Source organism: Pan troglodytes, chromosome 15 (genome assembly GCF_028858775.2).
Source record: "Pan troglodytes isolate AG18354 chromosome 15, NHGRI_mPanTro3-v2.0_pri, whole genome shotgun sequence".
In the NCBI taxonomy this organism is placed as follows: domain Eukaryota; kingdom Metazoa; phylum Chordata; class Mammalia; order Primates; family Hominidae; genus Pan; species Pan troglodytes.
In genome coordinates, this window is record NC_072413.2 from 42,574,599 (window position 1) to 42,644,480 (window position 69,882).

The 69,882-nt window shown below is 37.3% G+C and overlaps 1 protein-coding gene and 1 long non-coding RNA gene across 2 annotated transcripts; one reads left to right on the forward strand and one right to left on the reverse strand.

Moving 5' to 3' along the window:
• Positions 1 to 15,272: 15,272 nt before the first annotated feature.
• FSCB (fibrous sheath CABYR binding protein) lies at positions 15,273 to 18,118 on the reverse strand. The gene is given in 2 exon segments (XM_009427744.5): positions 15,273 to 15,743; positions 15,746 to 18,118. Coding segments are annotated over 2 exon segments (2,385 nt in total). The 5' UTR covers positions 17,829 to 18,118; the 3' UTR covers positions 15,273 to 15,441.
• A 66-nt stretch (positions 18,119 to 18,184) lies between these two features.
• LOC134808292 (uncharacterized) lies at positions 18,185 to 21,484 on the forward strand. The gene is made up of 3 exons (XR_010150935.1): positions 18,185 to 18,310; positions 19,493 to 19,570; positions 19,810 to 21,484. It is a non-coding gene; the product is annotated as an uncharacterized LOC134808292 (long non-coding RNA).
• Positions 21,485 to 69,882: the final 48,398 nt, after the last annotated feature.

Genomic DNA, 69,882 nt, shown 5'->3' on the forward strand with positions numbered 1-69,882 from the left:
CTTTATTTCTGGGTTCTCTATCCTGTTACATTGATCTATGTGTCCATTTTTGTATCAATATCATGTTGCTTTGGTTACTATGGCCTTGTAGTATATATAGTTTGAAGTCAGATAATGTCATGCCTCCAGCTTTATTACTTTTGCTTAGGATCGCTTTGGGCATTCAGGCTATTTTTCAATTCCATATGAATTTTACAATTGTTTTTTCTAATTTTGTCAAAAATGATATGGTAATTTGATAGGAATTGTATGCAATCTGTAGATTTGGGCAGTATAGTTCATTTTAATGATATTGATTCTCCCTACCCATGAACATGGGAGGTTTTTCCAATTATTTTTGTCATGTACGATGTCTTTCAACTGTGTTTTGTAGTTCTTCTTGTAGAGGTCTTTCACCTCCTTGGTTAAATGTATTCCAATGTAGATCTGCCAATTTCTTCTTCTAGCCATGGCCCTCTGTTACGCAGGAAGTATATAGTTCTTTTGGGATATGCTTGATCTCAACATTGGTAACCTCCGTGTTCTATATCTCCTTATATTAATATCAATTATTCCCAATCCTTACACTATCTACCTCTTAATTTAAGTTCTTCACCATTTGTAGATACTTGCTCCCTAAAGAGAACTCTCAGGTTATCTGCTTCACCGATACTGTGGTTCCGAAATCTGAGTGAATCTGAGAATCACCTAGAACCACTTGCTAAAAATAAAATTTCTTGAGTTCCATGTCTGGAGATTCTATACTTTCAATAAATACTCAAGATAATTCCAATGGATCTGATCCTAGAACTAGAATTTTAGAACTACTTCTAAGGGAAAGATTCTACTTTGACTACTTTTTCATTTTGTCACTGATATTGTTAGCTATATATTTATTTCCACTCTTTTTTCTTACTGGTGATAGACAAGTAAACTTCAGATAAGTTCTGCAATTTGAGTTACAAAGCCCAAGTTTTCTGGTTGTAAAATTATAATACATATGTCTTCAGGAGCCCAAACACATTTTTCTCTGAAATGTTTCCGTGTTGAAACTGCAGGACATTGAAAAAGGCATCAAAGAAAACTAGCTAAAAATCTGCATGAGATTTCTTTTTTTCAACTTAATACAGAAAAGCTATCTGCCCATTAAACTTTGTGAATGTATTAAAACTATCTGAGTCACTCAATAGCTACTAGAACTGATAGCCCAGAAAATTTTTAATAATTTTAACTACAAACTGCACAAGAAGATAGCAATCAGTTTAAGTGGGATAGCAGAGGAGGACAATGGTCTTGGAAAATGACATGAATTTTGGTCTGACAAGTAATAGACAAAGTTTGTTTCTGTGTAAACATTAAGACCAAGTTTTTTGTTGTTGTTGTTTTTTCAGACGAAGTCTCACTCTGTTGCCTAAGCTGAAGTGCAGTGGCGCGATCTCTACTCACTGCAACCTCCGCCTCCCGGGATCAAACGATTCTCCTGCCTTAGCCCCCCGAGTAGCTGGGACTGCAGACATGCGCCACTATCCCTGGCTAATTTTTGTATTTTTAGTAGAGATGGAGTTTTATTATGTTGGCCAGGTTAGTCTTGAACTCCTGACCTCGTGATTCGCCCACCTCGGCCTCCCAAAGTTCTGGGATTACAGGCATGAACCACCGTGCCCGGCCAGGACCAAGTTTTAAAATAGAAAGTCATGAGTGATTCTCTAAGTCACAATAACTTTAGATTCAGAAGGAATGTGCTGTAATAGTGATGTAAACTAGGATAATTACCCTAACGCTATTGTGTCCAAGATTCAGTGGAGGCATAGAAACACATCTTTAGCAGTTAAGTAGTCAGTAAGATTGTGCTGCTTTGTGAAGGTACCATCACGACCCAAATTTTATTCAGTCTCTGAGAAGACAAAACCAGTCTGTCCAATGACAAATACAATCACAAACCAAAACTATGTAGGCCTGGGCACTAGCCAAAACAAATTTTCTGATTCGCCATATGGACATTCATTTTAGGCACATAAACAAAATGCTTCTCAATTGCCTTTATCATGTCAGGCTAACAGAAGCCTTTCTAAGCATCTATTGAGTCCCAACAAATCACTGGCAATATTTTCCAAAGGCTGGTCATGTGTTCTCAGCTGATTCCAGGGTCTTGTGAATAATGCCTTTCATGATGTTTGTACAGCTTTGAGATCAAAAGAATCCATGGAACTTAAAAAGCTAGGTTCAAATTCTGGCTCATCTGTTACTAGCTGTGTGATTTTGATCATGGGTACTTATGATAATTTAAAGTTTCATGTTAAATTTAAATATTTTAAAACTATGATGAATATAATTTATGTGAAACATTGGTCTTGAAAAATGGAAAACTGGTCTGACAACTCATTGTAATAATGGGAGACATTCTACCACTATTTAAATACAACAGCTGATTTAAGTTTAAATTTTAAAAAAATAGTAATAATAATGCTAGTTGAGCATGTATAATCTGAAAATGTAATATCTGAAATGCTTCAAAATCTGAAACCTTTTGAGTAGTGACATGACACCACAAGTGGAAATTTCTACATATGACCTCATGTGAGGGATCACATTTAAAATACAGTCAAAACTTCTTTCATGCACAAAATTATTAAAAATATTATATCAAATTACCTTCAGGCTATGTATATAAGGTGCATATAAAATGTAAATGAATTGACTGTTTAGACTTGGATCTCATCGTCAAGATATCTCATTATTTATATGCAAATATTGCAAAATCTGAAAAAAACCTGAAAAAAATCTGAAACCCAAAACACTTCTTGTCCTAAGCATTTCAGATAAAGGATATTCAACTTGTACAACACATGAGATAAGATTGTTATACTTGCGGCCTCTAATACTATGGCTTATCTTATAAATAGATGTAGGATTTCAGGAATAGTATGTGTGGAAATATCTGAAGCATAATGGATTCTTAAAAATTACATACATATGTATCATACTTAGGCTCTATAAATAAGTTTGTATTGCTCAAATCTGCAGTAAAGAATTCAACCTTGCCCAAAGAAAGGCCTGGCTTTTGCCTTCAATTTTTGGGATGTAATGTATGTCATAACTGAGAGAAGTATCTTTGCTTGGGGTAGGGGCTGGCCACACCCTGAATTTTACACCCTAAAATATGGTTGTCTTTGGAGTGTGAAATTTGGGTCATGCATCTGTCAACCTGGCAACTGAAATCAAACACAAGGGCAATGAATCAATCAGTCATGCCTATGTAATGAAGCCCTAGTAAAAACTCTGCACACTAAGGCTTGGGTGGGCTTCCCTGGTTAACAGTACTCTGTGCATATGGTCACACATCAATGCTAAGAGAGTAACACATCCTGAAGACACCAGAGGTTTCACATCTATAACTGTCCCAGACTTTGCCCTATTTGTCTCTTCCTTTGGCTGAATTTGATTTGTGTCCTTTATCTGTAATAACCCATAATCATGAGTATAATAGCTTTCAATGAGTTCTGTGAGTAATTCTGGTGAATTCAAAACTGAGGGTGGTTTTGGGAGTTCCCCAAAGATGCAATTGGTGTCAGAAGTAAGGACAGTCTTGGGGACTGTATCCTTAAAGCTCACATTTTGCTAACTCTGAGTAAAATGATATTGTATCATTTAAGTTCATGTAAATGACAACCCTCGACACAAACTTTACCATTTGTTGTAAAGCCTTAAACAAAGATAAAATAAGTGAATTACTGAACATTTCTTAAACATTACTATTCTACCAATTATACATTTTTATTATAACTATAAGTTAACCAATAAAAAGATAAACCTCTAATAACAATCTTTGGTTGGCTGAAGATATGTTTATTTAATTGTGTCTGAAGGCCATTCCCATAGGATCAATCCAAATATTCAAGTTTTTGCATAATTAAAAAAGAGTTAAGCCAACAGCAAAATTTTGTCTTTCTATAGAATCATGATGAATTAGTCAAAGTTGCCATATCCAGGCCACAGTCTGTGACACCTCGCAGATTTTTTATATTCAGGAAACTACATGCTATCTACTTCTTTTCTGTATTTGGAAAGCATTTATATCCCACCAAGGTCAAGCTTCACAGTCTATATAATGTCCTGGAACTATCTAGAGGGGTAACAAGCTAAAAGACCAGATGATTACTACAGTTTTTTTTTTTAATTTTCGGTATAAAGATTGTTGAAGTTTTATTAAATTACAATCAATGCTGTAGCATTTCTCTAGAGTAGTGGTACTCAAATGAGTGTGATTTTTCCCCCAAGGACATTTGGCAAATCTAGAGATATTTTTGGTTGTAAAAATTAGGTGGTGGGTTCTACTGTCATCCAGTGGATAGAGGCCTGAGATGCCACTAAACATTTACAATGCCCCAGATCACCCCTCCACAACGAAGAATTGTCCAGCCCCAAATGTCAGTAATGCTAGGTTTGAGAAACCTTGCTCTTAAGATAAGTCTTAGTTTCAAACTGAACTTTCATCGCCAAGATTAGTACAAAGGAATTTTATCATGGTTCTTTCTGAATATATCACTCTTCCCTTATTTAAAGGGGGCAATTTTATCTACAGACCCAAATCAAATATTCTTCCTTATTTGAAATAAAATTCTGAAGTATTTAAGCTTCACAGGGGCCACACATCAGTATCTGCTGAGAAAATTGAAACTAGATTTCTTGGCCTGGGCTCAGTGGCTCTCGCCTGTAACCCCAACACTTTGGGAGGCCAATGCAGGTGGAATATATATATATATATATATATATATATATATATATGCAGCCAAATTTGGCCCATCAAATCCCAGAGGAGCTGGGACCATTAATGTTTTGGTTACAAAAATAAATTGAAGTCTGAAGTCTGATAGGACTCCACAGGATAAAATGCTTGACCTCTCCTCTTTGGAGGTATTGTCCCTGGTTCTGTTATAAATGTACTTTATACAGAGAAGTGTCATCAGTAACTTTTCCTTCTTATGGATATTGTCAGGAGAATATTTAGCCACTACTTTGGATTCTATAACTAGAATTGTATATATTAACATAATGGTCAGTAAAGACAATTAAGAAAATCAGACAAGGGCTCATGACATGCTCAACTCTGCCAGTGTTGAAGCCCTTCAAAATTAGAATTCCCAAGTGAGCTTATTAGACATGGGTGCAATAACTCAGCCTTGAAGTATACTTCTGCTAATATTTCTTACTCAAGCACTTCAGACACAGCTCAGTACTGATGAGTATCTAGACAGCTCACTTGTGTCAGGCTTCCTACCATCTGATTAAGATCCTATAAATGAGTCATATTTCATAAGCAGTGGCCATATCCAGTACTGGGCAGCAATAGAAAATAAACTAATCATCCAGAGGCCAGCTGTTCCATAAAGCTATAAGAAGCAGACAGTACTCATTGAAAACTACTGCTGTTGATCTTCAGTATATGGTCAACTGCAGACACACAATATCAGCTTGAAAAGAATATGAGCTATCATCTAATTCAGCCACCAGATGTTCAAATATTCACTATATGAACCAGCTCAGTGGTCCCAAATCTGGCTATGTGGCAGATTTTGTTTTTGTTTTGTTTTTATTTTTAAAGATTTACCTTATTTTTAATTGATGAATAATTTTGCATCTTTATGGAGCACAAGGTAATATTTTGGTACATGCATGCATTGTGAAATGATCAAATCAGACTAATTTACATATCTATTATCTCAAATACGTATGATTTATTTCTGGTGAGAACATTTAAAATCTATTTTTTAGCCATTTTAAAATATAGAATACATTATTATTAACTATAGTCACCATGCTGTGTAATCACCTGAACCTATTCCACCTAACTGAAACTTTGTATCTTTTGATACACATTCTCCAGCCTCACCAGCTCTGCTGCACTAAAAATCTCCAGAGGTGGTAGAATATCTAGCTTAAGGCTGCACTTTCTATCTTTAGGCAGCTTTTTAAAATGCCTCATTATATAGTCATAAAATGGTTCTGCACAATTTCCAATCATTGGTAGATGTTCAATCACCTGAGGCCTGTTCTGTTTTCCTTTCTCTCAACCAAATGTTGCCAATCTTTCCACTATTCAATATGTGACATAATATTGAGTCAAGTTCTTAACATCTTCTTGGTCTCCCATGAATGTTTTCTAGTTAGAGTATTATAGCCCAGAAGAAATGAACATTCTAGTACAGAGTGGGGCAGGATAGGCACCTCCCTCACACTTCTATTAGCACAACCCAGCTGTTCCATTTAGTTATCACATTGACCTTACCTTAGCTACAGCTGAATGTCTCTTTGCAATCATTTTACATTTTCTTCTTTCCCATTTCACAATGCACACTAGTCAAAGTCTTTAACATTCTATTTAAGTCCCACCTCCAATCCCTTTCTCTTAGCTGAGGGCACGGTTTTCACAATCTGTGGAGAAAATACATGTATCCCAACCCACCAAATTAAAATACCCTATCCTAATCCACCCAGTTAACATCTGAGCACCACAATGAGTATCAAATTACAAAATCAGAACCACACATATGAGAGACCTTACCTAACAGCAAGTTTTATTAACAATGTCAAGCACATAAGCAATCAAGAGGCACAGACAAAGGGAGAAATCAAGAACATCCTGCGTGATTTCTCAGGTCCTTTCTTTCCACATTGGACAGGAGTCATCTGGCCGAGAAGAATAGATAAGGTCTCTAAGTGAGGCTTGGTGGTCACTTTCCACATTTGGGGGAATATGATTACAAACCATTTCTATTTTATGCCCTCAGAGAGTTGTAGAACATATGCGATAGTTTTCATGCCTTACAAATCCGTAAACTATAGATGTATTTATTATAAGTAATCTGAAGTCAGAGACAACCTGTAAAGGACATTCCACAGGTAAGAACTCTTCTCCTAACAAATGTTAGTCTATTTACCCAAAATATAGTTACCATGTTTACATGGAGATTTGACTGGCTCAAGAGCCTTCTTTGCTTTCCCTCAAAAGCATCACTCTTGGTAATCAGGGCAGAAATGAATCATAGGTCTACAGCTTTAACTCCATCCTCCCCAAAATCTATACTTATCCATATTTGTTCTTGTCATAAGGGAAGAAGTCCTGCTTTACACTAATCAGGTGCTCTGAATACAATTCCCTCAGCTATTCGCCTTCATTATACCTTCTGATATAATTTTGTTTTCATTTTTATTATGTGCTCTTTCTCTTTTACTGTGCCCTCTGATATAGCTTTAATGTATTCCTACCTACAAACATCTTTTCCTTACCATATAAATATATTAATTATCTCTCGCTTAAAAATGATTCCTTAATGGTTATTATTCCAGAGACATCTAACATCTCTCTGTCTTTACTATTACAACTAAAATTGTTGATACTTGCTTAGACCTAAATGTGACTGTTATCCCTAATATGGAACATTTATTTATGTGTTACTTAAACCACAGAAGACATTTTTAACTGCCTACTGAATACAGTCATCCCTCAGTATCCTTGGGAGATTGGTTCCAGAACCCCATGGAAATGAAAATCCATGAATGCTCAAGTCCCTTAAATAAAATGGTGTAGTATTTGCATATAACCTAGGCACATCCTCCCCTATACTTTAAATCATCTCTAAATTACTTATACCTAACACAATGTAATGCTATGTAATAGCTGTTCTACTCTATTTTTTACTTGTATTATTTTTATTGACAATGAGTACATGTCAAAGAAGGTGGCCACTTGATTCAAGGTAGTTCTCATAGAGAAGATACTGGCTGAACTAAGAGTTGAAGGATAAATGGGATCACATAAGTTGGAGATAATGTTGACAAAAGCATTTAAAATAAGAAAGACAAGACTTTTAGTTCTAACAAGATTTCTCTCTGTTTTACCACGCTAAGTACAACGATAAACACTGGAAATAAAATGAGACAACCAAAAGATAACTTTGAAAGGTAGAGAGTGAAAGGCAAACTGGTTAGCCACCCCAGGACTAAAGGAAAAACACAGTGGCAGAGCATCTCTTACCCCCACCCAACTGAAGAAGGTGATGTGATGCAAGCCCAATGTTTCCCAACTTCCCACATAGCAACAGAAGGCAGCCCAGGTAGGGTCCTTCCTCCCCTGGATGGAAAAAGAGTTCTACCCACAAGACCAGGCAAGTCCTGCAGGCCCCACCCCAGCCCCAGCAGTGCAGATCAATCAGAAGCCCCAGTGATAATGAGGAGCCAGAGGAAGCATTCTCTGTCCAATCTACACACACACATTTCCCTACCTAGAAACAGTACTGAAACTGACAAGGGGGAATCCTGCTACAGAATTGGCTAGCCCAGAAGCCTCTTTGTCCCCAGAGGCCTCCTCACACAATAAGAGACATAGGGTGGATGTACCCATATAGGAAGCTTCTTCTTTTTGGTGGAAATGAAACTTCCCTCCCCAACTTATAGGTTCCAGGCAGCCTGACCAAGGGATGCTCCTTCTGCCCCCTCAGATGGCACTAGTAGGAAACAGTAGGAGTCTCAGGTAAATTAAGCAGACCAAAATAACACCACAAAGGCTCTGATAATTAAATTTTCATTGGAACCACTGTCCACAAAAGATGGCCAAGACCTGTCTGCTAAAACTAAGCATGTCTGCTAAAATCAAAAATTTAAATAGGACCCAGTGTGTCCTAACATACTAATAGCAAAATGTCCAGGATACAAATGACTAAAAGACAATGAACAAAGAAGAGGCCTGGGAGTATGAAAACCATTGTCAAGTACAGCAAGAATAGAAAAAGGATATCACAAGAAAGAAAGTATCCAGGTAATAATAATGAGAGCTAAAGCCACATTTGTTGCTGATAGTGTACTAGACACTGTTCTAGGAACTTAAAATGAATGAACTCTTCTGTTAAAACCATTCTATTGATTAGGTATTGCTCTTATTATTTCTGTTTTTGCATGGATAAACTGAGGCATAGGGAGGTTAATTAACTTGAACTAGCCAAACAGCTCATAAGTGATGGAATCAGGATTTACAAACTTTCAGTCATACTCTCAGCTTCCACTCTATACTTAGAGTGACATAAAGTAGGATAGAGTAGATTGTGAATGGCCATGACTGTCTTTTTAAGGGATCTAGATTGTATTTTGTAGGCAAATGACTACATGAGCAAATCTGTGTGTTAAAAAAAATAACTCTGGAAATAACAAAAAGGATTAATTAGAAGAAGAAACACTAAAATAGAAAAAGCAGATAATGGCCATAAGTAAGCAAAGGAAAGGATATTAAGAATCTAAACTAAACAAGTAACAATATCACTGAGGAGAGGCTATTAACAGGGATAAAACAAAACTTTAACAGGAAGACATACTAACTCTAAACATTTATACAGCTAATATCAAAGGTTCAAGACACCTGAAGCAAAAACTGATAGAACTTCAAGGTGAAATAGATGAATACATATTATAGTCAAGAATTTTTTTTTTTTTTGAGACGGAGTCTCGCTCTGTTGCCCAGGCTGGAGTGCAGTGGCACGATCTCGGCTCACTGCAACCTGCGCCTCCTGGGTTCAGGCCATTCTCCTGCCTCAGCCTCCCGAGCAGCTGGGACTACAGGCGCCTGCCACCATGCCCGGCTAATTTTTTTTGTGTGTGTATTTTTAATAGAGATGGGGTTTCACCATGTTAGCCAGGATGGTCTCGATCTCCTGACCTTATGATCTGCCCGCCTCAGCCTCCCAAAGTGCTGGGATTACAGGCATGAGCCACCGTGCCCGGCCTATAGTCAAGGATTTCAACACACCTCTCTCAATGATCTATAGAGCAGATAGATAGAAGTCAGTAATGATATAGAAGAACTGAACAACCCTATCAACCAATTGTTGATTCTAAAGTTGATATTTATAAAACCTTTCAACTAAAACCAGCAGAATATTTTAGAACACAGAGCACTTACCAAGAGAGGTCACGAGTTAAACCATAAAACAAGTCTCAATAAGTTAAAAAGGTACAAATTAGACAAGTATTTTATGACAAAGAAGTAATTAAATGGAAAACTAATAGCAAAAAGAAATATAGAAAACCCCAAAATATTCTGGAATAAAATATACCCTCTTAAGTAACACATCTGTCAAAGAATAAATCAAACACACAATTACCAACTCTTAACTGAATGAAAATGAAAATACAAAGAATTGGAATGTGTAGAATACAAATAAAACATGCCCAAAGAAAAATTAAGACCTATATTAGAAAAGAAGTAAATGTTAAATTATTAACCACAGATTTACCTGAAGAAATTATAAAAAGAGGACATAAGTAGAAGTAAGTAGAAAAATAGAAATAATAAAGAGTGGAAGTTAATCAATAAGGGAAAAAATAAATAGCAAAACCAATAAAACCAAAAGCCAGTTCTTTGACAAGATCAATAAAACTAGTAAATTTCAACCCATACTAATTTGGGAAGAAAGAGAGACAGAAAGGCAGAGACAGAGAAAATAGAAGTTACCAATATTTATCCATATAAGATATGAATAATTATACCATAACTAGAAATAAAACATCATTACAGATCCTATAGACGTAAGAAGGATAAAAGGAAATAACAAACAACACAAAAACCCTATTTTTATTAAAGAAATCAAATTTTTAGTTAAAAATTCTCCCAGAAATAAAACTCCAGGCCAAGATGGCTTCCCTGCTGAATTCTGTAAAATATTTAGCAGAGAACACATACCAATTCTGCATAATACCTATCAGAAAAATAAAGCAGAGGAAACACTTCTCACTTCATCATGTGAGACCAGCATTATATTGATACCCAAACTAGACAAAGACATTCAAAGGAAAAGAAAAAAACTATAGATCTATTCCTCATGAACATAGTTGTAAAAATTACTAACAAAATTTTAGCCCAATTAAATCCCCAAATATATAAAACAAATAGCGCATTATGACTGTATTAGTTTGTTTTCACACTGCTGATAAAGCATACCCAAGACTGGGAAGAAAAAAAAGATCTAATTGAACTTACAGTTCCACATGGCTGAGGAGGCCTCAGAATCATGGTGGGAGGTGAAAGAAACTTCTTACATGGCAGCGGCAAGAGAAAAATGAGGAAGAAGCAAAAGCAGAAACCCTTGATAAACCCATCAGATTTCATGAGACTTAATTCACTATCATGAAAATAGCACAGGAAAGACCAGCCCCCATGATTCAATTACCTCTCCCTGCATCCCTCCCACAACACGTGGGAATTCTGGGAGATACAATTCAAGTTGAGATTTGGGTGGGGACACAGCCAAACCATATCCATGACCAAGTAGGAATTTTCCAGGGAATGAAAGGTTGTTTTAACATTTGAAAATCAATCAACAAAATTCACTGTATTAACAGACCAAAAATGGAAACCATATGGTGATCTTAATAGATCCATAAAAAGCATTTGCCAAAATTCTACATTCATTTCGAATGAAAAAACTCTCAGCTAAGTAGAAATAGAAGGAAATTTCCTCAACCAGAGGAAAAAGGCATCTATGAAAAACTTACAGCTAACATCATACTTAAAAAGTCCTAATGATTTCCCCTAAGATCAGGAACAAGGCAAACTGTTTGCTCTCACCACTTGTATTAAGAGTTCTAGCCAGTACAGTAAGACAAGGGAAAGTATTTAAATAAGAAAGGAAAAATTAAAACATGTATTTGCAGGTGATATGATTGTCTATATAGAAAATTCTGAGTAATCGGCCTGGCTCGGTGGCTCATGCCTGTAATCCCAGCACTTTGGGAGGTAGAGGCGGACAGATCACAAGGTCAGAAGTTCGAGACCAGCCTGACCAAGATGGTGAAACCCTGTCTCTACTAAAATTATGAAAATTAGCCAGGCATGGTGGCACACACCTGTAATCCCAGCTACTTGGGAGGCTGAGGCAGAGGAATCGCTTGAACCCGGGAGGGGGAGGTTGCAGTGAGCCGAGATTGTGCCATTGCACTCCAGCCTGGGCAACAAGAGCAAAACTCCGTCTTAAAAAAAAAAAAAAAAAAAAAAAATTAAAAGAAAATTCTGAGTAATCTACAAAAAAAGCCACAAGAGCTAATAAATGAGATTGGGAAAATCTCAGTATTCAAAGCCAATACAAAAAGTCAATTGTATTTCTATATGATAGCAACAAAAAATTGGAAGGTAAAATTTTAAAAAATTTAATAGCATCAAAAAAATAGAATGCCTAATAAATTTTATAAAATCAAAAGCTACAAGTCATCTCAGAGAAACTAAAGAAAGCCTAAATAAATGTGGATATATACTAATAAGTGTATTCATGAATCAGAAAATTTGTTATTAGTAGGATATCATTTCTTTCCAAGTTGGTCTTTAGATTCAGTGCAATCCCAGCAAGCGGTTTTGTGGAAATAAACTAATTCAAAAATTTGCACGAAAGTACAAAAGACCTAGAATGGTTAAAACAACTTTTAAAAAGAAGAAAAATATTGGAAAACTAACACTACCTGATTTCAAGATTATAAATCTACTGGTTTCAAACAATGTTAATTGATGTAGAGACAGACATAAAGATCAATGGAACAATAGTGTACAAAAATATACACCTACATATACGATCAATTAATTTTCAACAAAGGCTCCAAGGCAGTTCAATGAGGACAAGATAATCACTTAAATAGTGTTGGGAGAAGGGGCTACCTGTACATCCAAAAAAAATAAAAGTTAACCTCATATCTCTTCTCACACCACATAAAAAGATTACTGATGACAGATCTTAGAATTAAGTATAAGATACAGAAAAATAGCATTTTTAGAAGAAAACTTAGGAAGAAATCTTAGTAATACTCAGTTTGGCAAAGATTTCTTAAATTTGACACATAAAAAAGAAAAAGCATGGGCTTCACCAAAGAAGATATGCAGATGGCAAATAAGCATATAAAAGGATGCCCCAAATTATTAGTCATTAGAGAAACGCACATTAAAATTACAAGGAGATAGCACTATCCTCCTAGTAAAGTGGCTAAAATGAAAAAGACCAACCAGCCCAAGTGTTGATGAGGATGTAGAACAGCTTTAACTCCAACAGCTGTTGGTCAGAAAGTAAATGGTTTGTCACTTTGGAAAACAGTTTGGCAGTATTTTAAAGTCAGACATACACCTATCACACAGCCTGACCATTCTATACCCAGGTATTTTCTCTAGAGAAATAAAAGCATATGTCCACACAAAGACTCATACGTGAATGTTCATAGCAGCTTTATGTAGAATAGCAAAAACTGGAAACAACCCAAATGTGTATCAAATGAATTTTAAAATTTTGCAATATTCATATAATGGAATACAACTTCTCAATAAAAGTAAAAATATATTTTTACTATTTATATAACAGTCTAGAAAAATGCATAAAAATTTCCAGTGACAGAAAACAGATCAGAAATTGCTTGTATATATGGGGTGGAGGGGTGGAAGCAGGGAAAGAGAAGTTACAAATGATCAGAGTGGGAACTTTTGGCTTATGGCCATCTTCATTGTTTTCATTGTGGTGATGGTTTCACAGGTGTATACATGATGTCAAAACTCATCGAATTGTACAATTTAAGTAAATGTTATTTATTTTATGTAGGTTATATCTCAGGAAAGCTATCTTTAAAATACCTCACATTTAAGAAAAAAAATTTAATGGTTAGCAGCCTGACATCATTCTTCCATTTGGTAGAGACTATCACCTGTATGTGTTTCTATTCACACGAATTTTTGCCAATGTTCAGTGTATTCAGATTTTCTTACTTATACCTGTCTCTTAGAAGCATCAAATCAATGTCTCTTGCCCTAAATTTTCACAGCTACTCCTGTCGGAACTTATATTTGCCGCACTTTTTAACTTGATCTCCAGAATCTTACGAATATATTTGTTTACTATTTATACAGTGTACTATATATATGTTCAGATAAATATAAGCTCCACCTCAGCTCCAGAAACATCCAACTTTTAAGTGTTGAAAGCTTTCTCATGTTGCCAGTTGATAGATCCCATCTTTATTAAACATATTCTCATTCTAGTATAATTCTGTACTCTCATGTGGCTTCTGAATTTAAAAAGAAAAGAAGCCACAACAGAAAATCCAAAATAGAAACAAAAAGACCTAATTTAGAAAACCAAGTTTAACTGGATTTAAGTATCTCAGAAAACATAAAATGGAGGACTTGTACATTGCAAAAAAACAGCCCTCATTCTACATAGTCTAGAATAACATTTTCAACCTCAAGTTTGGCACATACAAGAAAGAATGTTCTTGCAATAATTTTTATAAAATTCTCAAAAACTTACTTAAAATATCATATACTCTTGATTACTGAGGTAATGAAGAATGTGACAAAAATCCAACGATAGGACATCAAAGCTTAATGAGGTCTGAAATCATCAACCTAGAGTTCTCACTAAATAGAGAAATACACTGACAAAATTTTAAAATTTTTGAGAAAATTATCTCAATATTTCAGCACATTGTAATTAATTTGTAGCTAGAGAAAATATTTTCCCAACGTTGTTATAACCATGGAAAACTAGATACCCTTTAATAACAGACATCTTAGAATACGTATTATTAAGGCTTGATGCCCTTTAAAAACTTCAATAGCTTTTACTACAGTAATTTGATTTTATTCTAAGTTGCTCTTCATTACCAGTTCATAGAGCAAAAAGCATAAGCCAAACTTCCCAAGGACTCATCACATTCTCAGTTGAAATCAAATTAAAAACTAAACACAGGGATGTGCCCTCAAGGCCATCTAAATATATTTTTCTTTATTTGCACACTTTTTAGTACTTTATCTATGACCATCTTCATTTCATTGAACTGAAGATTTTTACAAAAGAAATAAGGTTTTCTATCCAGACATTGAAATGTAAAACGTGCAAGAAGATAAAGAAGAACACTTAGGCTAAAACCAGAAAAGTAATGCTTGTCTCAGAAGGAATTGAATGAAAAGAGAATAAGAGATACAATGAATTATAATAAGGAGAAAGAGAACATCACATAACTTTAGATGTGTGACTAAGACTCAAGGAATTTAAAGTAGATGACAGATCTGCAGAAAAGACACTGGCTTTTCCACTAGAAACTATATTTACTTATAAAGGGAAGGCAAAGACAAGAAAAGATGGATGCAGATTAAACTTTACTCGTGTCAACAAGTTTACTGTAGGAAGGATATTTTAAGCAATTTTTTTCAATTATAAACTTACTTTCAAAATAGGAATTTTTCATGCCATAAATTTGAATGAAAGTAACACAAGTAATTTTATGCTGCTACAGTTTTTATTGTTCATTTTCCAACCTGTATTCCAAGTCTTGGGGTCCCCTTTAATTTGCCTTATTGACAAAGCTACTTCCCGCTGCCCACCCTTTTCTAAAGTATGTTCTTCCAAAACCATGTAGCTTCTGATTGCTAGCTTAGGTACAACCTGACTACAGTTCAGGAGGACGTTGTTTTAATTCTATATGAAAAACACTTTCCATTTCAAGAGTGGGAGCCTGTCCATCATTGGTATTAGACAAATCTTTAAGGACAGAATTGATTTTTGAAACCTCTTCAAATTTTGCTTCACCTTCCAAAACAACCGATCCTAATTTTACTGCTGGAATTCCTGCCACCTGCGGTGACTGAAATTCTGTAGACACATTCTCTACCAGAGCCTCATCTTCAGGGGTTTGTTCAGATGGTGGAGGTGAAACTTCAGCAGAGGCCTCTCCTATAGGAAACTCCTCAGAAGCAAATCAGCTGGTGGGGAATGTTTGTCAACGGAGGCCTCTTCTGCAGGGACATCATCAGCTGGGGGAGAGTGTACTGCAGCAAGGGTCTCTTCTATAGGAGTCTCCTCAGCTGGTAGAGACTGAACTTCAGCAGGGGCCTCCTCAGCTGGTGGAGGCTGAACTTCAGCGGGGGCCTCCTCAGCTGGTGGAGGCTGAACTTCAGCGGGGGCCTCCTCAGCTGGTGGAGGCTGAACTTCAGCGGGGGCCTCCTCAGCTGGTGGAGGCTGAACTTCAGCGGGGGCCTCCTCAGCTGGTGGAGGCTGAACTTCAGCAGGAGCCTCTTCTGCAGAAGCCTCTGTAGCTGCTAGAAGCTGAATTGCAGCAGAGGGCTCTTCTGCAGTGGTCTCTTCACCTGATGGAGGCTGAAGCTCAAGAGGGGCCTCTTCTATAGAAACTCCCTTAGCTGATGGAGAGTGAACTTCAGCAGGAGCCTCTTCTGCAGAAGTCTCCTCAGATAGTGGAGACTGAGCTTCAGCAGGAGTTTCATCTGCAGGAGCCTCTATAGCTGCTAGAAGCTGAATTTCAGCAGAGGCCTCTTCTGCAGTGGTCTCTTCAGCTAATGGAGATTGAACTTCAGCATGAGCCTCCTCTGCAGAAGTCTCCTCAGATAGTGGAGACCGAGCTTCGGCAGGAGTTTCATCTGCAGGAGGCTCCGTAGCTGCTAGAAGCTGAATTTCAGCAGAGGCCTCTTCTGCAGTGGTCTCTTTAGCTAATGGAGACTGATATTCAGTAGGAGCCTCTTCTGCAGGGGTCTCCATAGCTGTTGAAAGCTGAAGTTCTCGAGCCTCTTCTCTAGGAGCCTCTTCAGGTAATAGAGGCTGAACTTCAGCAAGGGTCTCTTCAACAGTGGGAGGCTCTACTTTAGCTGGGGCCTCTTCAAGGGCGCCCTCAGCTGGTAAAGGCTGTACTTCAATGGGAGCCTTTTCTGCTGAGGGAGACCGAATTTCACCAGGAAGCTCTACTGAAGGAGACTCTTCAGCTGATGGAGGCAGAATTTCAGCAAGAAGCTCTACAGAAGGAGACTCTTCAGCTGATGGAGGCTGAATTTCAGCAGGAAACTCCACTAAAGGGGCCTCTTCAGCAGGTGGAGGCTGAACTTTAACAGAATTCTCCGCAACTGCAGTGGCTGCCTCAGCATCAGGAGTCTCTTCAGTTGATGGCTGTACTTGGACATGGGTCTCTTCAGCAGGTCTGGGCTCCGCTTTAGCAGTGGCCTCTTCAACTAATGGAGGCTGTATTTTAGCTGGGAATTTTTCTGTTGATGGAGGCTCTATTTCAGCAGAAGCCACTTTTTTAACAGCAGAACCTTCTTGTACAACAGGTACAGTTACTTCTTCCCTAAGCTCATCTTCTAAAAGTACCGGGGGACCTTTTTTAGTCTCCTGAGTAAATGAAGTTCTGCTGATACTTTTCTGCCCAATTTCTTCATTGCTGTTTGTTGCTGGTTGAAATTCAGGGTGTTCACTAGCAAAAATCTTTCCCGACGATTTATGTTTCAGGGCATCTTCCTTTGACTTTGTAGAAGAACTATCTGGCCTGGAAATAACCACTATTTCTGATTCATTAAAGTATGTCTGTTGTTCCTTGTCCACTTTTTCTACAGGGGGGATGTTCATCATGGTCCAGTATCCTGTACGGCTGGTCTGCTGAGATCTGTCCATTTTTAGTTGAACTGAAGGTATGTTTGGTGGAATTTCTACATCCTGAACACTCTCTGGCAATTCAATAGCAGCTTCTCTAACATCAGCTGACTTTTCTTCAGGTACCACGGTTTCCTCAACTAACTTGACTTCTTTTTTCTCTTCTACAATGGTGTCTGTCTGGAGAGACTTACTAGTCATTTCCTGTCCATGCTTTCTCTTTGTCCAAATTTGCTGAAGCTCAGAAGATACTCTAATAGACTCATAGGCTTTGGCAGAGTAGCTGCCTTTGCTTCCAGAAGTATTACCAATACGATGGGTAGCTTTGGGGCTAGATGATTTTGGTATGGCCATGTGTTTCTTTTTCTCTATTACATCAGTTTGCTGGGATTTGCCTACCATTGGTTTGCTGGGTCATCTTCTCTTTCGAATTTCTTGCCTACACGCTGAGATAGGCTGATTAGAGTCATCACTTTCTTCCATTTCTAAGAGTAGTGATTTCAAACTTATTAATTTTCAAGTAATGACCAAAAATCACAAACGTACCAAGTGTCAAAGACTTTCCCTTTCTTAGGTGTCATTCTGTTGAGCTCCCTCAGAAAAAAAGTAATTCATAAGCTATTGCATTCCATACTACACTCTTGTTGGATCCCACCTTATTCAGTAAGCGTCTTTCTTCTTTAGTCTCTGTTATAACTAAATATCACTTTTAGAAGTTTCCTTCAAGGGTCTATGACATCATAGCCAGTTCTGCCTTCAGGATTCCATCAGTGGTATTCCTAGGACTTTTAAACTTAGTATACATCCATAGGTAATGGCTGCAAGTGAGAATCTACTTTTTGAAACAAGTTGAAAAAAAGCATGTGTCTACAAAAGAACATCAGGTAAATTCCAGTAATGCCACTTTCTAATTGCTGAAATTGATGCTTGTTTGAACTTTCAATTCTGTTCTTTTCATCCTATTATCAAAGACAGTAATGAAGAACTCAGAATGCTGCAGCCTATTTTCAATTGTACAAAACAACCCATAACATGCGTGAGGATGTTCTATCAATGTATTTTATATGACTTGAAAGGAAGTTACTACTGTTTGAAAAACTTGAATTCTGAAGTTCATCTTCATATAAGCTGCTTTTCTACATCCTTAGCCTTCAGTAACACAACAGCCTATTATCAAAATATAGAAGGCAGGTTTATCTTCTAAAACATCATGAGATATTTTAATTTTTATTTAACTATTTTAGAGTGTAGTTGCATCCAAAATTTGCCAACGAAAAGAATGAGTCTAAATACATGCCAAGTGAGATAAAATGCACCTTTTGAAGTAGTCACATTAGACTCTGCTGAGTACCTACATGGGAATGAATGCCCCAATGTAGATAAAAACTTTATTTTTATCTTTGTCTTGTTTTTTGAGATAGGCTCTCACTGTGTCACCCAGGCTGGAGTGCCGTGGTGCAATCATAGCTCACTGCAGCCTCAATCTTCTGGGCTTAAGCAATACTCCTACCCCTGCGTCCCCAGTAGCTGAGATTACAGGCATGAGCCACTGCACCAGCTGAAGATAAAAACATTAAATTGAAGCTATGAAAAGGAGGAATTCCAGTCAAGCAGATTGTAGATGACATTGTATTAGATTTGGAATACAGATAAAATTTTAACTCATATCACTCAAGAATTTTACTAGAAAGATGAATATTGATCAAACAGTATGCAAAAACATTGTGCATTAGTCTGAGGAAAATCAAGAAGAGAAAATAGACTTTTAAAATACAGTTATAGGAGACAATGTAATAACCATATGCCAAATAATAATTATGACTGCATTAATCTGGGAATATTTTTAAATTTCTTTATGCCATATTGCCCCTAGAAAACATAGTGAATTGAATAATTCCCCTTTTTTTCACATGCATTGGTGTTATGAGCTGAATGTTTGTGGCCCTGTCTCCTTACCCACAAATTCATATGTTGGAACCCCCAAAGTTATGGTATTTAAAGATGGGATCTTTGGGAGTTACAGGCATACCTCATTTTATTACACTTTGCTTTTTTGTGTTTCACAGATACTGCACTTTTTACAAATTGAATGTTTGTGGCAAGCCTGCATCGAGAAAGTCCATTGATGCCATTTTTTTCAAACAGTATGTGCTCATTTCATTTCTTTGTGTCACATTTTGGTAATTCTTGCAATATTTCAAACTTTTTCATTATTATACTATCTGCTGTGGTGATCTATGATCAGTGATCTTTAATGTTACTACTGTAAATATTTTGCAGCATCATACCCTATATATAACATATTTAATAGATAAATGTTGTACGTGTTCTGACTAATCCACCAGCCAGCTGTTCCCCCATCTCTCTCTCTCTCTCTCCTCAGGCCTTTCTATTGCTTGAGACACAACAATATTGAAATTAGGCAAATTGATAGCCCTACAATGGCCTCTAAGTGTTCACGTGAAAAGAAGAGTCACAGACCTCTCATTTGAAATTCATGTTGTTTTCATGCCTGCTAACACAACATCCATTCTGCAGCGCATGGATCAAGGGGTAATTTTGATTTTCAATTTTATTATTTAAATATATTTCATAATGCTATGGCTGCCATAGATAGTGATTCCATTAATGTATCTGAAATTGAAGGTAAATTTAAACCCTCTGTAAAGGATTTACCACTTTAGATGCCATTAAGAATATTTATGAATAATGGTAATAAGTCTAAATATCAACATTAACAGGAGCCTGGAAGAAGCTGATTCCAACCCTCATAGATCACTTTGAGGGCTTCAAGATTTCAGTGGAGAGAGTAACTGCAGATGTGGTAGAAATAGCAAGAAAATTTAAATTTTATGTAGAGCCTGAAGACATGACTGAATTGCTGCAATCTAATGGTAAAACTTTAATGGATGAAGGGCTGCTTCTTATGGATAAGCAAAGAAAGTAGTTTCTTGAGATGGAATCTGCTCCTAGTGAGGTGCTGTGAACATTGTTACAATAACAAAGGATTTAGACTATTCCACAAACTTCACTGATAAAGCAATGGTACGGTTTGAGAGGATTGACTCCGATTTTGAAAAAAACCTATGACACTATAAAATAGTATTGCATGCTACAGAGAAACATTTCATAAAAGGGTCCATTGGTGGGGCAATCTCCATTGGGTTGTTTATCAACATCTTTGTGATCACAAAGAGAGAGCCTGATGTTTCTCTCAATTATATCTGACAAATATTGCAGGTGTGTTTTGTAATCAAGTTTCTGAAATTTCATGTAATATCTTCAAAGTCTATTTTGGGTCAATTCACAACAAGAAATAAATGTCAAAGCCAACATTGCACTAATTGGGTTAATATAAGATTACACGTATTGGATTAGTTTTGCTTCTTTAACTTAAATAAGACTTTTCCAAATTTCCTTAAACTGAATTGTCCATTTCAATGAAATTGAATTCTCAATTTCCAGTCCTCATATCTTTATGTTTTCCTCTCTTGTCTGTCTTTTTCATACAAGCCATTTTGACAGGGGTGAGATGATACCTCACTGTGGTTTTGATTTGCATTTCTCTGATTAGTGATGTTGAGCATTTTCTCATATCACTGTTTACCATTTCTATGCCATCTTTTAAGCAATGTCTATTCAGATATTTTGCCCATTTTTTGTATAAATTTATGTGGTACAAGTATAATTTTGTTACATAGGTATATTGCATGTGGTGGAGTCAGAGATTTTAGTGTTACAATTACCTGAATAATATAAATTGTACCCATTAGGTAATTTCTTATCATCCCCCACTTCCATCTCCCACACACTTCTGAGTCTCCATTGTTACATCATTCAACACTCTGCATCCATGTGGATGCTTTATTTAGCTCCCACTTATAAGTGAGAAGATGCATTGCCTTTCTGTTTCTGAGTTGTTTCTGTTAAAATAATGGCCTCCAGTTCCATTCACGTTGCAGCAAAAGACATGATTTTACTTTTTAAAATTTTCTACCAGGTTAAGTTTTATTATTTTTTAATTTTAATTATACTTTAGGTTCTAGGGTACATGTGCACAACGTGCAAGTTTGTTACATTGGCATACATGTGCCATGTTGGTTTGCTGCACCCATTAACTCGTCATTCACATTAGGTATTTCTCCTAATGCTATCCCTCCCCTTTTTCCACACCCCATGACAGGACCTGGGGTGGGATATTCCCTGCACTGTGTCCAAGTGTTCTATTTTGTTCAATGCTCACCTATAAGTGAGAACATGCGGTGTTTGCTTTTCTGTCCTTGTAATAGTTTGCTCAGAATGATGGTTTCCAGCTTCATCCATATCCCTGCAGAGGTCATGAACTCATCCTTTTTTATGACTGCATATTCCATGGTGTATATGTGCCACATTTTCTTAATCCAGTCTGTCATTGATGGACATTTGGGTTAGTTCCAAGTCTTTGCTATTGTGGATAGTGCCGCAATAAACGTATGTGTGCATGTGTCTTTACAGTAGCATGATTTCTGATCCTTTGGGTATCTACCCAGTAATGGGATTGATGGGTCAAATGATATTTCTAGTTCTAGATCATTGAGGAATCGCCACACTGTCTTCCACAATGGTTGAACTAGTTCACACTCCCACCAGCAGTGTAAAAGCATTCCTATTTCTCCACATCCTCTCTAGCATCTGTTGTTTCCTGACTTTTTAATGATCACCATTCTAACTGGTGTGAGATGGTATCTCATTGTGGTTTTGATTTGCATTTCTCTGATGACCAGTGATGATGAGCATTTTTTCATGGTCTGTTGTCTGCATAAATGTCTTCTTTTGAGAAGTGTCTGTTCATATCCTTTGTCCACTATTTCATGGGGTTGTTTTTTTCTTGTAAATGTGTTTAAGTTCTTTGTAAAAGATCAGATGGTTGTAGATGTGTGGTGTTATTTCTGAGGCCTCTGTTCTGTTGCATTGGTCTACACATATGTTTTGGTACCAGTACCTTGCTGTTTTGGTTACTGTAACCTTGTAGTATAGTTTGAAGTCAGGTAGCAGGATGCCTCCAGCTTAGTTCTTTTGGCTTAGGAGAGTCTTGGCAATGTGGGCTCTTCTTTGGTTCCACATGAACTTTAAAGCAGTTTTTTCCAATTCTGTGAAGAAAGTCATTGGTAGCTTGATGGAGATGGCATTGAATCTATAAATTAACTTTGGCAGTATGGCCATTTTCACAATATTGATTCTTCCTATCTATAAGCATGGAGTGTTCTTCCATTTGTTTGTGTCCTCTTTTATTTTGTTGAGCAGTGGTTTGTAGTACTCCTTGAAGAGGTCCTTCACATCCCTTGTAAGTTGGATTCCTAGGTATTTTATTCTCTTTGTAGCAATTGTGAATGGGCATTCACTCATGATTTGGCTCTCTATTTGTCTGTTATTGGTGTATAGGAATGCTTGTGATTTTTGCATATTGGTTTTGTATCCTGAGACTTTGCTGAAGTTGCTTATGAGCTTAAGGAGATTTTGGGCTGAGACAATGGGGTCTTCTAAATATACAATCATGTCATTTGCAAACAGGGACAATTTGACTTCCTCTTTTCCTAATTGAATACCTTTATTTCTTTCTCTTGCCTGATTGCCCTGGGCAGAACTTCAAACACTATGTTGAATAGCAGTGGTGAGAGAGGGCATCCCTGTCTTGTGCCAGTTTTCTAAGGGAATGCTTCCAGTTTTTGCCCATTCACAATAATATTGGCTGTGGGTTTGTCATAAATAGCTCTTATTATTTTGAGATACATTCCATCAATACCTAGTTTATTGAGAGATTTTAACATGAAGGCTGTTGAATTTTGTCGAAGGCCTTTTCTGCATCTATTGAGATAATCATGTGGTTTTTGTCGTTGCTTCTGTTTATGTAATAAATTAAGTTTATTGATTTGCATATGTTGAACCAACCTTGCATCCCAGGAATGAAGCCGACTTGATTGTGGTGGATAAGCTTTTTGATGTGCTGCTGGATTTGGTTTGCCAGTATTTTATTGAGGATTTTCACATCAATGTTCATCAAGGATATTGGCATAAAATTCTCTTGTTTTGTTGTGTCTCTGCCAGGCTTTGGTATCAGGATGACGCTGGCCTCATAAAATGAGTTAGGGAGTATTCCCTCTTTTTCTATTGATTGGAATAGTTTCAGAAGGAGTGGTACCAGCTCCTCTTTGTACCTCTGGTAGAATTTGGCTGTGACTCCGTCTGGTCCTGGACTTTTTTGGTTGGTAGGCTCTTAATTTTTTCCTCAATTTCAGAGCCTGTTATTGGTCTATTCAGAGATTCAACTTCCTCCTGGTTTAGTCTTGGGAGGGTGTATGTCTCCAGGAATTTATCCATTTCTTCTAGATTTTATAGTTTACTTGTGTAGAGGTGTTTATATTATTCTCTGATGGTAGTTCGTATTTCTGTGGGATCAGTGGTTATATCCCCTTTATCATTTTTTATTGGGACTATTTGATTCTTTTCTCTTTTCTTCTTTATTAGTCTTGCTAGCGGTCTATCAATTTTGCTATCTTTTCAAAAAACAAGCTCCTGGATTCATTGATTTTTTGAAGGTTTTTTTGTGTCTCTATCTCCTTCAGTTCTGCTCTGATCTTCGTTATTTCTTGCCTTCTGCTAGCTTTTGAATTTGTTTACTCTTGCTTCTTTAGTTCTTTTAATTGTGATGTTAGGGTGTCAATTTTAGATCTTTCCTGCTTTCTCTGTGGCATTTAGTTCTATAAATTTCCCTCTACAAACTCCTTTACATGTGTCCCAGAGATTCTGGTACGTTGTGTCTTTGTTCTCATTGGTTTCAAAGAACATTTTTATCTCTGCCTTCATTTCGTTATTTACCCGATAGTCATTCAGGAACAGGTTGTTCAGCTTCCATGTAGTTATGCGGTTTCAAGTGAGTTTCTTAATCCTGAGTTCTAGTTTGATTGCACTGTGGTCTGAGAGACAGTTTGTTATAATTTCTGTTCCTTTACATTTGCTGAGGAGTGCTTTACTTTCAACTATGTGGTCAATTTTGGAATAAGTGCCACGTGGTGCTGAGAAGAATGTATATTCTGTTGATTTGGGGTGGAGAGTTCTCTAGATGTCTATTAGGTCGGCTTGGTGCAGAGCTGAGTTCAAGTCCTGGATATCCTTGTTAATCTTCTATCTCATTGATCTCATATTGATACTGGGGTGTTAAAGTCTCCCATTATTATTGTGGGGGAGTCTAAGTCTCTTTGTAGGTCTCTAAGGGCTTGCTTTATGAATCTGGGTCCTCCTGTATTGGGTGCATATATATTTAGGATAGTTAGCTCTTCTTTTTGAATTGATCCCTTTACCATTATGTAATGGTTTTCTTTGTCTCCTTTGATCTTTGTTGGTTTAAAGTCTTTTTATCAGAGACTAAGATTGCAACCTCTGCTTTTTTTTTTTTTTTTTTTTTTTTTTTTTTTTTTTTTTGCTTTCCATTTGCTTGGTAGATCTTCCTGCATCCCTTTATTTGTGTGTGTCTGCATGTGAGATGGGTCTCCTGAATACAACACACCGATGGGTCTTGACTCTTCATCCAATTTGCCAGTCTGTGCCTTTTAACTGGGGCATTTAGCCTATTTACATTTAAGGTTAATATTGTTATGTGTCAATTTGGTCCCATCATTATGATGTTAGCTGGTTATTTTGCCCATTAGTTGATGCAGTTTCTTCCTAGTATTGATGGTCTTTACAATTTGGAATGTTTTTTGCAGTGGCTGGTACCAGTTGTTCCTTTCCATGTGCTTCCCTCAGGAGCTCTTGTAAGGCAGGCCTGGTGGTGACAAAATCTGTCAGCATTTGCTTGTCTGTAAAGGATTTTATTTCTCCTTCACTTATGAAGCTTAGTTTGGCTGGGTATGAAATTCTGGGTTGAAAATTATTTTCTTTAAGAATGTTGAATATTGGCCCCCACTCTCTTCTGGCTTGTAGAGTTTTTGCTGAGAGATCCACTGTTAGTCTGATGTGCTTCTCTTTGTGGGTAACCTGACCTTTCTCTCTGGCTGCCCTTAACATTTTTTCCTTAATTTCAACCTTGGTGAATCTGACAATTATGTGTCTTGGGGTTGCTCTTCTCAAGGAGTATCTTTGTGGTGTTCTCTGTATTTCTTGAATTTGAATGTTGGCCAGCCTTCCTAGGTTAGGGAAGTTCTCCTGGATAATATCCTGAGGAGTGTTTTCCAACTTGGTTCCATTCTCCCTGTCACTTTCAGGTACATCAATCAAACGTAGATTTGGTCTTTTCACATAGTCCCATATTTCTTGGAGGTTTTGTTTGTTTATTTTTACTCTTTTTTCTCTAAACTTCTCTTCTCCCTTTATTTCATTTATTTCATCTTCAGTTACTGATACCCCTTCTTCCACTTGATTGATCAGCTATTGAAGCTTGTGCATGCATCACATAGTTCTTGTACCATGGTTTTCAGCTCCATCAGGTCATTTAAGGTCTTCTCTACACTGTTTATTCTAGTTAACCATTCATCTAATCTTTTTTAAAGGTTTTTAGCTTCCTTGCAATGGGTTAGAACATCTTCCTTTAGCTCAGAGAAGTTTGTTATTATCAACCTTCTGAAGCCTGCTTCTGTCAGCTCATCAAAGTCATTCTCCATCCAGCTTTGTTCTGTTGCTGGTGAAGAGCTGCGATCCTTTGGAGGAGTAGAGGTGCTCTGGTTTTTAGAATTTTCAGCTTTTCTGCTCTGGTTTCTCCCCATCTTTGTGGTTTTATCTACCTTTGGTCTTTGATGTTGGTGACCTACAGATGGGGTTTTGGTGTGGATGTCCTTTTTGTTGATGTTGATGCTATTCCTTTTCGTTTGTTGTTTTTCCTTCTAACAGTCAGGTCCTTCAGCTGCAGGTCTGTTGGAGTTTGCTGGAGCTCTACTCCAGACTCTTTTTGCTTGGGTATCACCAGCAGAGGCTGCAGAACAGCAAATATTGCTGCCTGATCCTTCCTCTGGAAGCTTCATCCCAGAGAGGCACCCACCTGTATGCGAAGTCAGTTGGCCCCTACTGGGAGATCTCTCCCAGTTAGGCTACACGGGGGTCAGGGACCCACTTGAGGAGGCAGTCTGTCCATTCTCAGAGCTCAAACACCATGCTGGGAGAACTGCTGCTCTCTTCAGAGCTGTCAGACAAGGACGTTTAAGTCTGCAGAAGTTTCTGCTGCCTTTTATTCAGAGGCAGTAGGCCTTGCTGAGCTGCGGTGGGCTCTGCCCAGTTTGAGCTTCCCAGGCTGCTTTGTTTACCTACTCAAGCCTCAGCAATGGCACATGCCCCTCCCCTGCCAGGCTGTCACCTCGCAGGTCAATCTCAGACTGCTGCGCTAGTGGTGAGCAAGGCTCCGTGGGCATGGGACCTGCCAAGCCATGTGCGAGATATAATCTCCCGGTGTGCCATTTGCTCAGACCATTGGAAAAGTGCAGTATTTGGGCGGGAGTGTCCCATTTTTTTCCAGGTACAGCCTGTCACGGCTTCCCTTGGCTAGGAAAGGGAAATCCCCCAACCCCATGCGCTTCCTGGGTGAGGCAATGCCCCGCCCTGCTTCAGCTGACCCTCCATGGACTGCACCCACTGTCCAACCAGTCCCAGTGAGATGAATCAGGTACTTCAGTTGGAAATGCAGAAATCACCCATCTTCTGTGTTGATCACACTGGGAGCTGCAGACTGGAGCTGTTCTTATTCTGCCATTTTGAAACTCCTAGCAATTTTATCATTTTTTATGGCTGAAAAGCATTCTAACATGTATATACGCTACATTGGCTTTATCCAGTCATCCAATGACGGACACTTAAGCTGATTCCTTATCTTTGCTACTGTGAATATTGCTGTGGTAAACATACTAGTATAGGTATCTTTTTGGAACAATGATTGCCCGTTCTTTAATTTGATAATTTGGGTTTGTTTTTTTTTCTAGTGAGTTGTTTGAGCTCCTTGTATATTCTGGTTATCAATCTCTTGTCAGATGATTAGTTTGCAAATGATTTCTCCAATGCTATGGTTGTCTTTTCACTTTGTTGGCTGTTTCCTTTGCTGTGCAGAAGATTTTTAGCTTCATGGCGATCCCATTTGTCTGTTTTTGCTTTGGTTGCCTGTGCTTGCCCAGACCAATGTCCTGGAGTATTTTCACTAGTTTCATAGTGTTATATCTTAGATTTAAGTCTTTAATCCATTTTAATTTGATTCTTGTGTATGGTGAGAGATAGGAGTCTACTTTCATTCTTTTGCATATAGTGATCCAGTTTTCCCAACACCATTCATTGAAAAGACTATCTTTTCCCCCACTGTGTGTTCCTGTTGTCTTTCTCAAAAATGATTTGATTGTATGTAAATTCTTGGATTTATATCAAGGTTCTCTATTCTGTTTTACTGGCCTATGTGTCTGTTTTTATGCCAGTACTGTGTTATTTGGTTACTATACTTTGTGGTAAATTTTGAAGTCAGGTAGTATGATGCCTCCTGTTTTGTTCTTTTTGCTCAGGACTGCTTTAGCTATTCAGGGTCTTTTGTGGTTTCGTACAAATTTTAGAATTTTTTTTTCTATTTCTGTAAAGAATATCATTGGTATTTTGTTAGGGATAGCATTGAATCTATAAATTGCTGAGTAGAATTGTAATTTTAATAATGTTAATTATTCCACTCCATGAGCATGGAATATCTTTCCATTTTTTGTATTATCTTCTATTTCTTTTATTAAAGTTGTATAGTTTTCCTTGTCTAGATCTTACACTTCATTGTCTAGATTGACTCCAAGGTATTTTGTATTTGTGCAGCTACTGTAAATGGGATTGCTTTCTTGATTTCTTTTTCAGATTGTCCACTACTGGCATATAAAAATGTGGCTGATTTTTATATATTTATTTTGTTTCTGCACCTTTACTGAATTTATCAGTTTAAACAGTTTTTTGGTGGAGTCCTTAGGTTTTTTTATGTATAAGATCATGTTATCTGTGAACAAGGCTAATTTGACTTCTTCCTTTCCAATGTGGATGCTTTCTGCTTCTTTTTCTTGCCTAATTGATCTATCTAGGACACCCAGTTTTATGTTGAATAATGGTGGCAAAAGTGGGCATGCTTGTCTTGTTCCAGTTTTTCCCCATTCAACACAATGCTAGATGTGGGTTTGTCATATGTGGTCTTTATTATTTTAAGGTATGTCCTTTCTATATCCACTTTGATGAGGGTTTTTATCATAAAGAAATGTTAAATTTTATCAAGTGCTTTTTTGGCATCTATTGAAATGATCATGTAATTTTTGTTCCTGATTCAGTTAAGGTGATATACCACGTTCATTGATTTACATATGTTGAACCATCCTTACATCCCTGGGATGAATTCCACTTGATCATGCTGAATGATCTTTTTAATGTGTTGTTGCATTCAGTTTGCTAGTATTTTGTTGAGGATTTTTGCATCTTGTTCATCAGTGATATTGGCCTGTAGTTTTCTTTTTTGCTGTGTCCTTCTCTGGTTTTGGAATTAGATTAACGCTGGCCTTGTAAAATGACCTTGGAAGTCCTCCCTCCTCTTCTATTTTCTGGAATAGTTTAAAGAGAATTGATATTAATTCTTGTTTAAAGGTTTGGTAAAATTCAACAGTGAAGCCCTCAGGTCCTGGGCTTTTATTTGATGAGAGACTTTTTATTACAGCTTCACTATCATTACTTGTTACTGGTTTGTTGAGGTTCTATATTTCTTCATGGTTCAATCTTGGCAGGTTTTATGTGTCCAGTAATTTATCTGTTTTTTCAGGTCTTCAAATTGGTTGGCATATAGTTTTTCATAATAGTCTCTAAGAATTATTTGTATTGCTGATGTTTTGGATGTCGGGTCTCCTTTCTTGCTTCTGATTTTATTTATTTCAATCATCTCCTTTTTTTAAGTCTAGCCAAAGGTTTGTTGATTTTATTTTTCAAAAAACCCTTTTTGGTTTTGCTGATCTGTATTGTTTTTTAGTCTCCATTTTATTTATTTCTGCGCTGATATTTATTATTTCTTTCCTTGTACTAATTTTGGGTTTTGTTTGTTCTTGCCTTTCTAATTCCTTGCAGTGCATCATTAGGTTGTTTATTTGAAGGCTTTCTACTTTTATCATACAGGCATTATTGCTATAAACTTCCTTCTTAGTACTGCTTTGCCATATCCCATAGATTCTGATGTGTTGTATTTTCATTTACATTTGTTTCAAGAAATTTTAAATTTCTTAATTTCTTCATTGATTCCTTGGTTGTTCCGGAACATGTTGTTTAATTTCCAAGTGTTTGTGTATTTTCGAAGGTTCCTCTTGTTACTGATGTCTAATTTGATTCCATTGTGGCCAGAAAAGGTACTTGATATGGTTTTTATCTTTTTAAATTGATTCAGACTTGCTTTGTAGCCTGGTCTATTCTAAAGAATGTTCCATATGCTAATGAAAAGAATGTGTATTCTGCAGCAGTTAGGTTAAAAGTTCTTTAAATATCAGTTAGGCCTATTAAATCTAGTATATTGTTTAACTCTGTTTCTTTGTTGCTTTTCTGTCTGGATGATCGGTCTGTTACTGAAAGTGGAGTATTAATGTCCTCTACTATTTTTGTATTGCAGTCTGTCTCTCCCTTTAGATCTATTAACGTTTGCTTTATACACTTGGGATCTCCAGTGTCAAATGCATAGATATTTAGGATTTGTATACTGTCTTGCTGAATTGACCTCTTTATAGTGACTTTCTTTGTCATTGTTACAGTCTTAGATTTGTATACTATTTTATCTGATATGAGTAGCTACCCTTGTTCATTTTTGGTTTCCAGTTACATGGCATATCTTTTCCACCACTTCACTTTCAGTTTATGTGTATCTCTATAGGTAAAGTGGTTTTCTTGAAGTCAGCACTTAGGTGGGTCTTGTTTCTTAATCCATGCAGCCACTCTACCCCTTTTAATTAAAGAATTGTAACTATTTACATTCAGTGTTATTACTGATAAGACTTACTGTTGCCATTTTTTGGCTTGTTTTCTGATTTTAAGATTCCTCTCTTCCTTTTCTCCTTCCTTTCTTTCTGTCTTCCTTTGTGGTTAAGTGGTTGTATCTGGTAGTATGTTTTAATTTTCTTTATTTTTAGTGAATCTAGTGTAGGTTTTTCACTGTAGTTACCATGAGGCTTACAAAGAACATCTTATTTACATAACAAGTTATTTTAAGGAGGCGACAACTTATCTTACATCACAAGCAAAATAATAGAAACAAAAGTAAAAAAACCCACACAAAAAAATTCTACACTTTAACTCTACCTTCTCCCCAACCACACTGTGACTTTTAGTTGTCTCAATGTACACATTTTTATATTATCTATCTCTTAGCAGGTTGCTATAGCATTATTGTTCTTTGTCTGTTTGTCTTTTGGGCTTCATGCTAGATTTATGGGTGGATTTCACACTACAAATACAGTAATAGAGTACTCTAGATTTTCCCATTTACTTAATTTAACCAATGGATTTTATACCTTAAAGTTTTCTTTTACACATTAGTGCTTTTTTCTTTCAGACTGATGAACTCCCTTTAGCGTTTCTTGCAAGACAAGTCTGGTGTTGGTGAATTCTCTCAGTTTTTGTTTGTCTGAGAAAAAAATATATATGTCTCTCCTTCGTAGTTAAATGTTAATTTTGCTGGTTGCAGTATTCTTTGATGACAGTTTTTTTTTTCCTTTGGGCACAGTGAAAATGTCATTCTAGTCCCTCCTGCCTATATGGTTTGAGGAGTCTGCTGCCAGATGAATTTGGAACTTCTTCCTATGTTGTTTCTTTTCTCTTGCTGCTCTTGACATCTGTTTGTCTTTGACCTTTGAGAGTTTAATTATTATATGCTTTATGATAAGTAGCCATATTTGGGTTGAATCTGTTTGGTGCCCTAAGACCTTTCTGTACGTAGCATTTCTTTCTTTCTCAAGTTTTGGAAAGTTTTCTGTTCTTATTTACTTGAATAAACTTTCTACACCCTTCTTGCTCAGCCCCCTCTTGAACACCAATAATTCTTAGATTTGGTCTTTTGAAATAATTTTCTATGTCTTGTAGGTGGCCTTCATTCCTTTTATTCATTTTCTTTTTCCTCCTCTGTGTATTTTCAAATAGCTGGCCTTCAAGCTCACTGATTTTTTTCATTGGTTGGTTCATTCTGCTGTTGAGAGCCTCTAAAGAGTGCTTCAATTCAGCAAATGTATTCATTTCAGCAATGTCTTATTATTTTAATCTTTTTGTTAAATTTCTCTGCTAGATTTCTGAATTTCTTTTCTGTGTTACCTTGGAGCTCATTGAGTTTTCTTAATATTGGTATTTCAAATTCTTGGTCAGAGAGCTCACATATCACCATCTTGTTAGAATCAGTCATTTAATTTTTACTTTGTCCTCATGGGGAGGTAATGGTTTTCTGTTTGCTGTTGTTTCTTGAGGGCATATGTCTATGTCTTTCTATTGAATGATTAATTATTTATTCTAGTTTACTCTGTCTGGCTTGTTTGGGCTTTTACTGAATATGTTTGCTTAGCAAATCTTGTAGGTCACTGCCTCCTTGTTGATGCTGAGTGACATCTTAGACCCAGGTTCACTTCAGCTATAATAAATGGTCAGAGTGCTGCCTGTCCCAAGTGGGGGATGTTCCAAAGGGATTATACCAGCAGTGTGGGAAGAGTGACTAGGGGTTTTTGTCCAGTGGATCCAAAGAACATACCTTCTACAGTGTGCTGCTGCTGAACAGTCATTCTGATTTGGCATCTCCTTTGGCCAAGTTACACAGCAGAGTTTCTAGGATTAGGAAATGGTAGTACCAGCTCCCCTCATTGTCTCTGCCTGTCCTCAAAGATATTTCTCTATTCAGGCAGTCATGATGCTTCCTATGAGAACTCAAGAAGGTGGAGAAGCTGGTCAAGAACCTCAATTTCACTTCTTCCACTGTATAAATCATGAGTTCTGGGGAGATTTTTTTATATGCTTGGTGCCAGGCAGAATGGGGGTGGAGGGGCATTATGGATGTGGAAGATCAATTCTCCTACCATCTACTCAGAGTTTTTCCACTTTTCTGAAGCCCCAGCAACTGTCTCTCATCTTTACACTTGAGCTCTGCGTTGTTGATGGTGAAAATCTTAGTGTTCCATGTTTGTTTTTGGTTTTCTGTATGGAGGAGAGGGAGGGGAAGCCAGCTTGCCTCTACACTGCCATTTTGGAACTGGAAGTCAGAACTTGATCTTTCTTAATCATGTACCAAACTGTCATAGTAAACTGCCTTTTGCTACTAGTATTAGCTTGTTCATAAAAATACCATGCATAGATAATTTTTAAAATTACCTAAGATTTCAAGTAGAATAATGAGATTTCATGGAGCAGTTTCTCATTCCATTCTTAAGACATACATATGTTTCTTTTGCTCGAATCATCTACATGACCCCACTAATCATTACACAAACTCCCTTTCAATTTAGGACTTGGCATTTTATCTTTTGTTCTAGAAATCCCAGATGATTCAGCTCTTTCTCCCTCACTTGGTTCACATCTGTTATGGATTGAATTGTATTTCCCCAAAAGATACGTTGAAGTCCTACTGCCAGTACCTGTGAATATGACCTTCTTTGGAAATAGGGTCTTTACAGATGTAATTAGGTTAAAATGGTATCCTTATAAGAAGAAAAATATTGGGGCTGGGTGCAGTGGCTCACACCTGTAATCTCAGCACTTTGGGAGGCTGAAGCAGGTGGATCACTTCAGGTCAGGAGTTTGAGACCAGCCTGGACAACATGGCAAAATCCTGTCTCTACTAAAAATATAAAAATTAGTCAGGCATGGTATTGTGTGCCTATCGTTCCAGCTACTCAGGAGACTGAGAAACAAGAATTGCTTGAACCTGGGAGGTGGAGTTTGCAGTGAGCCAAGACTGTGCAACTGCTCTCCAGCTTGGCTGATGGAGTATGTCTCCTTAAAAAAAAGAGAGAGAGAGAAAGAAAAATTTGGGCACGGACACAGAAGGAAGATGGGCATGTAAAGATTGAGAGATGAGAGTTATGCTGCCACACAGTAAGGAATATCTGGGACTACAAGAGGCTTCAGAGGGACCATGGTCCTGCTGCCACCTTAATTTGGGATTTCTAGCCTCCAGACTTTGAGGTAATAAATTTGTTATCATAACTCAATTTGTGGTACTTTCTTGTTGCAGCCCTAGGAAACTATTACAACATCATTTTGTAGCCCCATGTTTCTGACTCTTGCCTGACACACTATACTTCTGACTCTCACTCTCTGGTGTTTGTTTCTTTATTTTTTATTCAGGCTTGTCATTACCATGTTTGACCCATTTCTATAATCATAAAACCACAGAGATTTGCTGAAAGGCCTCCTCCTGATGATTTAATTTTATCAAAACAAGTTCGCTGAGTAGCATTTAATTTTACTTATAATTCTAATGACTTTGAAAGCTATGATTTAGTGATGGCAGAGATGCTACGAATTAATATACGGCAAATATCTAAACTGTGACCTATATTGCCTTATTTTTAACCGAATAGAACAAGTAGGATGAAGCCTGAAAAAATGCCCATTTGATATAACAATGAAGAGGTTATTGGTAATTTTATTAATAGTAAGAGCAACTTCAGTAGAAGGGTGAGGACAGAAGTCATAAAATTTTAAAATCTCTGTACATTAAAAATAAAATGCAATATGAGAAACTAAGAAAAATAAGTGTGAAATTTCACATATTTAGCCTTAATATCCAAAATCAATATAAAAATAACACAATAGAAAAATTAACAAAAGGCATAAATAGAAAACTTGAAGAAGAAAAATAAGACCAATAAATACATGAAAGAGATCAAATTCACTTCTGAAATAAAAATTAAAATAATTCCAATGTAAAAGTAGCAAAGATTTATTTTAAAGATACCCAAAAAATAAAGTGCTAGTAAACGGATAATCTCCCACATTTCTGGCTAGAGTTTGACTCGATATAATCTTTATTCTGGATAATTTGAAAATACATATCAAATTTCTAAATTCTGTAGATTTAATGTACAAGGTAAGTATAGTTAATAATGTATTATATACTTGAAATTGCTAAGGGAGTAGATTTTAAATGCATTTACCACAAAAAAATAGTAACTATATGAGGTGATGAATATGTTAATTGTGATAATCACTTCATAATACATATATCAAAACATTACATTGGGCTGGACACAATGGCTCATACCTGTAATCCCAGCACTTTGGGTAACTGAGGCAAGTGGATGGCTTGAGCTCAGGAGTTTGAGACCAGCCTGGGCAACATGGTGAAACCCTGTCTCTACAAAAAAATTTAAAAATAAGCCAGGCATGGTGGCTCATGCCTGTAGTCTCAGCTACATGGGAGGCTGAGATGGGAGGATCGCTTGAGCTCAGGAGGCAGAGATCACAGGAGTCAAGATTGCACCACTGCACACCAGCCTGGGTGACAGAGGGAGACCCTGTCTCAAAAACAAAACCCAAAAAACAAAAAACACATCACATTGTGCAACTTACATGTATACAATTTTTATGTGTAGAATATATAAAGTTTCTAAAATATGCACACAACTTACCAACAATTCTACTTTCAAGAAACTTGAATTTTTGAAATAATTATTTCCTGAAGAAATATTTTTGAGCACCTATATATTCCAATGACTGCTGCTAGGTATTAGGGAAACAAAAAAACTAGACATTGCTTCTTGCCTTCATGTACCTTACAGTTTAGTGGGAGAAACTGAATATATAAACAAGTTTAAAATCAAGTTTAAAAAGTATATTAAGTAGTGAAGAGAGCATATACCTTACCTAGGTTAATAGGAGCTGAAGGGGTTTGTAAGAGAGAGCTTCTATTAGAGAAAGCAAAAAAGAGTCATATTAGGAGGCAAATGCCATGTTCTAGAAACTGTAAGAAAACTGCTGTGGCTGGAGGGAAGGCCAAGTAAGGAAAGCATGCATGAGATATGCTTGAAGAAGTAGACAGGAGCCTGATGATGCAGCGACTTACAGATTCTACCAAGAATTGTTATTTTGTTTTAAATACCACATAAAAACATTGAAGAGTTTTAAGTTTCCTCTGTCCTCTGTGTTTATAATGATTGTAGGAACAAGGAGGAAGTGTATTAATGCCTATGCTGCAAAACAAATGACCACAAATAGCCCATCTTAAAACAATCCAATTTTATTCTGTTTCTGTGGGTCAAGGATCATGGTACTGGTGAAATGAGTCCTCTGATCTGGATCTCGCCAGGCTGGAATCAATGTCAGCTGCACCTTCAGTTAAAGCAGAGATGGATGTAGCAGGCCATCAGTATATTGACAATGTCTGAAATCTTTTGTGAGGGTTAGGGAAATGCCCAAAGTAAAAGGATTGAATGGGATGGGATCAATGAAAGATTAGAAAAGGAATCAAATGAGTATGAGAGTTGACCAAGATGGCCTATGTCGCCCTCAGCTTGACTAAATTTCAGATAGGCTTCTTCTCTGGGACCTGTTTTCTTAGAGCATTTATTTAAAAAATAAACTCGCAATTGTAAATTCTTTCCCTGCTCCTCTAAGATATAAATCTTTCTTTCTAAAAGCAAATCTTTCTAAAAGCGTCCTGCCAGTTTTACAATCCAGGACTGCTTTCTCAAGGACCTGGGAGCCATCCTTTTGAAATGCAGTCACCTAAGAAGATAGTGCCCCTATCTTCCATTCTCTGTGGGATGATAGAAGACTACATTCAGCTCCAAACTGTAAAACTACCTTCTGTCATGAAGACATGAGAAAATTTACTTTTCCTTTCGGTAAGGCCAATTAGCAAGCACAGATGATCTAAGCTTTGCCCCACCCCAGGTCTTTGTCTCTCAAAAATCCTCCCGTCATTTGTTTTAGTGAAGTTGAGTTCAGACAATGTGTTCATCTCTCTTTTATTACAATAGCATTGAACAAAGTCTTCCTTGCTGGTTTAGCTTGCTTCGATGCAATTTTTTGCTTTGACAGAACAAAAGAATAGATTTTTTTTCAGGCAAAGTTTAGCATGTGTAGTAGCAAAGGAACAAAGACATGAAGCATCCTGAGATAGTGTAGTCTCAATGTTACCAAATATCTCAGACTAAAAAGTGTTTTACTGTAAGTGTAGGCTGCAATGTCTTATTCTGGTAACCCTTGTTTAATCACAGGCTACAGAACTATTTTTGTCCCACCCTTCTTTCTATTGTTTATGGCAAAAGATATATATATATATATGTGTGTGTGTGTGTGTGTGTGTGTGTGTGTGTGTATGTGTGTATATATATATGTGTATATGTGTGTATATATGTGTATATATATACGTATATATATACATATATGGCAGAGTTTTTTTTAGATATTGTTTTGGTCTTTTTTTTTTTACTAAAAGAAACATCTAGAAAATGCAAATAAGTCTGGGATAGAAGGATATTGGTTTTTTTGTGTGTGGATGATTTTACAATTCCTCACTTTACCTCTATAACAAGATGCCAGGGGTGTCTGTATGTGTGTGTGTTTATTAATTCAATAAAGTTAGTTCCAGAATACATCAGTAAGTTAGTACATATTCAGAATAATTTCAAAAAAGTATACAATTCAAATCAATATTCATATGATTATTCACAAACATTCAGAAATATTTGAGCGCTTCTGAATCTTCAAGTTTTAAATTAAATATTATTCTGTCTTCTATTTATTATTATAGATCTTCTCTTCACTCTTTTCCCTACATTTTACCCCAGGAGTATGGGCCAAATGGACCTCAACAATGAGTGGCAGTGCTCTCTGACTTTGATTGGATTCAGCAAATGAGGTGCACTTAGCAGAGATCTGATGGAGGCAGAATAGTGAAGTTCTCCCAGCTCCTTTACTGAAGAGTTGCTTCGAGCTGGCTGAGTCTCTCAGACAAACATCACAGCTTTTATAAGATCCCTCTCACTTTGCTTTCTCCATACAGCATTCCCACTTTTTCTTGCCTCCAAACCAATATTCTCCTTCCCCTTTCAGCCTAGGGATAATGATGTTACTAGCCTCAAGGTAACCTTTGTGATTTCCCTATACTCTGCTCAGACATCTATAACTAGTTCTCATTAAACTCTTCTTAAATTACACAAATAGAGCATTTTCCTGCAAAGCCAGTGAATGATGCACTTATCATATTTAGGGATCTGAGGGTGTTATTATGTCATAAACTTTGAAGTCACTGGTATATGATTTAAATTATAACTCCCAGATAAGAATGTACAGTTACCAGTACTCTTTGTCTAAGTGTTTTAGATTAATAGTATTTCTTTCAGATTAAATCAGAATTTAGCTAGAGAAATAAAGGAGGTGAAAAGGAAGTTTATGTCAGTTCTTTTTAATGCACCATATGGGAAAATCAAATTGACTATTAGTTCTATTACATCAATGTAATAGATGTAGCCTTTTATTACGCTACATTACAGGAGTCAGACAGCGGGAGCTTAGTGACAACAGTCAATCATCTCCCTTTCCTAACCTAACCCTGCTTCAACAATCCAGGAAGTCTCTTTTAGGATGGATATTGCTTAGCAATAGAGACAAATGTAGTACATTCATTTGGGCTATGCCATAGTTGCCAATGGGCCCTCAGGTTAGTCTTTTTTACAAAGAATATGAGTTATGTGAACAAAGAAGGATACACACCAAATAGTCCTGGATTGTGACCAGAATTCAACTGCTTACAGAGTAATTTTTTTTTTTTTTTGAAACAGAGTTTTGCTGTATTGCCCAGGCTGGATTGCAGTGGGACGATCTCAGCTCACTGCAACTTCTGCTTCCCAGGTTCAAGAGATTCTCCTGCCTCAGCTCCCAAGTAACTGGGATTACAGGTGCAAGCTACCACTCCCAGCTAATTTTTAGTAGGGACAGGCTTTCCCCATGTTGGCCAGGCTGGTCACGAACTCCTAACCTCAAGTAAACCACCAACCTCAGCCTCCCAAACTGCTGGAATTACAGGCGTGAGCCACCATGCCTGGCCACAGAGTAATTTTTTTACCTAGGTAGGTTCTGCTCCTCCTTAGTTCAAACCACCAAGTTATGACATTAGAATCAGAACCTACTTCTAATCCAAAAAAAAAAAAAAGCCCAACACAAAGGACTAAAACATTCTTGTATGCAGCAACTAATAATCAATATAAGGTCTTAACATTTCTATTTTTATCTAAAGACTTACAATCCCTATATAGATTTAACATTTTTTCTCTTTTCCATTTCTCCTGAGAAAATTAAAGAGAATTTAACAAAATCCCATATGTAGATTTAAAGCTCAACATATATAAAACCACTCAAGTGGTTTTGTCAACAAAATGGATATATAATAAAACATTAAATTACTCCTCCAGATTATCTCTAAGTCTAAAACATTGTCTCTCCCGGTTGAGAGAATATCAGACTTAATCAAACCTATTAATGAAAATTTTCATACCTGTTTGGGTAACTTATTGAACTCCTCCTAACTCCAGTTTCTCCTTAGACAAATGATATATGGACAGGCTCAAATATTCCATGTATAGCAATTTGAAAGAACACTTTGGATGAAAATTTCTGTTTAGTCCAACACACTTTTTAAAACTTTTTATTTAACATTATATAGTTTTAAATAGAACATTGTTTTGACAGAAATTTGAAAAGTATAAGCTCTACTTTGAATTTTTCTAATTATATAGAAGCAGAAATGCTCAAGCAGAAAACTATTGAAAATGCAAATTCAGCAATTTGAAAGGCTATTAAAAATTCTTTATTAAAAAAGAAGACCAGAGTTTTTAAACATGCTCAGAAAAAAAAAATGCTTAGAAAAAATCCCCCAGGGACAAATTATGAACTTGCTGAGAAAGAACTTTAAAAGTATATAGTTATCCCTTCTATTAATTCTGACTTTAGATTGTGGATGACTACAGATCATTTTCATAAATATATCTACCAGAAGTTTCTATAAAAACAATATTAGAGTTAGATTATACTTATGAAAAATCCACTGCCCCATCCAGAATAAACCCACCTTCCGACTCCTCTGCCCTGCATAAGTCTTCACTGAAGAGAAGGCTAAAGGAGGCAGTCTTGGACTAGAATTTTTGCAATAGGATGGTAAAATCTGAGGTACAGCTGTGTTTTATGCAAATTACATGTGACCCCAAAACTTGAGTACCCTTTGACGATTTGCCCACAGAAACAGCACCCCTCAATTAACTTCCAGCATTTGCTTGCTTTAAATAGCCCCAACGTGTTAAGTAGGTTAAAAAATATCCACATCAACTCTTCGTGAAAATACACAGCCTCACATACACATAACAAAGGTAGCATTAGAGCAATTGAGAAAAAAATATACTCCTACCACATGAAGGCATTTGAAATAATCCTTTGTTTAAGGGATTGAATGTACAATGGATTAAAGTTCTAGCTCAGCTGAACAACATAAGTCCTTATGTTGGGCATGCTCAGCTCTTGCTGAAAGGTCAAAGCTCTCCATGGACAATAGAGGCTACTGCACACACAAATGGGGCATAGCACATGACTCTGGAGATTCATTCTAAAAGTATGACTTGTCAGCTCTAGCATTACAAAGCATTAAAACCCAAACACTGTTCTCTGATGATAACATTGTTCCTAACTACTTGGCACCAGGAGTCACAGTGAAAACCACTGACAGCAATAAAAGGCAGACTAAGGAAATAGGATCCCCACTTCTCTGAATTTCAACATGACATTACACTATATTGCATTCAGTGCACGGCTAGATCTTTTTAAGTGTGAAGCCCATGGGACTTGAGAGAAAATTTTGATGATGCATTTGGAAAAACTGGAAAGCATCCTCACCTCAACACTACATATAAGCTTTCTGCTTCAATCATACAAATAAGCAACTATACCACCACCCTTCTGGTGTGTGTTCTGTTGTTTTAAAAGAGTTATGTAAAACAAATTTTTCCAATTCCAGCCTCAGAATGAATGCCAAATCAATTAACAGAGATCAAATCACAACAAGCTCAACCCGCAGAGATTTCAAGTAGGCATTACTTGAAATCAAGTATTTTGATGCAGACTGAATATTAATGTTGCACCAAATAAGATAGAATAGAAATTTCTAAGTTTCCAAAAATGGGATTGAATCCAGATTGTGAAAATCAGAGAGTGTACACAGATCTGTATGGTGGATTAGTTCTACACATATATTTATGTGACTGTAAACATAAAAGCCTTCTCCTAATTCTGATGCTGAAAGTTTCTTTAATAAGAAGCAAAGGCATTACATAAGAGATGCAGTCTAACATGCAAATATCCTTCAGAGAAGAAAAACATTTGTAATAAGCTTATAAATGACATTTCTGTGGATTTTCCTTTTTTCAGAGCAGACTTTGATAGTGAAAAGAAGGAAGAAAACATGTAGGCCCTGAAGATCCTTAAAAGAGGGAAAGAGGTGACACAAGGTAAAAAGGGGTAGAAGATCCTGCAAATAAACATAGCCTCATAGCTTACTGCACAATTTTTTCAAGGTTTTATTATACCATAGAAAATTGCCCCAAAACATACTGACATACTGAGACCTCTAATATTTTATATATGTATATATATTTTTTAAAATATTAAACCAACATACGAGTTTCCAGTATGTAACAATAAGAAACATAGATAATAAGGAAAACATAATTTTGCCAGACCAACTTAAGTGTTTTTTTAGAGAGCAATTTCTCAGTTTAAGCAGATCAGATATCTGCAAGAACATTAAGAGGCAGGATTAGCAATAACAAATAAATGCTTAACATTTATATTCAACCAGACAAATATCAAATGATGTATACGTCATTTGATGTATACAAATATCAAAATGATGTATACCTGGTGGAACTTTAAAAAATGACAACATATTTACTGATTTTGTTAAAAAGTCGGCTTCTTTTTGTTAAAAAGAAGGCTCAAAGGATAGGGGCTGTCCCATGTGAGATAATTCAGATAAAGCTTGGAAAAGGAGAGAGTCCAAGATCAGCCCCAGGGACGATCCGTAGGTGACTAATGCTCTCCTCATCCAGTAATAAATGGATTCATCCATACACTAGTCATCATCTGCATAAATCTCCCAGATTGCTCATGTTCTTTTTTCCAATTATCTAAAGAAATATTTTAGAACTTTGGGCAGTACTAAAAAAATAAATCTCTATTAATGACCTACTATGTGTCAGGAACAGTACTAAGCACATCATATAAATTATTTAACAAATATTTGAGTGTGGTGGACAGAATAATGGCCCTCCCAAATATGTCCATGTCCTAATACTCAGAATCTGTGAATATGTTAGTGTATATGGCAAAGGAGTATTAGGGCTCCTAATCAGATGACCTCGATATGAGGGGATTATCCTCAATTATCTGGCTGGGCCAAATGTCCTTATAAGTAGGAAAGGGAGGCACAAGAGTGAGAGATTTGAAGATGCTATGGTGTTGGCTATTCTCTGTTGGCCTTGAAGGTGGATGAAGGAGCCATGAGCCAAGGAAAACACAGGTGGCCTCTAGAATCTAGAAAAGTAAATGAATTCTCCCATAGAACCTCCAGAAGTAATGCAGCCCTGCTGATACCTTGATTTTAGCCAAGATCCATTTCAGACCTCTGACCTTTGGAACTGTCAGAGAACACAGCTGTGCTGTTTTAAGCCATGAAATCTGTGGTAGTTTGGTAAAGCAGCAATAGGAAACCACTACATTGACTGTTCCATTATTTCATTTAATCCTTATGAAATTCTATAAATGTATTATTATTGCTATTTTACAGATAAAGAAACTGAGTCCGAGAGTTTAGTTAACTTGCCCAAATTTACCCAGCTAGTGGGTACCTAAACCAGGTTTCAAAACTATTCTAATTCCAAGGTCTATCCATTTAATTATTATAATTCTTCTCTCATGGGTTGATATTACCATACACTCAACATTACAACTCCCCACCACGTATTTATTCCAAGAAAAGATTTCATCACTGGGGCCTTATTCTGTACCTGCACATGAAGCAGCTGGTGCAGACTGTGGCTCTTCCAACTCAGAATGAATGAGAATGTGGTATAAAACAGTAAAACGGTGACTTATTGGAGGAGCAAAACTAGGAGTTTTACACATATAGATGTGAGCAATGAAGCAGGGAGGCATTCTGACAGCTGCTGATGACAAGCAGATTGGCTGCTATAGCACGTCAGACGCCATGAATCACAAGAGAGCTTTCAGTAATGGTTCCCACCAGTAAAGCCCACTGACACCATTTTTCAGTTGACAGACTCAAACATTCCCATTTCCAGTGACTCATTGGGCAGAGACAATTTGACATATGGACTGACCACTCCTGGATAGAGATCCCTCTACTAAAGAACATTAATGTATATTGCAGTTTTACTATTAATCATTTAAAGTACTATTGTTTTGCCTTCTGATTTATATTAGTTTTCATGGAAATAGCCATTGACTAAACCTCATGCTAAGTATGAATCCACTCAGATGTCTCTACTCCAAGTCTCAAGGTTTCACTCTTTTCCAATCAATTCTCTATCACATAAGAGATCTGGCAAGATTGCAACTTATGTTGTAATTCTTCAACCCGCACAATTAAATTTTGTGCCTGATTTTCAGTAAGCTATAAGAAACAAGGAATTTTTTAAGCAGCTCTCTGGTTCTCTGATAATGACTTTGGCTGGGAGCTTAAAGACCTGGGTTTGAATTTCTTCTCTGAGTGCTCCAGTGCATTCAAAGAAAAGCATTCCATACCACAGTGCTTGTAGTCGTCATCACTTCCATAATGGTCAGCACTACCAATGCACTTGATTATTAGGCACTTCCACACAATTAACAGCAGATGAAAATTTTATTAATCCTGATGACACTATATACCATATATTACTAATATCTCATTACACATTTGCACAGAACTCAGTACTGTATTCAAGCTCAAGCATACAACCAATGCAATCCCCAAATCTCATCTTTGAAGGTCTGTTTCCTGAGACTACTCCTAATACCAGCTTTGTATTGGTTGGGAGACAGGAGAGAAAACCCATACCAGTTATTAACACAGAGAATATAACATAAAAAATTATTAAGGATAATTTTTTATCCTTAATTGGAAAACTGAAAAGACAAAAAGGAATATTAAGAAATCATTGAGATAGTCATACAAAGAGCAGCTACCACCTCCAGGAGCTGGGAATAAAAAGGGGGAAAGGTTGTAATGATAAAACTCAGATGCTTGGAGAAGGGACCCATGGAACTGAACTCAGATCTCTGAGGAAGGGGCAGTGTTCAGCTAGCTCTGGTGTCCCTGAGTAGTCATAATAAGGCTGGTTACATGAGTGTTAGAAAAACTGCAATCTGATATCCACAGCAGCTATGGAAAGAACTGACACTGCTTCTGAGATAAAGAAGCTTTGCTGGGGAAATGCTGAAGGGAGCAGGCATGAGTACCCCTACCTCCTCTATCTCTGCAAACTTCTAGTTGCCCCTATTGGCAAACCCTAACAGAGAACCAGCCTGCCTGCAAAGCAGAAAGGTGGGTTTGCAGTGTCTCAGTTCAAGCAAAGAAACACATGGTATACTGTTTAGCTCATTCATTCACTCACCAAACATTTTTAAATGCCTACTATATTCTGGGCACTGGTGACCACTGAACAAAATAACAAAGTCTCCACTTTTGAGGTTGACATTTTGGTAGGGTGAGGCCAATAATAAATAAATAGACAAATATTTAATATTTGAGGTGGTAAAAAATGCTTTGAAGGAAAATAAATCAGTGATGGGGTGGAGAGAAATGGGTGCAGAAGCAGTAGAGATGGAGGCTGTGTAGATAAAGCATGAGCAGTAGAGCCACACTGCCAGCACCTGAGTCCTATCTCTGCTTCTTACTAAACCTATGATCTCAGGCAAGTTACTTAGCCTCTCTGTACCTCAGTTACTTTACGCGTCAGATGCAGATAATGGTGACAAAAATATCAACTTCATGGAATTGCTGTAAAGATTAAATAAACGGGTATCTATAAAGTGCTTAGAATAATATGTGGTGTATAATAAGTTCCATATTGTTAAAGAGTGGTATCATATAATGACAAAGACTACAATGAGCCTAGATTGGGAGGAGGGAGAGTGTGGTTACGGTAAAAGAAGACATAAAAGGTTTGGAAACGGTAATGAGGAACAAAGAAGACCTGAACTCCAGGCCAGTGATATGAGGGATATAAAAGAGAAAACAGCTAACTGTGAGAAGTCTGAGAGGGAGGCAAAGTCTTCAAAGGAGAGTCAGGTTTAAGCCACATTCAGAAAAGAGGCTGAGAATACTGCACTGTAGATGATAGTGGATGCAATTTAGAGAAAGACATAGAAGTGTGAAAGAAGTATTTGCCACTTATTACCTTACTTTTACTAAAAGTAAAAATGCTATGATTAGAATGATAAGGCCGGGCGCGGTGGCTCACGCCTGTAATGCCACCACTTTGTGGGGCCAAGGCGGGCAGATCACCTGAGGTCGGGAGTTCAAGATCAGCCTAACCAACATGGAGAAACCCCGTCTCTACTGAAAATACAAAATTAGCCAGGCATGATGGCACATGCCTGTAATCCCAGCTTCTCAGGAGGCTGAGGCAGGAGAATTGCTTGAACCTGGAAGGCGGAGGTTGCTGTGAGCCAAGATCACGCCACTGCACTCTAGCCTGGGCAACAAGAGCGAAACTCCGTCTCAAAAAACAAATAAACAAACAAACAAAAAAAACAATGATAATAGTTTTCTGATGGTAAAAACACCAAAACATTTATTATGAGCAATAATATAATTTCTATAACACTGTCTAGTTTACAAAATGTTTTCACATCTACTGTGTTATTGCTCATAATAAAATTGTGAAACTGAGACAATATACATTCACAATGAGAGTGAAGACATGGGCAAACCTAGTATTAGTCCAGTAATTCTCAAACATTTGACAGTTGCTAAGAGGGTGAATATATCTACTGAAAACTAAAATAAGGCTTTAGGGAAAATATGTTGTAGACACTAAGATGTTTTCACATTGTATATGTAAAACAGTAGATGGATTCTGAGCTTCTGGTGTTTCCAAATAAAAAAAGGCTTTTTGGTAGAGCAATATACTAGTTAAACCACAAAGTACCTAGATAGTGGATCCCTAATGGCCCAATCACAAGGCCACTTTTCAGAGGTCCTACCATATTGGAAAACAGCCCTTAAAATGTGGCCATTCTGCATACTTGTCAACACACTGAAACCTCAAGGTGACCCACACTAAAAGGTCTGTCTCTGCTGTCTTACTCAGCTGTCATTCCCAGCATAATTTCAAGGGACTTCAGGGACTTCCAACATGTACTTTATATAGATCACGTAGAAGTCCAAAATGCCACAATAGTATCAAAAACTAGATTTTTAGGATAACAGAATCAAAATTAGTTTCCTAGTATGACACAAGATCTTAAAGAACCCTCATCTAATCTCTCACGTTATTGATTTGAACAATGAAGTAGAGTGAAAGAAAGTGACTTTACTCAAGGGCGCACAGATTCACAGCTACATAGTAACAGTATAGGGCTAAATTTCTGGTTTCCTAGATACTGAGTTCAACATTCTCATTCAGCTCTACATTCTGCCTTAATATTATTGGGAGAATGATACAGGAAAGGGAAGCAACCTGGAATTAAAACTGATATAGGAAAAGAAATATTGGTGGGGAGGACATGTCTTACAGATGCATATGACTAACCTTACAGAAGAGAAAAAAGTGGCTCATCAGTGTATTTAATCACTGTGTAACATGCACACATATTCTGCAGATTTCTCAAGTGACAGGACTTAAAAATTTAATTTCTACAGCTTATTATTTCTACATTTGAACTGATTTGTAAAAACCTTGAAGACAACTCCATTTTCCAAGTCTTGGTAGTCCCTCAAGCGCATCACAAACTGGGCCCACAATAGTTACTCAATAACTGCTTCCTATGTATGTACCTGATTATAATACTTGACAAAATATTCACCCTTTGGTTATGAAAATTATTTTTAATTTTTTCTTCTTTGTTTAGCAAAGCAACATTTAGAGTTATTCTAAAACTGTCTACTGATATATAGATTTTATTTAGAAAACATTTGTTTTATTCAGTTAGTCATTTTTTAGCAAAATTCACAAATCAAAATTATGATTTAGATTAATATAAAGTAACATATTTGAAGCTATGAAGCTTTGCTTCATGAAAGATTTAAGAAAACAAAGATTATTCTACATGAAATGCCACATAAAGCAATTTAGCAGACTTGAAAAACAAGAAAGGGGAGGGAATATGTGCAAAGAACTACATAGGAATGGAGCACTTTTAGTTTCTATAGTAACCAACATAAATGAATACTGTTTTGGAAAATGTACTAGCAAAGTCAGTGAGACGTAAATTTATGAACACAAAAACCAAAGACCCAATTCAATCCTATGGTATAAACCCACACTTTTCCTCTAAATGGAGCTGAAATTTTTTTAAAAGCCCTATTGCTAACTGGTCTGTTCAAAGGATTTTTTTCTTAATTTGCTATTCTGCCTTCTGGGTATTTGTCTACTACACAAACATTTATCAATAACTAGAAATGACTTTTTTATTGCCTGCTGGATCGTTTATTAAAACTCTAGTGGAGAAGCCAGTGAGAACATAATTGTCTAACAATCCCTTCTTCCCAACTGTGTGTGGTAAATTGACTCCAGAGACCAGGACACACAACATGATAACTTTTTCAAAATCAATTGAAATATTAATCATAAAACAAAAAAAGAAAAATATGTATATATTATTTACTTTTATCTAAGCGAGTAAATCTCCTTTGTTATAAAAACTATACTAAATGTATGTTTTCAGTTTTTTAGATAAAGAGAGAGGACTATGTGAAGTTATTTTCAGAGACAGAGCAAAATCCATTGCCCAGGCGCCCTGTTGTTCTTCTGACTTGTGTATGCTTAGCCTACTCAGTATAATAAAGATGGTCAAGGATTATACAATTTACACCCATTTAAACATATAAACTTTTCTCCTAAAGTAAATGACTAAAACAAGACATTTATCTGAAGAAGAAACTTCCTGTAATCACGTAAGTGTTACAGTGATGAAGAGAGCCGAACAGTTATTTCAACATTTCATGTAAAATTGTCATGAAAAGGAAAAAATTTCACAATGTACAATGCAAAACACTTTCATTTAATACTTGTTTTATTAATATCATTGAGTTGTCTAGAAATCAGTGTCTTTAAGCATATTGAGTTTGATTTTCAACATGCCAATTATCTTACTCCAAGTGTTTATTCCAATGCTTTAAAAAGAAGGAATTACATCTAAATGCCTTGTGTCTGTATATTGACCTAGCTTGATGAACTGGTGATGCTGCTTCCTTCAGCCTCATATTGTAAAGTGTTCTTCCTACATCCTTCACAGTTACAATGTAATCAGATTGTCTAAATATCTAATTGTTAATACTCATCTTATTCCATAATGATGCTACTGATAGAGACTATGTGCAGACTAATAAGATCAAAGTCAAAATGACTGATCTTGCCAAAAGATCTTTTTTATTTTCTATTATGTATTAAGAAACACTATAGGAGGCGCTGGAAATGTAAGAATGAGTAAGATGCCCTGCTGTCCAGGATATCACAAGCTAGCCAGAAAAAGAAACAACAAAAAAAATGGCTATAAAAATATTGTGGTTGCATAAGAATTCAGTAATGCAAAGGAAAAATTCAAATTAAAACAAGTTTTCAACATTTGTTATAATGCCTACTACTTTGTTTTGAAATATTTCTAGACTTGAAATTCCTAATTTTCCAAAATTGATATTTGTGAGAAAGTAATCACTAATACTCTGAAAGGTTAATATGATCTATATTTAGAAGAAAACCTTCAGACAAATTAAATTCAGCAGAGTTTATTTAAGCAAAGCTCATGAATCAAGCAGCACATTGAACAAGGTGAAGATCATTTAGCTCCACCCGTCAGTGTAGGCAGGCAATATTTGTAGACAGAAAAAGGAAGTAATGTACATAAAGAGCTTGGTTGATTATAGCTCCACATTTGGGCCTGGGGTGATGAGGCATTTGCTTTATATGGACATGGTCTGATCAGTTGGCAGTCTGTGATTGGCTGTTGGCAGTCTGTGATTGGCTGAAGCTCAGCTGCTATGATTGGCTAAGACTCACCTACTTGTTACAAGAATATATTCTTAAGTTAGGTTACAGTTTGTTCACATACTAAGATAGGTTGCTTTTTGCTACTTAGAGAGGCAGCTCTAAGCCAAATTTAATTTAACAGGACAGTTTCAAATATATGTGAGGCAATATATGTGGAATTGCTTTCCATGAAGTATTTTGAATGAGCCTTTTTCAAATGTCTGAAGAACTGTATACCATGTTAGTATAATTAAATTTTACACAACTGAAAATTTTTATATAAAAAATAAATACTAATTATTCATATATGTTAAGATTTAGAAAGCGTATCCTTTTCTTCAATAAATACATTAACTTTACTCTAAAGAAAATTTGTTGCCTTACACGATCATCTATAATTTTAGTATTTCAAAGATGACATTATTTATTTTGTTATATTAAGTAAAAGTAAAGATGTTTCTGGAAGGCACCAGGAGTCCTGTCTGCACAGAGCACCATGAAGTTCACCTGCATTGAGTTCTTTCCCTTTGTACAACACTTACTCCCAGACCAAAAAATAACTCCTTCTCTCCAATCTGTGTTCCAGGCAAACCAATAGACTCCAATTGTCTCCCGAAATGCTTAAAGTGCTTTTCCAATATCCACTATGTTTGGGCAACATATTAAAAATATACAACAAAAAGTTTTTGCTGTGTTTTTCTTCTTAAGCATGTAGGACACAGGGCTCAAAAGTAATGAATATTTCAATGTTACCAAATTCTTCAACTTCAGTTTTCATTATTGTTGATCTTGTCCTTCTGGGTGGGCATGGATAGTATTAAAACACTTTGTAGATATGAAGATTGGTTTGAAAATTTTGGCTACTTTAGTGCAATGCAATCTGTCAGTTTTCCTAAAGACTTGTTAGGCATGACCTAACATCACACCTAGAGGAACTGGAGTAACAAGAATAAACTAATCCCACAGCTAGCAGAAGAAAGTAAATAACGAAAATCAGAACAGAACTGAATGAAATTGAGACCCAAAAAAATGATACAAGAATCAACAAAACCAAAAGTGGAAAAGATAAACAAGATGAATAGACCACTTGCTAGATTAACAAAGAAAAAAAGAGAGACTAGATCCAAATAAGCACCATCAGAAATAACAAAAGTGACATTGCAACTGATCCCACAAAAATACAAAAGATTTGTAGAAACTATTACGAACACCTCTATGCACACAAACTAAAAAATCTAGAGGAAATGAAAAAATACCTGGAAACACAGTCTCCCAAGATTGAATCAGGAAGAAATTGAAATGCTGAACAGACCAATATCGAGTTCCAAAATTGAATCAGTAATTTAAAAACCTATCAATGAAAACAAGCCCTGGACCAGATGGATTCACAGCTGAATTCTACCAGACATACAAAAAAGAGGTAGTACTGATTCTACTGAAACTATTTTTAAAAAAAATTGAGGAGGAGAGACTCCTCCCTAACTCATTCTACAAAGTCAGCATCACCAGGATAAAAAAAACCTGGAAAAAACACAACAAAAAAGGAAAACTACAGGTCGGTCAATATCCTTGATAAACATAGACACAAAAATCCTCAACAAAATAATAGCAAACTGAATTCAATAGCACATCAAAAAGTTAATTCATCATGACAAAGCAGGCATCATTCCTGAGATGCAAAGTTGGCTCAACATATGCAAATCAATAAATATAATTCACCACATGAACTAAAATAAAAACAAAACCCATATGATTATCTCAATAGATACAGAAAACCCTTTCAAAAAGATCCAACATCCTTAATGATAAAAACCCCTAAGGAACTAGGCATCAAAGAAACGTACCTCAAAATAATAAGAGCCATCTATGACAAACCCACAGGCAACATCATACTGACTGAACCAAAAGTAGAAGCATTCTCCCAGAGAACTAGAAATAAGACAAGGGTGTCCACTCTCACCACTCCTAATCAACATAGTACTGGAAGTGCTAGCAAGACAATCAGGCAAGAGGAAGAAATAAAAGGCATCCAAATAGAAAAAGAAGTCAAATTATCTCTCTTCACTGATGATATAATTCTATACAGAGAAAACCCAAAGGACTCTGACAAAAGGCTATTATAACTGATAAATGATTTTATGAAGATTTCAGATGCAAAATCAATGTACAAAAAGCTGTAGCATTTCTATACACTAATATAGTTCAAGCTGAGAGCCAAATCAAGAATGCAATTTCATTTAAAATAGACAGAAAAAATAAAATAAAATACCTAGGAATACATCTAACCTAGGAGGTGAAAGATCTTTATAAAGGGAACTACAGAACACTGCTAAAAGAAATTGTAGAAAACAGAAACAAATGGAAAAACATCCCATGTGCATGGATTAAAATAATCATTAAAATACCCATACTGCCCAAATCAATATACAGATTCAATGTTATTCGTATCGAACTACCAATGTCATTTTTCACAGAACTGCTAAAAACTATGCTAAAATGTATATGGAATCAAAAGAAAAAAGAAGAACCTGAAAAGCCAAAGCAATCCTAATCAAAAAGAACAAACCCAGAGGCATCACACTTGACTTCATACTACTCCATAACCCAAACAGCATGGTATTGGTACAAAAACAGACACATAGACCAATGGAACAGAATGTGGAACTCAGAAATAAAGCCATACACCTACAGTCATCTGATCTTTGACGAAGCTGACAAAAATAAGTAATGGGGAAAGAATTCCCTATTCAATAAATGGTGCTGGGATAGCTGGCTAGCCATATATAGAATGAAACTAAAGCCCTACATTTTACCATATACAAAAATTAACTCAAGATGGATTAAAGACTTAAAATGTAAGACATCAAATCATAAGAATACTAGAAGAAAAACCTAAGAAACACCATTCTGGACATCGACCTTGGGAAAGAATTTATGACTAGGTCCTTAAAAGCAATTGCAACAGAAACAAAAATTGACAAGTGGGACCTAATTAAACTAAAGAGCTTCTGCACAGAAAAAGAAATTATCAACAGAGTGAACAGAAAACTTACAGAATGGGAGAAAATATTCACAAACTATGCATCTGACAAAGATCTAATATCCAGAATGCATAAGAAACTTTAATAATTGAACAAGCACAAAACAAATAACCCCATTAAAAATGGGCAAAAGACATGAACAGACACTTCTCAAAATAAGAAATACAAGCAGCGAACAAACATAAAAGAAAAAATTGTCAACGTAACTAATTATCAGAGAAACGTGAATCAAAACCATAATGAGATACAATCTCGTACCATTCAGAATGGCTATTAATAAAAAGTCAAAAACAATAGATGTCGGTGAGGCTGCAGAGAAAAAGGAAGACTTACATACTGTCAGTGGGAAGATAAATTAGTTCAGCCACTGTTGAAAGAAGTTTGGAGATTTCTCACAGAACTACCATTTGACCCAGCAATCCTATTACTAGGTATACATCCAAAAGAAAACAAATCGTTCGACCAAAAAGACACATGCACTCTCACGTCCATTGCGGTACTATTCACAATATCAAAGACATGGAATCAACCTAGGTGCCCTTCAGTGGTGGACTGGATAAAAAAATGTGGTACAGATGGATTAAAGACTTAAATGTTAGACCTAAAACCATAAAAACCCTAGAAGAAAACCTAGACAATACCATTCAGGACATAGGCATGCTCAAGGACTTCATGACTAAAACACCAAAAGCAATAGCAACAAAAGCCAAAATAGACAAATGGGTTCTAACTAAACTAAAGAGCTTCTGCACAGCAAAAGAAACTACCATCAGAGTGAACAGGCAACCTAGAGAATGGGAGAAAATTTTTGCAATCTACTCATCTGACAAAGGGCTAATATCCAGAAACTACAAAGAACTTAAACAAATCTGCAAGAAAAAAATGAACAACCCCATCAAAAAGTGGGCAAAGGATATGAACAGGCAATTCTCAAAAGAAGACATTTATGCAGCCAACAGACACATGAAAAAATGCTCATCATCACTGGCCATCAGAGAAATGCAAATCAAAACCACAATGAAGATACCATCTCACAACAGTTTAGAATGGCGATCATTAAAAAGTCAGGAAACGGCCGGGCGTGGTGGCTCACGCCTATAATCCCAGCACTTTGGGAGGCCGAGGCGGGTGGATCATGAGGTCAGGAGATCGAGACCATCCTGGCTAACACAGTGAAACCCCGTCTCTACTAAAAATACAAAAAATTAGCCGGGAGCGGTGGCGGGCTCCTGTAGTCCCAGCTACTTGAGAGGCTGAGGCAGGAGAATGGCGTGAACCCAGGAGGCGGAGCTTGCAGTGAGCCGAGATCGCGCCACTGCACTCCAGCCTGGGCGACAGAGCCAGACGCTGTCTCAAAAAAAAAAAAAAAAAAAAGTCAGGAAACAACAGATGCTGGAGAGGATGTGGAGAAATACGAACACTTTTACACTGTTGGTGGGAGTGTAAACTAGTTCAACCATTGTGGAAGACAGTGTGGTCATTCCTCAAGGATCTAGAACTAGAAATACTATTTGATCCAGCAATCCCATTACTGGGTATATACCCAAAGGATTATAAATCATGCTACTATAAAGACACATGCACATGTATGTTTATTGTGGCACTATTCACAATAGCAAAAACTTAGAACCATCCCACATGTTCATCAATGATAGACTGGATTAAGAAAATGTGGCACATATATACCATGGAATACTATGCAGCCATAAAAAAGGATGAGTCCATGTCCTTTGCAGGGACATGGATGAAGCTGGAAACCATCATTCTGAGCAAACTATCACAAAGACAGAAAACGAAACACCACATGTTCTCACTCATAAGTGGGAATTGAACAATGAGAACACTTGGACAGAGGGTGGGGAACATCACACATGGGGGCCTGTCATGGGGCGGGGGGCAGGGGAGGGATAGCATTAGGAGAAATAACTAATGTAAATGACGAGTTAATAGGTGCCACAAACCAACATGGCATATGTATACCTATGTAACAAACCTGCACGTTGTGCACATGTACCCTAGAACTTAAACTATAAATTAAAAAAAAAAAGTGGCACATATACACCAAGGAATACTATGCATCCATAGTATTTGCGGCAACATGGACGCAGCTGGAGACCATTATCCTAAGTGAATTAATGCATGAACAGAAAACCAAATACCACATGTTCTCACTTATAAGTGGTAGCTAAACATTGGGTACTCATGAACATAAGGATGGCAACAATAAACACTGGGGAGGTCTAGAGGTGAGAGAGAAGGAAGGGGGCAAGGATTGAAAAACTAACTTGGGCACTATGCTCAGTACCTGGATGACACAATTATTCCTGACCCAAACTTCGGCATCACACTGCATGCCCAGGTAACAAACCTGCACGTGTACTCCCTGAATCTAAAATAAAAGTTGAAAGATAAGGAAAAAACAAAAACAACAAAGAACAGTTTTTAGCATGGTTCTTTCCTTCTTTGTTAATCACTGCATCCCTATGTACTGCGCTTAAGTGAGTTTGGGGATAGCTTTCAACTCTGCTATGCTTGCCCATATATTCACAATTTCTCCTGCTCTTTATTCCTCTCTTTAGATCTGTATTTCCATCTGATATCATTGTACTTCAGCCTGAAGAATTCCTTCGACATGTCTTATAATGCTCATGTGTTCATGATTAATTTTTTCAGCTTTTGCTATAGCCTGGAAACTCAAGATAATATACTGAGGCATGGAGTTCAGCTTTTCCCTTCTCACCATTTGTTTCCCTTTTCTCAGGAGTTTCTGTCCTATGTTGCTTATTGTTAAAGGTCTGGAAACAGTTGTTTGACGTATTTTGTCTGTTTTTGTTTTTGTTATTCAAGGCAGGAGGGTAAATCTGGTCCCTGTTACTCTATCATGGCTAGAAGCAGAAATCTTACCCTTTCATAGACAAAAAATGGATCTGACTCTTTTTTCCAGCTTTATTGAGGTGTAATTTAAAAATAACAATTATATATATTAAAGATGTATGATGTCATGTTTTAACATACATACGCATTGTATAACGATTACTATAATCAGATTAAGACATCCTCACCACACAGTTACGCTTTTTTGTGTGGCAGGGGGGTGGGGTGTGAAGACACTTCAGATCTACTCTCTTCACAAATTTCAAGTAAACAGTACAGTAGTATTAACTATAGTCACCATGTTTCGACCCTAGCAACTACCGTTCTACTCTCTGCTTCTATGAGTTCAACTCTTCTAGATTCCACATATAAGTGAGATCATACAGTATTTGTCTTTCTATGTCTGGTGTATTTCACTTAGCATAATTGCCTCCAGTTACATCAATGTTGTCAAAAATGGCAGGATTTCCTTCTTTTATATGAATAATGTTATATTAGTCTTTCATATGAATAATATTTCATTATATATGTGTATAGTATATGTACATATATGTATGTGTATATATTATATATGTATGTATATAATATATATGTATATATGTATGTATGTGTGTTTATATACATACACATACAAATATATGTATATACACACACACATACACATATACACACACAAACACACAACAGTTTCTTTATCCATTCATCTATTGATGGATACATAGGTTATTTTTGTATCTTGGCTATTGTGAACTTGGGGGTACAGATATCCTTTAGAGACACTAATTTCATTTCTTTCGGATATATACCCTGAAGTAGGATTGCTCGATCGTATGGTAGTTCTATTTTTAATTTTTTGGAGGAACTTCCATACTTTTTTCCAAAACAGTTGTTAACAATTTACCTTCCCACCAACAGTATTAAAGGTCATTTCTCCATACTCTTGCCATCACTTGTTATCTCTTGTCTTTTTTATAATAATCATCATAATGGGTGTGAGGTGAGATCTCATTGTGGCTTTGATTTATATTTATATTTCTGATTTATATTTATATTTCTCTGATGATCCATGATTTTGAACATTTCTTCCTATACTTGTTGGCCATTTGTAAGACTTTTTAGAAAAAATATATCTATTCAGGTTCTTTGCCCATTTTTAATAGGATTATTTGGTTTTATTGCTACTGAGTTGCATGAGTTCTTTATATATTTGGACATTAACCTTTTACTCAGTACATGGTTTTGCAAATATTTCCCCCCATTCTGTTTTCTTTTTATTGATTGTTTCTTTTTCTGTACAGAAACTGTTTAGTTTGTTGTAGTCCCACCAACTTTCGATAAAACCTATGTCATAGAATATGTTGTTTTCATCTTTGTGTTAAGTGCCTTTTATGATTTATTAAGAATGTTATAAAAATAAATGTAACAGGATGCAAAGAAAAGAATTTTTGTCTGTACAAAAGACCACAGGTACATCCCAAAGGGTATGCTAGAACATATGCATGATTTACAAAGAATTTCACAGTTCAAACCCCTCATTCATATTGAGGTTACAAAAGGATTTGAATTTGAAGGATATGAAAGAAAGCATTTCTCTAAAGAGAACTGAAGCTCTACTGCTCTGGGGAGAAAATGGGCTTTCATCTTGGCAGAAGGATTTCAGTGAGGTACCTCACAGTACTTAACGTGTCATTTGCAATTGGAGGACCTAGTGGTCTGTTGTCTATTTATACCTGTGCAATCTACATCATGATTTACTCTGGCTAGCTGTTCTAATGGCAAAGCAAGGAAGAATTTCCTGAGTTGCACATGGCTTGTACCCTCAGAGAATGCATGAATTTCCCTTCAAAAACCAGGAGGAAAAAGCTGGCTTTATTGATCTTAGGCCCTGTCCAAAAAACTAACTAGAGGTACAAAATAGATCTCAGTAAAAACAATCTGAAGGTACTGCTGGGTTACACGGTGCTAAAAAAAATAAGTAAATGACTTAGTATAAATTAGATATGCTGTCCTCTATAAGGAAACTTGTCTTAGGTGAAACATCACCAGCATTTACAAGAAATAGACTTGTTTTTAAACACCTATTGAACCCAGAAGAGAGCACAGGTGCCAGACAAGGATGACAATGCCAATTGAAAGAGAACTCTTTTCCTACCTCCTCTCTACCTGAAGGGCCACAAAAAGGGTTTATGAGATGAGAAAGAAAAGGATTTAGGAATGCTAATTAGAAGCCTCAATTTTAAAGCAAGTTTGGATATTTGATAATTACAAAGAAAAGATCACATCAATTGCTATATTGAGATGCTGTGATCTCTAGTGACTATTGAAACTTTTAAGTTACCTAAAAGAGACCACAGATGTTATAGGGTCTGCCCAAGTTTTCATTCAGGGGCAGGGGAAGAACTAACTCCATAGTTTAGATTTAGAGGACAGTCAATATGAGAGGAGTCAAAAATAGGGTGGCCTGGTATTACATCCCATAGATTGTTCTTGTTCAGTATAAAGGTTTTGTATATTTTTGTATACAAAACACACAACTTCTACTTCTTCACTGAAGTTAATATTAGATATGGAAAGCTAAATCATAATTCTGCTGTATAAGAAATACACCATAATGATTAAGGAAATAATAATGTTTATTTACAATCATATAAATATGTAGAATAGCTTTTTAGTTATGTAAATTTACCCAAGAAGGTAGTTGAAATGAAAGTAAGAGAAAAGCCTATTATGAGCTCTTTTTTAAACCTCTTCATGATGTCCTTTTAAGTTGTTTAATTTTAACAACTCTATTCCCTTCGGTGTAAACATTTTGATTTCAGCAACATTTCTTAATTTATCCAACATGTAAAATCACATTAATGCAATGTTTGACTAAATTTGATTTTTTTAAAAAAATTTGTTCATTTTAGACAAGAAAATGTACTTCAAAGAAATCAGAAATTATTATCACATTATGTATTACAGCCATTTATTTGTGGAAATGGAGCATGAAATAAACTATTTAGTTCATTAGCTCGAGTAGGAGAGCACTGTTCAAGCATGTCGTCCATTAATCATTGATAACCAGTGTTTAGTGTGCAGACATGCAAGACTGCTAATCTGGCTAAATAATATAGAATCCTCTTTATCAACATCATAGTATGTGCAACTTTTATGTGTCATTTATCACAGTCCCCTTGGCAGAGCCCATGGAAAAAAAGCTTTGAATTGAGATTAATTAAATAGTAAAGCTTTATGTATTTTCAGAAAACAGATATTGAAATTTTCAAATATTTTCCTTGTTCTTTTTTTTTCTTATGATATCTCAAACGAAATTTGGCAAGACATCTGTGTGACCAGTTCAATCTCTAACTCCCTTTTGAAATCATGGTCTACCCTGTTCTTATAACAAATGATTGATATCCTGTCAATAATCAACTCCTGATGAATGCTGCTGAATAATCATCAGTAATATTGAATGGGAGGAAATCCAAATGAAATCTTGTACACAGTGAATTCAAATAATCATTTTCCTCGGCATCGAAATACTAGAGGTAGATTGATTATACTTTAGAGATAGAGCAGTGGATATTTTCTTCCCAAGGTTATCAATAAAATCACTTTTAAAATTAACTCTGCCACTTTCCAAATATACTGCCCACCCTTAATAGCAAAAACTTTAAATTCTCTTTAAAACAAAATAGCAGCAGTATTCAAAATTGTGATACTATGGAAATGTCAAAGTTCCTATGACAGCTTAATAATAAGCTGGTATAGTCACATAATGGAGCACATAGAGCAATGAGAATAAACACCCTGCAACTCAACAATATAGATGAATCTCACAAACACGTTAAGCAAAAGAATCAAGACCTCAAAGCTATATACTGTATGATTACACTAGTATAGAGTACAAAAAAGCAACAAAATTGAATTGTGCTATTAGAAGTCAGGGTGTGGTTACTTTTGATGGAGGCATCAGTGGTGAGGAATGGTTAGTGACTAGCAAGGAATGTATGAGAGTTTTCTGGGCTGCTGGTGATATCTGTTTTGTGAGCGGGGTGCTTCTTGATCACACATGTTGACGTTGTAAAAATCCAGTGAGCTGTATACTTATGGTGTGGGCTGTTTTCTTTTCTTTTTTTTTTTTTTTTTGAGACGAAGTCTGCTCTGTCGCCCAGGTTGGAGTGCAGTGGCGCGATCTCGGCTCACTGCAAGCTCTGCCTCCTGGGTTCACACCATTCTCCTGTCTCAGCCTCCCGAGTAGCTGGGACTACAGGCACCCACCACCATGCCCAGCTAATTTTTTGTATTTTTTAGTAGAGATGGGGTTTCATCATGTTAGCCAGGATGGTCTCGATCTCCTGACCTCGTGACCCACATGCCTTGGCCTCCCAAAGTGCTGTGATTAAAGGCATGAGCCACCGTGCGATATGGGCTGTTTTCTGTAGGTAGGTTATACCTCAATAGAATGTTAAAAAATGATTCTACATGGATGTAGAACAAAATATATAGGTCTCTTTCTTTTCATAGACAGAGGATCTGGGTGAAGAGAGACTGAGACACAGGTGTCCTAAAGCAGAGGACAACAGTGCAGAAAGAGGACCTGTGCCATCTGAAGGCATGCCTCACAGCAGAGAAACATCAACTCACCTGAAAGGGAAGCAATGGACAGTTGCATTAATGAAATTGGATCATGCTTTCTGCTTGTTATTAAATTTTACTTTCTGATAGTTAAGGAATGCTTGTAACTGAGGAAGTACCGACTTTTCTGGAAGGCATATTTCCCAGATTTGTGAGAAGAGTTAGAACCACAAAAAACATGGTAGCAAAAAAGGTAACTCACCATGTCTTTTGGGCTTCGGGTACCCCAGCCTGAAAATTTGGTTCTATTTCAGCAATCAGGTAATTTAGTAGTATTTGTCTTTTTATATTCCCATTTAAATAAATCTAGACTGTATTACATCTGCTCTTTCTGAATATGTATAAACCACATCCTAAGATCTGCTGGCTGTGGAATTTAAATATTTGCCCAAATTGGCCACTTCACTTTCTCTGGGCTGGAAGTCCTGTAACACCAAGTCAATCCCATATATAAGCTCCTTTTATTTCCTCTTACACGACCAGGCTTGGACATGTTTTTGGCTTGCCTTCAACACTCTCCTTCAAGACTTAATTTTTAGCATCTTCCATTGGCAGATAAGGGTCCCTTTCACATCCAGGTCTTCAGATACAGCTTCCAAACACCAAGTGGCCACAGATCCCATCTTCTATCACACCATCCTATCAGGGGAACCAGACTAGACAAAGAAAAACTTAAAGGCAGTGCTAGTCCTGTCAAACTCAGAGGATGCTTTAATAGCATTTGCTCTGAATTTTGAATTGAATTAATTCAATTTGAAATTTGAATTGAATTAATTCCCCAATTTGTACAGACTCACAAGATGGAGAAAGAAGTAATCATTGTTAATTGTAATAATAATAATATTGACTAACATTTAATCAGCCTTTATAATGTGCTAAGGACTGATTTACTGTGGTTATATGAATATCTTCTTTAAGCCTCACTACTGACAAAGATTTTCTCCTTGATTAAATTTTGGTCAGGTTACCATGAGCCCTCTTCTGAACTGGGACCTTGGCCCAGCCTATCTCAGCCTAGCCCAGTTAAGCAAGAATCTTGTTAACTCCATTTAACAAGAATCTCCCAACCCTTAATACACGATCTCCCTTAATGTCTGATCAAATTCATTATCCCCTACCTTTGATGTATAAATCCCTGGCCTACCTTTAACAAAAATTCTTTTAGAACATTAAGCAAGAATGCCCCTACCCTTGATCTCTCCTCTTAGTAATTTTCCATTCACTGTCCCCTACACTCTGTTCTTTGGCTATAAAATCCCAGCTGCTTTTGCGGTAGTCAGAGGGAGCTCAGTTGCTCCCCACTATTGTGACAGTCATGACCCCTATTGCAATAGTCTTGAATAAAGTCTTCCTTACAGTTTTAACAAGCATGAGAATAATTTTTCTTTAATACAACCACTCCATGAGGCATGTAATGCCTGCATCTCCTTTCTACCAAGATAAAACAAAGACAGAAATTTCAAATAAAACATTTAAGTACACACAATAATACCCAGGATTGGAAGCCAGGCACTGTGACTTCAGAGGCTAAGCTCTTAGCTATTTTCCTTTGTAGGAAAATACTATTCTGCTTCAAATTGTGTTTTAGCCACACACACACACACACACACACACACACACACACAAACAAAAGTTCAATTGTGGTGATGTTAGACTAGGCTTTTATGGCTTATGAAGACGTAGGTTAGCAGGAGAGAAAAACAGACTAAGTTAATCTTTCTCAGACAACCTCTTTTAAAGAAAATGATGCTACATGAACTTCAATGGAAATAGAATTTAGTGCAATGAAAACTTAGCAAGTGAGAATAAAGTGGAGAAAATGCTGTTTTGACAATACCCAGAGATAGTAAAACCTTCAAGTTCACTGTTTTTTGTTGTTGTTGTTGTTGTTGTTGTTGTTGCTGTTATTGACAAAATGTAGACTCTGCTACTGAGAAGTTTAATAAAAGAAAATATATTAGCTAGCTTTTAGGTATAGGTCAGTGAAATCCACATTAGGGACCACTTTTGTTACATATCAGAAATCTTTTTATTAGGTACAATGCAGTTCTCTCACTCTCTGTGCCAGACAATCTGGCTGGTTAAAACAATTTCATGTTTTGGAAGGTCATGCTTGAGGTGGGAGTAACAGGTTTAAGAGCTCAACTACCCACAAGAAGAATAGGAAAAATTTTACTCCTACTCAAGCAGCCAACCACTGTCAAAACTGAAAGAAGCATCAGTAAAATAAGAATACACTTACTGTAGTATCAGCTGTGAAGAAATTGGGCCACCTAATGGGGAAGTCTGAGGCAGAGAGAGGAAAAGAAGAGGAAGTAGCAGGAGGATAGAGAAAATCAGTGTTTTGGGCCCACACTGTCATGGCAAACAAGCTAAGTCTGTGGGTCTGAGGACTCCCAGGAACCTACATGTACTCAGGGCATCTCATATCCTGTGAGAACTGCTCTGAACCTACAAAAGGTGTCCTACCTCCACGTTCTAGGGCATAGGAGGACATATGAATGCATATCCACATATGTGAGCTGGGATAGGTAAAGACCATTCTTTCTCCCCTTCTCCCCATTGGTAATAGAGTCCCCATGTTTTAGGTGGCGTCATGACCTGCCAGCTTAAAGCTACATTTCCTTGGCTCCCTTGCAGATAGTTGGATTAGAAAGATCTTGCCAAATGAATGTGAGCTAAAGAGATATGCACAACATCTGGGACTTGTCCTAAAGTCTTGCTCTTTTTAACTAGGAGACTGACAACAAGAAGCTTAAAGTAAAATTAAAAACTGGATGGCAGTAATAGGATTCACAATGGAAGCAAGCAAATAAATGTTTTTGTATTCGTCCATTTTCATGCTGCTGATAAGGACATACCCAAGACTGGGCAATTTACAAAAGAAAGAGGTTTAATGGACTCACAGTTCCACGTAGCTCACGAGGCTTTATAATCATGGTGGAAGGTGAAAGACATGTCTCAAATGGTGGCAGACAAGAGAGCTTGTGCAGGGAAACTCCCCTTCATAAAACCATCAGATCTCCTGAGACTTATTCACTATCATGAGAACAGCATGGGAAAGACCTGCCCTGATGATTCAATTACCTATCACCAGGTTTCTCCCACAACAGGAATTGTGGGAGCTACAATTCAAGATGAGATTTGGGTGGGGACAGGGCCATATCATATCAGTTATCATGTTACATAAATGGTATAAATAAATACTACCATGTCACCAATAAATAGATGCTACCATGTTAACTGAGATGGAAAAACAAGATATGCCTGAAACTAAACATGTCAATGGCAGTGGGGGAAACAGGTCAGATTTAAGAAATAATTACAATTAAGGCCAGGCGTGGTGGCTCACGCCTGTGATCCCAGCACTTAGGGAGTCCAAGGCAGGCAAATCACCTGAGGTCAGGAGTTTAAAACCAGCCTGGCAAACATGGTGAAACCCCACCTCTATTAAAACTGTACAAAAATTGGCCAGACGAGATGACGCATGCCTGTAATCCCAGCTACTCAGGAGGCTGAGGCAGGAGGGTCGCTTGAACCCGCGAGGCCGAGGTTACAGTGAGCTGAGATCACGCTACTGCATTCCCACCTGGGTGGCAGAGCGAGGCTCCATCTCCACAAAATAAATAAATGAATAAATAAATAAATAAATGATTAAAAATCAAACTCTTTTTTTTAATTTTATTATTATTATACTTTAAGTTTTAGGGTACATGTGCAAAATGTGCAGGTTTGTTACATATGTATACATGTGCCATGTTGGTGTGCTGCACCCATTAACTCGTCATTTAGCATTAGGCATATCACCTAATGCTATCCCTCCCCACTCCCACCACCCCACAACAGTCCCCAGAGTGTGATGTTCCCCTTCCTGTGTCCATGTGTTCTCATTGTTCAATTCCCACCTGTGAGTGAGAACATGTGGTGTTTGGTTTTTGGTCCTTGCAATAGTTTGCTGAGAATGATGGTTTCCATTTCATCCATGTCCCTACAAAGGACATGAACTCATCATTTTTTATGGCTGCATAGTATTCCATGGTGTATATGTGCCACATTTTCTTAATCCAGTCTATTGTTGTTGGACATTTGGGTTGGTTCCAAGTCTTTCCTATTGTGAATAGTGCCACAATAAACATACGTGTGCATGTGTCTTTATAGCAGCATGATTTATAGTCCTTTGGGTATATACCCAGTAATGGGATGGCTGGGTCAAATGGTATTTCTAGTTCTAGATCCCCAAGGAATCGCCAACCTGACTTCCACAATGGTTGAACTAGTTTACAGTCCCACCAACAGTGTAAAAGTGTTCCTATTTCTCCACATCCTCTCCAGCACCTGTTGTTTCCTGACTTTTTAATGATCGCCATTCTAACTGGTGTGAGATGGTGTCTCATTGTGGTTTTGATTTGCATTTCTCTGATGGCCAGTGATGATGAGCATTTTCTCATGTATTTTCTGGCTGCATAAATGTCTTCTTTTGAGAAGTGTCTGTTCATATCCTTTGCCCACTTTTTGATGGGGTTGTTTGTTTTTTTTCTTGTAAATTTGTTTGAGTTCATTGTAGATTCTGGATATCAGCCCTTTGTCAGATGAGTAGGTTGCAAAAATTTTCGCCCATTCTCTAGGTTGCCTGTTCACTCTGATGGTAGTTTCTTTTGCTGTGCAGAAGCTCTTTAGTTTAATTAGATCCCATTTGTCAATTTTGGCTTTTGTTGCCATTGCTTTTGGTGTCTTAGACATGAAGTCCTTGCCCATGCCTATGTCCTGAATGGTAATGCCTAGGTTTTCTTCTAGGGTTTTTATGGTTTTAGGTCTAACATGTAAGTCTTTAATCCATCTTGAATTAATTTTTGTATAAGGTGTAAGGAAGGGATCCAGTTTCAGCTTTCTACATATGGCTAGCCAGTTTTCCCAGCACCACTTATTAAATAGGGAATCCTTTCCCCATTGCTTATTTTTGTCAGGTTTGTCAAAGATCAGATAGTTGTAGATACGCAGCATTATTTCTGAGGGCTCTGTTCTGTCCCATTGATCTATATCTCTGTTTTGGTACCAGTACCATGCTGTTTTGATTACTGTAGCCTTGTAGTATAGTTTGAAGTCAGGTAGTGTGATGCCTCTGGCTTTGTTCTTTTGGCTTAGGATTGACTTGGCGATGCGGGCTCTTTTTTGGTTCCATATGAACTTTAAAGTAGTTTTTTCCAATTCTGTGAAGAAAGTCATTAGTACCTTGATGGGGATGGCATTGGATCTATAAATTACCTTCGGTAGTATGGCCATTTTCACGATATTGATTCTTCCTACCCATGAGCATGGAATGTTCTTCCATTTGTTTGTATCCTCTTTTATTTCATTGAGCAGTGGTTTGTAGTTCTCCTTGAAAAGGTCCTTCGCATCCCTTGTAAGTTGGATTCCTAGGTATTTTATTGTCTTTGAAGCAATTGTGAATGGGAGTTCACTCATGATTTGGCTCTCTGTTTGGCTGTTATTGGTGTATAAGAATGCTTGTGATTTTGGCACATTGATTTTGTATCCTTAGACTTTGCTGAAGTTGCTTATCAGCTTAAGGAGATTTTGGGCTGAGACAATGGGGTTTTCTAGATATACAATCATGTCATCTGCAAACAGGGACAATTTGACTTCCTTTTTTCCTAATTGAATACCCTTTATTTCCTTCTCCTGCCTGGTTGCCCTGGCCAGAACTTCCAACACTATGTTGAATAGGAGTGGTGAGAGAGGGCATCCCTGTCTTGTGCCAGTTTTCAAAGGGAATGCTTCCAGTTTTTGCCCATTCAGTATGATATTGGCTGTGGGTTTGTCATAGATAGCTCTTATTATTTTGAGATACGTCCCATCAATACCTAATTTATTGAGAGTTTTTAGCATGAAGGGTTGTTGAATTTTGTCAAAGGCCTTTTCTGCATCTATTGAGATAATCATGTGGTTTTTCTCTTTGGTTCTGTTTATATGCTGGATTACATTTATTGATTTGCATATGTTGAACCAGTCTCGCATCCCAGGGATGAAGCCCACTTGATCATGGTGGATAAGCTTTTTGATGTGCTGCTGGATTCGGTTTGCCAGTATTTTATTGAGGATTTTTGCATCAATGTTCATCAAGGATATTGGTCTAAAATTCTCTTTTTTGGTTGTGTCTCTGCCTGGCTTTCCTATCAGGATCATGCTGGCCTCATAAAATGAGTTAGGGAGGAGTCCCTCTTTTTCTATTGATTGGAATAGTTTCAGAAGGAATGGTACCAGCTCCTCCTTGTACCTCTGGTAGAATTCGGCTGTGAATTCATCTGGTCCCCGACTTTTTTTGGTTGGTAAGCTATTGATTATTGCCACAATTTCAGAGCCTGTTATTGGTCTATTCAGAGATTCAGCTTCTTCCTGGTTTAGTCTTGGGAGAGTGTATGTGTCGAGGAATTTATCCGTTTCTTCTGGATTTTCTAGTTTATTTGCATAGAGGTGTTTGTAGTATTCTCTGATGGTACTTTGTATTTCTCTGGGATCGGTGGTGATATCCCCTTTATCATTTTTTATCGTGTCTATTTGATTCTTCTCTCTTTTCTTCTTTATTAGTCTTGCTAGCGGTCTATCAATTTTGTTGATCCTTTCAAAAAACCAGCTCCTGGATTCATTAATTTTTTGAAGGGTTTTTTTGGTCTCTATTTCCTTCAGTTCTGCTATGATTTTAGTTATTTCTTGCCTTCTGCTAGCTTTTGAATGTGTTTGCTCTTGCTTTTCTAGTTCTTTTAATTGTGATGTCAGGGTGTCAATTTTGGATCTTTCCTGGTTTCTCTTGTGGGCATTTAGTGCTATAAATTTCCCTCTACACACTGCTTTGAATGTGTCCCAGAGATTCTGGTATGTTGTGTCTTTGTTCTCATTGGTTTCAAAGAACATCTTTATTTCTGCCTTCATTTTGTTATGTACTCAGTAGTCACTCGGGAGGAGGTTGTTCAGTTTCCATGTAGTTGAGCAGTTTTGAGTGAGTTTCTTAATTCGGAGTTCTAGTCTGATCACACAGCGGTCTGAGAGACAGTTTGTTATAATTTCTGTTCTTTTACATTTGCTGAGGAGTGCTTTACTTCCAACTGTGTGGTCGATTTTGGAATAGGTGTGGTGTGGTGCTGAAAAGAATGTATGTTCTGTTGATTTGGGGTGGAGAGTTCTGTAGATGTCTATTAGGTCCGCTTGGTGCAGAGCTGAGTTCAATTCCTGGGTATCCTTGTTAACTTTCTGTCTCGTTGATCTGTCTAATGTTGACAGTGGGGTGTTAAAGTCTCCCATTATTATTGTGTGGGAGTCTAATTCTCTTTGTAGGTCACTAAGGACTTGCTTTATGAATCTGGGTGCTCCTGTATTGGGTGCATATATATTTAGGATAGTTAGCTCTTCTTGTTGAATTGATCCCTTTACCATTACGTAATGGCCTTCTTTGTCTCTTTTGATCCTTGTTGGTTTAAAGTCTGTTTTATCAGAGACTAGGATTGCAACCCCTGCCTTTTTTTGTTTTCCATTTGCTTGGTAGATCTTCCTCCATCCCTTTATTTTGAGCCTATGTGTGTCTCTGCATGTAAGATGGGTTTCCTGAATACAGCACACTGATGGATCTTGACTCTTTATCCAATTTGCCAGTCTGTGTCTTTTAATTGGAGCATTTAGCCCATTTACATTTAAAGTTAATATTGTTATGTGTGAATTTGGTCCTGTCATTATGATGTTAGCTGGTTATTTTGCTCTTTAGTTGATCCAGTTTCTTCCTAGCTTTGACGGTCTTTACATTTTGGCATGTTTTTGCAGTGGCTGGTACCAGTTGTTCCTTTCCATGTTTAGTGCTTCCTTCAAGAGCTCTTTTAGGGCAGGCCTGGTGGTGACAAAATCTCTCAGCATTTGCTTGTCTGTAAAGTATTTTATTTCTCCTTCACTTATGAAGCTTAGTTTGGCTGGATATGAAATTCTGGGTTGAAAATTCTTTTCTTTAAGAATGTTGAATATTGGCCCCCACTTTCTTCTGGCTTGTAGAGTTTCTGCTGAGAGATCCGCTGTTAGTTTGATGGGCTTCCCTTTGAGGGTAACCCGACCTTTCTCTCTGGCTGCCCTTAACATTTTTTCCTTCATTTCAACTTTGGTGTATCTGACAATTATGTGTCTTGCAGTTGCTCTTCTCGAGGAGTATCTTTGTGGTTTTCTTTGTATTTCCTGAATCTGAATGTTGGCCTGCCTTGCTAGATTGGGGAAGTTCTCCTGGATAATATCCTGCAGAGTGTTTTTCAACTTGGTTCCATTCTCCCCGTCACTTTCAGGTACACCAATCAGACATAGATTTGGTCTTTTCACATAGTCCCATAATTCTTGGAGGCTTTGTTCATTTCTTTTTATTCTTTTTTCTCTAAACTTCCCTTCTCCCTTTATTTCATTCATTTCGTCTTCCATCACTGATACTCTTTCTTCCAGTTGATCGCATTGGCTCCTGAGGCCTCTGCATTCTTCATGTAATTCTCGAGCCTTGGCTTTCAGCTCCATCAGCTCCTTTAAGGACTTCTCTGCATTGGTTATTCTAGTTATCCATTCATCTAACTTTTTTTCAAAGTTTTTAACTTCTTTCCCTTTGGTTTGAATTTCCTCCTGTAGCTCGGAGTAGTTTCATCATCTGAAACCTTCTTCTCTCAACTTGTCAAAGTCATTCTCCATCCAGCTTTGTTCTGTTGCTGGTGAGGAGCTGCATTCCTCTGGAGGAGGAGAGGCACTCTGCTTTTTAGAGTTTCCAGTTTTTCTGCTCTGTTTTTTCCCCATCTTTGTGGTTTTATCTAGTTTTGGTCTTTGATGATGATGACGTACGGATGGGTTTTTGGTGTGGATGTCCTTTCTGTTTGTTAGTTTTCCTTCTAACAGACAGGACCCTCAGCTGCAGATCTGTTGGAGTTTGCTAGACGTCCACTCCAGACCCTGTTTGCCTGGGTATCAGCAGCGGTGGCTGCAGAACAATGGTGGCTGTAGAACAGCAGATATTGGTGACCTGCAAATGTTGCTGCCTAATCGTTCCTCTGGTAGTTTTGTCTCAGAGGAGTACCCCACCGTGTGAGGTGTCAGTCTGCCTTTACTGGGGGGTGCCTCCCAGTTAGGCTGCTTGGGGGTCAGGGACCCAGTTGAGGAGGCAGTCTGCCCATTCTCAGATCTCCAGCTGCATGCTGGGAGAACCACTCCTCTCTTCAGAGCTGTCAGACAGGGACATTTAAGTCCGCAGAGGTTACTGCTGTCTTTTTGTTTGTCTGTGCCCTGCCCCGAGAGGTTGAGCCTACAGAGGCAGGCAGGCCTCCTTGAGCTGTGGTGGGCTCCACCCAGTTTGAGCTTCCTGGCTGCTTTGTTTACCTAATCAAGCCTGGGCAATGGCAGGCACCCCTCCCCCAGGCTCGCTGCCGCCTTGCAGTTTGATCTCAGACTGCCGTGCTAGCAATCAGCGAGATTCCGTGGGCGTAGGACCCTCCGAGCCATGTGTGGGATATAATCTCCTGGTGTGCCGTTTTTTAAGCCCCTTGGAAAAGTGCAGTATTAGGGTGGGAGTGACCCGATTTTCCGGGTGCCGTCTGTCACCCCTTTCTTTGACTAGGAAAGGGAACTCCCTGACCCCTCGCACTTCCTGAGTGAGGCAATGCCTCGCCATGCTTCGGCTCATGCACGGTGCGCTGCACCCACTGTCCTGCACCCACTGTCTGGCACTCCCTAGTGAGATGAACCCAGTACCTCAGATGGAAATGCAGAAATCACCCGTCTTCTGCATCCCTCAGGCTGGGAGCTGTAGACTGGAGCTGTTCCTATTCGGCCATCTTGGCTCCACCCCCGAAACTCTTAAGATTTAGTGAATATGGCTTAAGGGATAAGTGATAGCCAAGATGTCTCAGCACATATATCTAGCTGACTGGGTGGTGGTGCCATTCAGTGAGATAGAGAATACATAGAAAAAAGCAATTTTAAGGGATTGACTAGAAATCTTGGTTAGTTACCACAACAAAGCTGATGCATCTGACACAGGAATGGAGCCAAATTTTCCCTTCTTTGCAAAGAGTACCAGCGCCCTGAAAATACAGAGAAAAGACCTCATGCACCCCTTCTTCCACAGGTTGGAGGATGATCTCATGCTTAAAATGAAAGAACTATTCATTAATGGCAAAAACAGAGGCACCCGCCTCCAGGAAGCATATTAATTGTACAGTCACTGTCATAATATGAGAGACTTTGCCTTCTGCATCTGAAAATGCCTCTCCATGTGGGGACTCAAAATCCAGTATGACAGGTGGAGTAGAACCCAAAAGCACACACAATGGAATTGAGACATAAAAGGGAGGCATGAAAATTTTATGCCATGGAAGCTCCAGTAAAGAAAGAGTAATAGCAATCAAAGATCACTATATAAGATGATTAAACAGCCACTCATTATTTTCTCCCATTTGTATTAGAAAAGGGTGCTGATCTTCATGCTTTTCACTGTCATCAATAAACCTCTCTCTTTTTCTTGTTTTCTATAATGAACTTGTGCTGCAAGTGTAATCACTGCCATTTGAATAAAAAATATGGCCACACCCTCAATAGGAATTACCTGTGGGTGGTGGTCACTGTGTGGAGTTGAATGGGAAAATGAGCTTGATAAACAGCTGGGCCTGCTGGACCAATGCCTCGTCTGTGACACTGCCATAGCCCAGCAGTATT